The sequence below is a fragment of the Mustela putorius genome, unplaced genomic scaffold, assembly GCF_011764305.1.
Source record: "Mustela putorius furo isolate JIRA1106 unplaced genomic scaffold, ASM1176430v1.1 tig00003913_pilon_pilon_pilon, whole genome shotgun sequence".
Classification (NCBI taxonomy): domain Eukaryota; kingdom Metazoa; phylum Chordata; class Mammalia; order Carnivora; family Mustelidae; genus Mustela; species Mustela putorius.
In genome coordinates this window covers 3,920,204-3,992,292 of record NW_025422060.1, presented here as the reverse complement: position 1 = coordinate 3,992,292, position 72,089 = coordinate 3,920,204, and the positions used below count along the sequence as shown (strand labels likewise).

General features: G+C 41.7%; 1 long non-coding RNA gene across 1 annotated transcript; it reads right to left on the bottom strand.

Annotated features, from left to right (window-relative positions):
* Positions 1–37,424: 37,424 nt before the first annotated feature.
* Positions 37,425–61,991, bottom strand: LOC106003907. Its single transcript, XR_001176655.2, has 4 exons — positions 61,767–61,991; positions 55,941–56,076; positions 50,877–50,971; positions 37,425–38,958 (listed from the first exon to the last, which is right to left on the bottom strand). It is a non-coding gene; the product is annotated as an uncharacterized LOC106003907 (long non-coding RNA).
* Positions 61,992–72,089: the final 10,098 nt, after the last annotated feature.

Below are 72,089 nucleotides of genomic sequence, written 5' to 3'. Positions count from 1 at the left end.
ATTCTTAGGAACTTACAACATACTGAGACAGAATCATGAACAAATAGAAAATTTGAATAGACCAATCATGAGTAAGGAGATTGACTCAATAATCAAAACCTCCTGAAAGAGAAAATCCAACACCAGATGGTTTCACTAGTGAATTTTTACTAGTGAACAATTAAAGAAGAATTAATGCCAAATTTCCCAAACTCCTCCAAAAAATTGTAGATAAAGGAATGCTCCCAAACTCATTGCATGAGACCAGCATTACCCTGATACCAAAGCCAGATTGGGACACCAGAAAAGAGAACAACAGTCCAATATCCTTGATGAGTACAGATACAAAAGTGCTCAACAAAATTCTAAGAAACTGAGTTCAACAGCAGATTGACGGGATCAAACATGATGATCAAGTGGTATTCATCTCTGAGATGTAAGGGCATTTCAAAATAAGCAAATCCATAAATGTGATATCTTACACTAATAGAATGAAGGAATGAATCATATGATCCAATCAATAAATGCAGAAAAAACATTTCACAAAATTCAACACTCTCTTAAGATAATAACTCTCAACAAATTAGATATAGAAGGAACACACATCAACATAATAAAGGCTAAATAGAACAAACTCACAGGTAACCAACATATTCAATGATAAACTGCTGAGCCCTTTTCCTTTCAGATTAAGAACAAGACAATTATGTCTTCCCTCACCACTCCTATTCAACATAGTACTGACAGTCTTAGCCAGTGCAGTTAAGCAAGAAAAAGAAATAAAAGACATCCAAATCAGAGAGGAAGAAGTAAAACTATCTCTGTTTGCAAGTGACATGGCCTTATATACAGAAAACACTAAACTCCCCACCAAAATGCTGTTAGATCTGTCTGTTAAATTAGTATCTAATTCAACAGTACTATGGCAATAATATGGAGGTTCCTCAAAAAATTAGAAGTAGAACTACTATCTGGTCCAGCAATTCCATCTGGGTATGTAGCCAAAGGAACTGTGATCACCTCAAAGAGATATCTACAGTCCCATTTTATTGCAGTATTATTCACAATAACTGAAATATGGAAACAACCTAAGTGTCCATTCACAGATAGACCTTTAAAATGTGGATAAGTGTACACAACAGAATGTTTTCAGCCATGAGAAAGAAAGAAATCCTGCCATTTGTGATGACATGGATGGACCTTGAGAGCTTTATGGGAAGTGAAATAAATCAGCCGGAGAGAGCAAATACTGTATGTTCTCACTTGTATGTGAATCTAAAAAATAAACAAATAAAAGTTAAGTTCATCTAAACATAATAGACTTGCCAGAGGTTGGGTAAATGGGGAGATATTGGTTAAAGAGAATAAATTTCTGGTGTAAGATGCTTAAGTAAAGGGGATCTAATGTTTAGCATGATGACTATAGTTAATAATACTGCATTATACACTTGAACAGATCTTGAGTGTTCTCACCACAAAGAAGAAAATGTAATTATGTGAGGTGGTGTATATGTTAACTAACCTTATTATCGTGATCACTTTATAATATGTACATATATGAAATCATCACATTTACACCTTAAATGTATACAATGTTGTAGTCAATTTTATTTAAAGTAAGCTAGGGAAGGACTAGCAGCAAAAATGAGATGTTTAGCTCCAAGCACAAAATTTATTGATCTCAGTATCTACTAGATTTTACATGTTCAGGTTTCAATAATAACAAACCATTATCAGACTAAGAAAAGGCAAGAAAATACATAGTCTGAAGAGACAAAGCAACCATCACAATCAGACTAAGACATTACACGGAAGTGGAATCTAAAATAACTTATTAATATATTTAACAAAAAGGAGACAGTATGCAAGATCAGATAGGTAATGTCAGGAGAAGAAAACCATGAAAAAGAATTAAATGGAGTTGGAGATACAGACATTCAGTTAGGGTACCAGTAAGTCACGGGGTCATAGGGAATACAGCCAATGGTATTATAATAGCATTCTGTGGTGACAGATAGTAGCTACACTTGAGGTGAGCACAAGATAATATCTACCCTTGTTGACTCACTACATTATACACCTGAAACTAATGTAACATTGCATATTAACTGTACTTCAATAAAAAGAGTAAAATGGAAATGCTGGAAAACAAAACCACGATAACAGAGATGAAGATTGCCTTTCATGAGCTCAGTAGGCTTGATTGAGACGAGGAATGAATCAGTGAACTTGAATATAGGTCAAAAGAAATTTTCCAAATGAAATGCAGAAGAAAAAAGTGGGAGAGGGGTATGGGCCAGAATATACCAGGCAACAGTTTCAGATGATATTAAATGATCTAAAATATGCATGACTAAAATCCCAGAAGAGAATGAGCATGGAGCTGAAGAAATATTTGATGGAATGATAGAGGATTTTCCAAAATGAGTAACAAACACCAAATCACAAATTCAAGAAACTCAGAGAATACCAAATGGGATAAATACAAAAATAAACACACAAAACCATCTAGGCATATCTTCTTCAAACTGCTGAAAAACAACAAAATAAGAAAATCCTGAAGGTAGCTAGAGTTTAACAGAAGAAGAAGAAGAAGAAGATTATGATGAAGAAGAAGACACATTATCTATAGAGGAGCAAGGACAAGAGTTCCAGCATGTTCTCACCAGAGAACATACAGTAAGAAGAAAATAGTGTGGCATGTTTGAAATGCTGAAGGAAACTGTCAACCCAGAATTCTATATCCAGAAAAAATAGCCTTCAGAAACGAACTTGAGACAAAGACTTTCTCAAATAGACCAAAGCTGAAAGAATAAGTGCCTTGGTAGCCGACTTACTCCATAAGAAATGTTAAGGGAGCTTCTTCAGGCAGAAGGGATATGAACATGCTCAGAAACTTGGATCTACACAAAGAAATGAAGAGCACTGGAGAAAGAATAAAAGGAAGTAAAATATAATCTTTTATTGATTTCTCTAAAAGATTACTATTTTAAAAAAGATTTATTTTAAAATAAAAATTTAAAATAAATATTTTTTAATCTTTTAAAATAAAATTTTAAAATAGTTTAAAAAATATTTTAAAATAAAATAAAAGAGAGCAAGCACAAGCAGGGGCAAGGGACAGAGGGAGAGGGAGAAGCAGACTCCCTGCTAAGCAAGGAGCCTGACACCAGGCTGGATCCCAGGACCCTGAGATCATGATCTGGGCCAAAGGCAGATGCTTAACTGACTGAGCCACACAGACACTCCTCTAAAAGACAGCTATTTAAAGCAAAAAGTAATAGCAATGTATTGCATATTTACAGCCTGTGTAAAAGTAAAATTAATGACAATTTGGGAGAGAGTGGGAGGGAGGGATTGGAAATAGACTGTTCTAAAGGTGCTTACCCCACACGTGAAGCAGTAGAATTTATTTGAAGTCAGACACAAATTATTTTAAAAAGTATATTGTAAATCCTAAGACAACCACTAATAATTATTTTAAAGAAGTTAAATAATTCAGTAGAGGAGATGAAATTGAATTATAATTGCTTAATTAAACCTACACACCTTAATTAAACCCACAAAAGGCAGAAAAAGAAAAAAAATCGAGAACAAATACAAATCAAATATCAAGATGTTTGATTCTCACCAAACCATTTCAAAAGCCAGTAAATGTGAAAAGGAGGAGGAACTGGATATTCAGTTCCTGATTCTGGCTTTGGCCCTTCAGGTAAAATATTCTGGAGTTAGCTTTTTTACTCTCAAAATCCTCCTCTCCAGAAAAGCACAGGATCCCTAACCAAAGTTGCTGTCCTAAGCATCATTGCTGAGAGGCATCACACAGGGCAGCAGAAGTTGCCTTTATTTATTTGACAGAGAGAAAGAGAGAGTGATAGAGGGAACACAAGCAGGGGGAGTGGGAGAGGGAGAAGCAGACTTCCCGCTGAGCAGGGAGCCCTATGAGGGCTCAATCCTAGGACCCCAGGATGATGACCTAAGCCCAAGACACTTAACAACTGAGCCATCTAGGCGCCCTGACCTTTGAAATTATTTTAAGTCACCTTCATTCATGGTAGTTTGGGAGGGAGGTAAGGCCTTTGATTTACTCTCATTCTTATCCAATGGTACAGCCTATCCTTTTGTTAAATGTATTTTGCTGATATTTATGGAACAACTTATGCTGTCTAATGAAACAAATTAAAACACTGACTTTTGCTTTCCTCAACTCAGTCAATTTTTAATAATTATGTTGTCATTTTTTTCCCCAAACTTGGCACCAAAACTTTATTCATTCTTCTTAGAAATTCTGTCACCAACCTACTATAAAAACTGTCATTATCTCTCAAAGTCACAGTCCTGACATCTGTTAAGTAAAGGTTTATTTTACACTTCAAAAGTCAATCTGCACAGCTGACTAAACTCCTTCAGAATTTTACAGCTTGCTCTTGTCAAATATTTGGGAAAATAAAATTTGCTTTTAGAAAAATATTTGGTTTTCATAGAAAAGAAAATACTCTTTATTGATTTAAAAAAAAAAACCCTTTGTTTCTTTCCCTGAAAAAGAAAAAAAATTTTTTTTCATACCAATTTTATTTTAGAAAAAAAAATCTAAACATTTTTTATAAGTTGGAAGAATTTCCGTGTGTTTTATCTCCCAGTAACTCACCAATTTCTTTCAGTTCACACCCCTGCAGGTTGAATGGGTCATTTAAGCTCCAGACACATGATTAGAAAGGCAATCTCAGCAATACGATTGGTCTGGAGAATGAGAAAAGAGACTGATGCTGCTTTCTCCCTGTCCCTCTGGGTGCCCTAGCCTCTCTCCATAACCCCTGCGTGACAGATTTGAGTCTGACCGTGGTTCTCTGTGCTAAAGATCTTCTCTGACGCCTAACAATCTGGGAGACTGATCTCCACTTGGTTTCTAATGCCTTTGGAAACAAAGCAAGGAAACAAACATCTCATACTGTATCTGCCCTGTAATGGGTTTTATGCGAAGAACTTCCCATGTGCTACCATGTTCAAGCCTTATGAGAATCCTACGAGGTCAGTATTGTCTCTGGGTCTCAAGTCAAAGCCTGTGTTTTGACTCCCGATCTTTGCTTCTTCTCAGCAGCTACATAATACTGTACTTAATCTTTTTAATGACACACCTTTTTTTTGGTTTTGCATCTTACGATTTCAAGCTTCAAACTTTTCCATAATAAGAATGCTTGTCTCTGCAACTACACACGTTTGTCATCCTGCACATTCCGAACTGCAGCTTTGTGCTTTAGAAGTCTTTCCAGGCAGACTGTGTTCTGGGGAAGCTACCTTCTTCCTTACGTGGATCTACGATCCAATAGGAACAGTGTTGGGTGTGAGTACAGAGTTTACAAGAATGTATGTAGGTGAGTTCACATGTGGAACTGAGACAGTGTGTGCTTCTGCTGACACAGAAGTCATGACACCTGCTCTCACTTCTCGCGTCCCTGGTCTTGTCCCCACTGCAAGAGGAAGCAGAAGGAGTGAGGCACAAGAAACAGGAAGACCTGGTCTTTGCTACTTGTTCTGCCATTAATTAGCTGTTTCACAATGGAAAGAAATCACTTGCACTCTTCCAACTCTGTTCTCTTTTTGTCGAATACAGGGAAGATGATAGTGCCTACCTCTTTGGTTGCTATAAAAACCAAATGAGTCATGTGAAAGTAGTTTGAAAACTATAAAGGACTTCTGGAATGTCCCAATTAAAATTCATTCTTAATACACCTTTGATAGAACCCTTCAACCTCTTTAGCGTCACATACCTTTCGAGAATCTGGGTTACAAACAACTGGAATTAGTTCTGATGAACTCAGAGTTCAGAGTCCAGAAGATGAGAGCAGGCTCACAGACTCTCTGGGTGGCTTAGAAAATAGGAACAGATGGAGCTCTGGAGGCCAGATGGAAGGAACAATCTAGAAGGACAGGGCAGCAGAGAGTGCTACTGCTACCGCTTGATGCCACAGAATGCCACTGCCATGAGTGGATTCTGTACTCTTCCTTTGGCTCTGCATTTCTTGATTCAGTTTCAAAGACTCAGGGTTATCTGAGAAGAGTAACTGGACAAACATCGTTTCCATGATCATGCCTCGAATGCCAGAGGATGGGAAAAGGGGGATCTCCCTCCTTTATTCTTCGTAACAGGTGAGTAGAGCTATGGGTCTCTCAGATGTCACACACAGTGGGAGATGCCCACAAATAGAAAGAAAAGGTGAATGCTAGATGGTAAAACTAAGACAAAAATAATGCAAACCCATACTCAGGACCTCCTGCATGGACCCCACTCATTAGCCTCACCTGGCTCCACCAGCATCCACTCCCACCCCCATACTGTACTCACTTGTGTTATTTCATTTTTTCTTTTGTGCCAAATTCTTTTCCACTTCAAGGCCACCCAACTGCTATACCTGGAGTTCTCCATTTCCTCCCTTCTCCTTTGGCTTACCACCCCCCTCAGCCTCTATGATTTCAGTGTCAATGAAATGTCTACAGGACACAATTTTTTGGCCACCATTTTCTTGGCCAAATCTAGATTAGAAACCCTCCTTCCATGTATACTCCAATATAAACTGTGCTTCTTTTTCATTATGCTTACAATTAAATAATCATTGGCATTATTTTGTAAATGTCTCTCTCACTCACTAGTTCATAAGCTTTGCGAGTATAGGGTCTTTATTTTGTTGACACATGTACACATTCAACGAATAATGAATGAGTCAACAGAAAATCATGTGAGGATGTGGCCAGTAGCAAACTGAGGCCCTCAAGCATTTCCATTTTTCCCTTCATTATTAGCAGGCTCTATCCTCTCCTCCTTGCTACGGTGCTGTGAGAGCTTATCTGTAGACTTTTCATTGACGTCGTTGTAGGAACATTGAATAAATGGGTCAACAGATGGATGGATGTGTGCATGGATGAAGTAGCTGGAGTTGTAGTGACGAAGCTCTTCCTGCCATTCTCCTCTGAGCCCCTCTGCTGTGTCTCAGGCTAAATTTCTTTTGTTACATTAAGCCAGGAGAAAAACGAGAACAAGCATCTGTGTTCATCAACCAATAGATATGGACCGAGTTGTCTATTAGGTGCTATAAAGCTTAAAAGTAATTGAAAAACTTCATTTTCTCCTCTCAAATAACTTACCATATACTTAGGAAGATAGGTCAATAACACATGAGGAATTAAACAATAAAGGTTGAAGACAGTAATACAAGCTGGTAGTAATGAAAATGTTATGTGATGGTGTATCATTAATTGCCAATGGAGTATAGACAAGAAGACTATTCATTCTACAGAGAGTGAGGATTTAGCTTTTAGAGTGGCTCTTCCTTCTACACCTGATACCATTTATATAGATACAAAAATGTTCCACCAAAGGAATTGCACCTTTTAAAAAGCAATTCCCTCTGCCTTCCTTCTTCCATCTCCTCCCTGCCTTTTCCACCTTTCCAAGTGTACTTTGAGCTGTGCATCCTGGAAACAATTACCTGCTGGTGCTCTAGGTTTCAGGTTCTAACTGTGTCTTTCCCAAGAAACTCCCAGTGTGAACCACTGTCCATCCCAAGGTCCCATAGCTGCTGCTCTGTATGAGATCATTATGGAGGCAGGTGTAGACAGAAATAGTGATTGGTTAGGAGTGCCCATTATTTGCTCTGGCTACATAAATAATTCATAACAAATTTTTAGAGGTGGCCATTTTTCATCTGGTTTTGTTAACTAGAAATGGGCCTATCATCAAGAATCTTTGTTCTCTCTTTATACATCATACATTCAGCCTGGAGATACTGGTTAGGAGCTGGGGTCAAGTGCAAAGACAGACTGACCAATCTGAATCCTGGCCGTGCCATTTCCTAGCCATGTGTCTTTAATTTTGCTCTGCTGTAAAATGGACCCTATGAAAGGACTTACTTTACAGGCTTACCGTGATCTTTAAAAAAGAGAATGCATGTGATGGTTTAGCCTAGCACCTGGCACAGAGGTGACCCTCAGTAATTTTAACAGTCAGTATCACCATAGCCCAAACCTCTTTGGCTGCCTTCGTTGTGTTGGTGAGCCTCGTTCTTCCTGTCCCTCTACTCTTTCCTACCACATATTGCAGAAACAAAATTTGTCATTGGGCAGAAGAGCACCTTGAAATTGCCCCTTTGCTTTGAGACTTTCATGGGAACAAAACTAGGTGAGTCCTTCACAGCCAATTGTAGGACAATGCCTGCTGATTTACGTTCAACTTGGTTAGTCCCACCTGCTAGTGGAATGCGTATGCCATGAAGAGTGACCTTGGGGACAGGAGTCAGATCCAGAAGTATAATTCCTGCAGAATGAATGTCCTGCAGCAGAAGGAGGAGACCTTCCAGATCTCTGCTGGGGTAGTAGAACCTTGCAATGGAAAGCAGGCCACGCTTACAGCACCTCACCTCGCTTCCACCCCCAGGGACTCTGGTTAGTGAAGGGGGGCCCTTCTCTTCCCTCAGTGCTGTTGCCAACCCAGGGTCACGGCAATCGTCTAGAATGATTACTCTGTTGTGTCAGTAATCAGCAGCCTGAATGGCACTCATCTCAGTAAGATTAGAAAAAAATTCCCAACTGCACACTGGACATCGGCAAAGCGCTATAATCGGGAAAACAATTTCCACCTGGGCAAAGCGGCCTTTGGGACAACAAATGCTATGCATTTTCGGGCAATTAGAGATGGTTGCTCTCCTTTCTCTGTGCATGTTAAATTGTGTGTGTACAGCACAGGGCAGAAACACTGAGTGCAGAGGACAAAGAGACCCAAGATCCTGCTTTTAATTAGCGTCTCCTCTGACATTGCTTGTGTCTCCCCCGGTCCACCCATCCTAGGTCCTCTAATCATTTCTTACTATGGGCAATGAACATATGTCCCTCTGTTCGGCTAACAGGCACCTGTCTGCACAAGGGGGAAGATCAGCCCCCACCTCCCCCATCCCTGCTCATTCTAGATGTTGAAGCTTCGCATTTCAATTCGGCCCCTGGGTCTGAGGCCCAATTTTGAACAAGTTGGCATGGGGTGGGTTCTGGTGGTGTACTTTTTAATTGCATTATCCTGGGTGATGAAAATCTTTTTATTCTTCATGCATAAAGCACAGGCTGCACGGGGCACACGCTTCCCACCGTGACTTTGAGCCCGGGCCCAGATCCCTCCCAGGGCCACTTTGTCCCTGGCTCTAAGATCTTCTGTCATCTCAGTGCTCTTAATTGCCCTTGAGCAGCACCACGCTTTTTAATTCAGGTTTTTCTAGAACAGCAGGAGGGAAAATGGAATGATTGTAGAAGGGAGTTGATGTTAATTGCTAATGTAGGTACAGGTTTTGTTGTGGTTTAAGATAGGCCTTTCAATCCCGTAATCTGGAAATAAAGTGGTGGAGATTAGAGAAAGAAACACAGTCCCAGGGCCTTCTTGAGCAGCCAGAGGAGGAGGAATAAACGGGCCTTCCTTTGTTCCCTGGCTTTATTGAATCTAATTGTTCCACAATCGAGGTATCCAAAAGATCTCACTCGAATCAGAAATACAAAAGATGTCTGTGAGGGCCACTCTGTGCCTGCCCCGATTTTCAGAGACTCGGGGGGAGAAAGACGTAAAAGTCTATCCCGAGCAAGATTAAAGAAATTTTATAGAAATACCTTAAGAGATTTAAAATACTGTCCATCCATACTGCTGACGGCGCATGAAACAATTATGGAAGAAGAGGGTCTACCATGTGGGGAGTTTGGAATAGAGTCAAAAGATCAGGCTCTTGACAGGGACCTTAAAAGATTCGGGATAGATTTTTTAGCAGCAACAGTAAAGTTAATCAACCATCTTGATACGAAGGGAAGGGGGCTGTTTTCTTTCTCCGACACTAGTCATTTTAACCATTTCCACTGTTAAAATTGTGTTTTAATTATGTCCATAGCTGTATCCTCACAAAAAGAATTTTGTATAAAACATTTATTTCAGGCAATGTTAAAACACACACACACACACCCACATTTGTGTTGTGGTAGAGGAATATTCCTCTTTCCTTAATCAATAGTAATGATAATTTTTTAAAAAAGGCAACCCAAAGGTATGTGTCTTTTTATACTAAACTCCCATTCTAGGCTCTTCCACCCTCAGGTGACCCCCAAATGAGAAAGCAGAAGCCCCTCAACACTCTGTGGCCTGTTGCCATCATTTTGGAGGTCACAGATTGCCTCGGAGACACAACACGGATCTCTGTCCTGAAGCCAAAGCCAGACCTGTGGGAAGTTGGGCCCATCACAGAGACCCAGGAAATGGAAACCTGCTCCCTGTAGTTACACTGTGAAGCCTTCAGAATGATGGCAGGTGACAAAAATGTGTGTGGACCTCAAGTCCACGAGGGCGACCATGTTAGTTGCTCTCCGCCATGAGTGCTCTTGTAGCTAAGCTTCAGGAGGGGAAGGCATAGCAGCCAAGTGGCAGGAACCCCCGAGTGGAAGATGTGAAGTCACACCTACAGACCTGAAGTACAAAGAGCCAAGACCTCACAGAGGACCCGAGGGTGCAAAACTCGAGATCCTCTGAGCAAAGGTCCTTCTGATGCCTGCAAAAGTCCTCCCACACCAATCTCTGTGGCAATTGACATTCCCACTAAGGTCCAATTCTAAGGTCAATGCCTTATCCAAAACACTGCTGTCCCCAAGCCACAGTATCCTCTCCTAATCTCCTTCTCCAATGTGGCTAAAACCCTGCTTATATCACAGTTGGTTAGAATTCCCAAGAAGTGGGCAACCCAAGAAGTCAGTTCTTATTTCCATTTTATGGCATTGCTAAAAACTTTGTCACACATATTGGGCATCTATGTCATGGCAGGAAATATAACTATGTTAATAGAAGGTGTCCCTTAGAACACTGTACCACTCCAAGTTAGAGGACTTTGCATTTTTGTTTTTAGCCCAACATACTGTTGAAGGCCAGTTACTTCTGGTCAGTGTACCCCCTTTCCAAACTAGATGAGAAGGCCTTACACATCACCATATGCCTGGGAACCCTGAGAAGCTTTCTTTCCTGGGAAAGTCAGCCAAGCAGCTGAGGAGAGCAATGAATTCCTGATTTGGCCATTCATGGGGAGCCCTGGTAAGAGCCACCCATAGGTCCCAGCCACAAACACCTGCTCAGGCCGTGTGGTAGGAACTCACTGGGACCTCAGGATCCTGCCTTGAGGACAGCCATGGCTGTGGCTTGGTGGTGAGGACCTGGGCATGGGAGTGAGGTAGATCTTAGTCACTTCCTTACCAATGGCTCTAAGCAAGTGATAGAACCACTCTGTTTCAGTTTCCTCAGCTGTGTAATGGGAAGGAGGACACCTGCATGGTTGGGTTGATTTCAAGATTAAAGTGAGGTCAATGCATGTAGGATTATGTCTAGCACATAATAGGTGCTCAGTAAATGTGGTCCAGGATTGTATTACTGGGCAGTCTGGGTCAGAACATTATAAGGTCTCAGACACAGTGTCCTGTGTAACATCTGAGAGACACTCTGGAGAGCAGGAAGCAGCACTTCTCAGAACCACACAAGGACAAAGACACGGAGGGAACAGTCCCAGACTTAGGTCAGCCTCACTAAAACCATGTCCTCTTCTTTTAGCATGGGTCTTGCCCGGTGCTTTTAGGAGTGTTTTCCTTTTTGAATGAGAGCTACTTTCTGCATGACCTCCCATTCCTGGGCACTGATGGGTCCAATTAAAATCCATGCACTCTCCATTCTTCTCTCAGGGATCCTACCCAAGAAAGCCCAGCTATGCTGGCTAGCTGGTGGACCAGCAGGTTCTGAATGCTACGGTGCCCTGTAGCTAATGCAAAGGGAAAAACCAGTCATAGTGTCTGGCCACTGGCTCCTTTCATCAAGATAAGTCCCCTTCAGTGGGGAATTCTAGCCACCATCGCGCTCCTGGCCACCCCAACACACTGTCTCTTTTCCATCAGCCAGCAGCCGCGGCAGTACTTAAAGCTGCAAGTGACGAAGACACTTCACAGAGGGGATCGATGTTGGGTTAGAGCAGAGCCACTCGAGAGCGGGCAGGAACAAAGATGTTCTGGTGTTCAGAAAATGCTCTGCCCCTCAGGGAAAGGTGAGAGAACATTTTGCTCATAGAAGTTTCCGTACCTGCCCCTCCTGATCCTCACAGGAAAAAAAAAAAAAATCTTCTGTTTGGTTTGGCTTTCATTGTCCCCACTGATAGCTATACTCAGTTTCCTGTTTATTAGGCAAAGAGGGAGAAATCCCTAGAGACTTAGAAAAAATAAATTTAAGCCAAACCATATTATTCAAACTTGAAATTCTTGGATTGGTAGAGAGTTTGTAAAATCTACTGTTCTTGCAGAAAAAGAGCCATCCCTGACTTTTCTGGTTCCACGCCTTGCATTTTCTTCCCTGTCCTCTGTGTTACTTCAACTCGAAAAAGGGAGTTCATAATGCCTGCCTTACCTGCCTCTTGGGATTTTCTGTGCAGATTGATGGCACTAAACTAACATAAATAATCTGTGTTTAGATGACACTTCAGAGTTTATAAAGAAAGCACTTTCACATGATCCTCACAAGGACCCAGTGAGGTGGGTAATCTGAACCACGGAGCGTAAATTTGGGTGGGGAGCACCAAACAGTTTGAGAAGCAAAGCCCTGTGCTCACTGATGGCATAAATGTCAGGAGGGACGATGAGGAGTGTCCCTGTGTCTGGTTCTCTCAGGACTAGTGAAAGCAAGAAGTGGCTAGGATCTCGCCAGTGGTCTGAGTACATCTTCTTGGCCCTAGTGTAATGCATTTCCAACCCCGGCATCCTGGGTGGACCGGGGAACTGTGTTGGGTTCCATTAGAGTGTGTTAGACTCGACTCTGTTCGCTGGCAACCACCATCCTTTCTGAGTGCCCCCCTTGAGAGGCTGGAAATGCATCCAGTAGGATTCCTTCTTCTCCCAAGTGGTTTCCCCACTGCCCACCTGCTGCGCTCACTGTGGTCCACAAGAGAACTCAGTGGTCGGGGGTACCCATGGCCCATGACATGGTGTGAGAAACCCGCTTCCAGTATCAGTCTGGAGAGCCAGCAAAAATGCCATCTCCTCTTCCCGCGAGCCTCAGTCAGCTCAGTGACTCGCACCCAGGAGGTAGGTAAGAGGTGCAACAGCATCTCTTCCGCATCTGAATGATCTCAGAGGTGACACTTCGGAAAGTAACCGGATTTTGCCAACCATCACTTGAGTTTTAGATTCAATTTCCCGTCTGGAATTCTACTCCTTCATTGATGTCACTCCTGCACCCCTGAGTCACTATGCCCTTAGATGTCTGATGTCACTTTTTCCAGGAGTCTTTGTTGTGTCCTCCAAGTATCTCATGGAGCCCCGGGGTCACCCTGCTCATTTTCCCTGTGATCTTCTCCAAGAGACTATGAGCTTCCTGAAGGCAACAACTATGATCTCTTCAACTTTCAATTTCAGACACATAGCACATAGTTAATACATAATTTTAGAATAAGTAAGTTCAATGAATTAATCAAAGCAGCAGAGAGAGGAATGGAAAGAGAACTGAACATATCCCTGGCTTGCACATGACCCCATGAGTCATCCGAATCCATCCAGATTCCTGTATTTGCCAGAACCAGGTGGTTAGAACTCATCCTTCACTCTCCAGGTGATCCCGGCTTCGTACCGTCTTTACATGACAAAACCATCATTTGTCAATGAACCAGCTTGAAAGACTATGTTTAAAGGGGGTTGGGAGGGTACCTGGGACTTTTTCGCGTTTTTTGTTTTGTTTTGTTTTGTTTTGTTGTAAAGAGAGAGCACACACTTGCGTGCACAGGGAGGGCAGAGGGACGAGGAGAAAGAACCCCAAGTGGACTTCATGCCGATTTCAAAGCCCGACAAGAGGATCAGTCTCATCACCCTGAGATCATGACCTGAGTCCAAATCAAGACTCAGACATTTAACTGGGTGGGAGCCACCCAGGCACCCTGGGAGTAATTTTTATAAAGTTCTTATTTAAGGGGAAAAAAATGAAAAAGATCCCAGAAAAATGAGCTAACATTTTCTCATGCTCACTACCCGGATTTCTTTGGGCCAGTGAGCACAGAGTTGTACCCACTGTCTTTGCTAACAGGAACCTGTGGCTCACACTGACAATCCTTGGTCCTCAAGTTGATGGGGCAATTGAAGGGCCTGAGTAGACCCTAGGCTGTTGGGACACAGAGCAGAGGCTCTGTCTACAACCTTCTATCACCCAGTTTTTGTTTTTTTTTTAAGATTATTTATTTATTTATTTATTTGACAGACCGATCACAAGTAGGCAGAGAGGCAGGCAGAGAGAGGGGAGGAAGCAGGCTCCCTGCTCAGCAGAGAGCCCGATGCGGGGCTCGATCCCAGGACCCTGACATCATGACCTGAGCCGAAGGCAGAGGCTTAACCCACTGAGCCACCCAGGCGCCCCTATCACCCAGTATTAATGAGCAATCTCCTGTTTGATAACCACTGTCCATGGCTATGCATTCCTAAATCACATTTCAGTTATTGTAGACAAGCCTCACTTTGCATGATCAATCATTATTTTTACTTCCATGAGGTTTAGGTAGATGGGGAAAAAAGCCACAGCGGGAGAATGGCAGGAAGTTTCTTTGCAAAGAATCATGTATTACCTTTGGGTTTTGGTTTCTTAAAACCCAAATTTCTTAAGTGTTCTGAGGTTAAAAGCTTCCTATTTGCCACAAAGTTGAAGGATCATGATTTAGCTGGTGTTATTTTATAAGCACAATTTTACATTTGGCTGTCTATAGATTAATGAGTCTTTAATTTTCACTGGGGAAGGTCATTATGAGAGAAGTAGATTCTGGATCCTGACAGAACTCATTTGGGAAATGAAACTGAGGATTTGTACTTCAAATGCGCAGCCTACCTCTTCCCCAGAAATGTTCTTGGGTGGGGTCGGGGGAAGGGGGTGGAAGGCAGCAGGCTCAGTCATCCTGGCCTGCGAGTTGTATTAGGCTGCCTCTAGATCGCCTGAGGAAAATGGAGGAAAAAACAATAACCTGTAAACATGTCCCTTTATTTCCTCTACCCTCTCTCCCAATAGATTGAGATAGAAAGGAACTTTGAATTCAGTGAAACTACCCATCATACTGTATTACTTTTATAATTATAGTTACCGCTAACTGAACACCTCTCATGTGTCTGTCACAATAGGAGTAGCACAGAGAACTGAGGACCATTGTCCTCTCTACAGATGAGGAAGCTGCAGCTCAGAGGTGGGATAAGTCACCCACTTAAGGTCACATACTGTGCCACATGGCAGAGCCAGGATGGAAACTGAGGTCCGTCTATCATGGAAGACAAAGCTGTGCACTCTTGGACCACCTTTAGAGGATAAAGGGAACCATGTCCACAGGTGCTAATGGGCTTGATCTCAGTCACACATCATGTCCGTGGAACTGCTGTGATAAAAACACAGGTTCCTGGATCCAAGGCACTGGCTCTACCAGAGCACTGAGCCACCGTCCTCTAACATGGCCACTATACAGAACCTACAGCTTCCCTGTTCAGAAAAGCTTCCAATTCCCTGTGATTTTCACCGTTTTAGTAAACATTATTTTTATTCCATACCTAAATGAGGTGTTTTTACAGATTTCTCTTTGTTCTGTCAATAAACCCATTAACTTAGAAGCCCCCTCCCCCCTTTTCTTAGATCACATGGCTTATTTTCTGGTTGGAAAGTAGGGCCACTCTCCAGAGTTGCCCCACAGGTAAGTTTGGGACAAGAGTGTGAGGGATGACTCAGTGACCTGAAGAGTCATCGGAGCAGGCAGCCCTGAGATGGACGGTAAGGGCCGCTGAGAACTGACTTGCTGTGTTCTATTCCATCCATCCACGGTTCTGCCTGAGAAGTCTGAAATTTCTGGCATTGGTGTCACTTCTTTGGATTGAGGTATCATATACCCAGTGAAGAGAGATACATGCTATCATCTATTAACTGTAAATATTGAACTTTATTGCATTGAACCAGATATCCAGCTGTCTGGGGAAAAGGTTGAAGGAGTGAGGTACAAGGCGGGTAGTTCTCAGTGTAAAAGTGGAATTCAGGAAAGAATCAAGGTAGAGGCACTCAATGCCTGGGACATTGGAGTAGAATAACGCCCAGGGGGCACTTCGAGTGGAGGAGCTTAAATACAGGAGGAACAGAATTTGTAAGGAAAAATGGTGATGATTCTCTTGATCCCTAAGATACATTAGGAAACATTCATGAATAACTCAGGTAGTTGGTGGATGACATTGCACAGAACACTCAAGGAAGAGAAGCTGAGACAGAGAAGAGGAGGCTAAAACAAGCGTGAGCATGGCGGTGGGCCCTGAGCCACTGATCCGCAGAATCTCTATGAAATAATCAATTTCCCATGCCCTAGCTTCTTCTGTCTTCTGCAAAAGAAGGGGTGTCAGCCACGGCATTCTCCAACTCCCTCTCCATGGTTTGTCCTGACATTGCCACACCCTCAGTGTTCACCTCAAAAGGCTGGCAGGTCCATCAGCAGGACACAGGTGATGGAAGGTCACCAAGGCCGCCATGCTTCAAGATCCCCACCCATGGCCACCACATCCATCCTTCAGCTGAGATTTAATCAGCCACACGAAAAATAACCCTGCATTCCAATCAGATCAGTTTTCATTTCTTCTAAGATGTGGAGGAACACAGCTCGAACCAGAAATTAGGCCCCAGGAGTGCCTTGCTGCTAAATTGGTTGGGTAAGTGGCAAGGGCGGCAAATCAGCCCTCAGTGAATTTAGAATTTGAGAATCATGGTGATTATCCCTTGATGGGAGAAGAGGGAGAGCCTGAGACAAGATACCACGTAACCTATCCCCGACCTCCCATTGTTGAGTAATCAAGGCCAATCACAGGCTCTTGGTGTGCAGAAGAAGGCTTTGCTAATCATGGTGTGCAGAAAATTATATTTTGGCTAAGGAGAGCCTCTTTACTATACGCTTTGCCTACGGTGCCGGCACAGGGGGAAATTATGTAATGAGAAGAGGTGTCGCTCGTGGGAAGTAAAGTGGCGACCTCTGTGGTCTCCACCTCAGACTCTAGGAAGCCATTTCTCTTGTCCTAGGTCAACCAGTGCCAGGCAGCAGCACCAACGTCCCCTTCCCTGAGTGCTCCTGGCCAGTGGGGTTTCACGTGGCTGCTCTGGTGGATATTTGCCCCCTTGAGAGACATGTAGGTTTATGCTATCCTAATTGCTCACATTTTACCAGTTAAAAGATTATCCAAGAGCCCTTTCCTGAACCTGAGTTTCACTCTCAAGCCAGAGGCTATTTCTAAGGTCTGAAGGACATGTCCCATCTGAGTGTCAAACAGAGAATTTTGTTGCCTTCTTCAACACCAACCAGCAAAACCCCCAACTCTCTGTAGGAGGGATTACTCCCCAGAGAGGACAGATTCTGGGAAAATTCTTCTTCCACTTTCTGGATTGCTGCTAGTGCTTCTCTGCTGCCCCACTTGCCCGGGCTGGGGACACTCAAAATAAGCTTAATAGTACCTATTTTCAATAAGGATAATTACAAAAGTATCTTTGGAGGCTAAAAAGAACACTAATACAAATTAACAAATATAAAATGGCATTTTGAAGTCAAGCATCTTATGAAAATAATGCTGTACTTTTATTATTATTATTTTTTAAGGCAGTCCCTGCTTTGGAAGCCTGCTTGTTTAGATGATGGAGTTGGGTTGGTTCTCAGGTGTAGCCGCAGAAACACGGAGACCTAGAGAAAGAAAGGACTGCCTAGCTTTCTTTGAGCTTTCTTGCTCCTTTGGGTGGGAGTTTGGATCGAAGTAAGGAGAAAGTATCACTAAGAAAGAAATGAAAGATCTTGGGATCAGCCCTAACAAAACACATGCACTCCCAGTCCATCTGTCCCTGGCATCTCTGCCCACCTTCATGTGAGATAAGTGATGTCCAAGACCTCCGTGGAAAAGCATAGTGCCTGTTCCTGACAATTCCTGCACCTTCCGGAAGGAAGGACTTCATTAGCACCAGACTTCCGGCCTTTCTCTTTGCACCCCTTCACTCATTCTTCCAGAGATGAGCACTGAACTACCAAGAACAAGCCAAACATGTTTGAATCACAGTGTTATTGGTTGCCTGGGGCACAAGGGTAAGAATTCACAACACGCCTCCAAGCTCCCAGAGCTTAATTTTAAAGTTTCTCCATGTCTAGGTTCGCATGGTAGACTTCTTTGTAAGGATCTCCCAGAATTCGTTCTTTCATTTAACAAAGGTACCACTTGGGGAAATGCTGGCTAGCTTCCTTTTTTCCTTTGTGTTTCCATGCATTCCTTCAATGTGAGGCAGCCTGGGCCTGGGGAAGAAGCAGAAGCTTCCTGGTTCGGCAGAGGTGCCCAGGTAGTGCTCTGAGGCCCCCAGCTTCCTACGGAGCTGAGAGCGGGTAGTCGCCCAAGGGGGCTAGAAACCAAGCAGGCTAGGCCAGGGGACATGGAAGATGCGTCAAGTGCTCCCCGTATCTGCAGCACCATCCTCTGTTGAGAAAAGGCCAAACTGCCCAGGTCCTGAGCAAGCCAAGCCAGAACAGGTCACAAGTTCATCAGCACAGTGACCAGGAATGCCACTTGAACTTGGATCTGCACAGGCAGCCGGAACCAGTTCTGGGTTGGGGACTTGCTTATTCTTCCATGGACACAACTCAGGGCAACCCCAGCCCATGCCTGGAATAGCCTCTGAGAGATGAGCTTGGAGACAGGGGAACTGTCTGAAGTACTGTGCACTTCTACCAAGAAGAGACTAAGTTAAACCTCACAAGAGTGTGTCAGTTATTGTTCCCTTCCAAGACTTACACCAAACGATAGCATTTCCTCTCTACCACCTAGCAGATGGGCTGCCAACTCCTAAGAAAGACAAGGTCAGTGTTAGATCCAGTAAAGAGTCGGTACCTTCTTTACACATCCCAATTGTAGTAAGAGTAATTTGGGGATCACATTCTCATTCCCTCACTTATTAAGCACCTTCTACCTGCTAAGAATTGTGCAGGGCATTCAGGGTATGGAGAGAAGTTGTGAGAAGTGACAGATGGTTTGGTCCAGGGCAGCGGTGGCTGTCCAGACCTACCATCATTGTAGAGCAGCCTTCATATAAGATTATACCCTATGCTGGGAAGGGTGAGCTCGGCTTCCAAGGCATGCACCTGGAATAGCCGAATGCTTCTAAAGTATGACCTCCTGGTAAAATCAAGTTTATTCCATTTACAATAACCAGCTTGAGGCTACAGCTCCTAATGACGTTCTCTACTTTTGAAAGGAGAGAGCAAGTCATGGAGTCCAACCAACCATTGGCTTGAATGTTTGTCATGTCCTGTCTTCAAGTCAAAAATATCCATTCCGAACCTTTTCTTAAGGTAATAGAAGAATCAGGTAGATCACGGAGCCCTAATCAGCTGCTCAGGTTTTCAAAACCCCATTATAAAATTGATGGGTCCTGCACATGGGAGAAATTACAAAATATGTCACTTTGATAATTGGTACAAGGGAAAATCCAAATAAACACAGGGAAGTAATTTATATTTCCACCAGTATAACAAAAAGAAAAAACATGCATTAAAGCGAACAGGAAGAACTACTGTCATCTGAATTAGCAAAACAATTGTATCAGAAATTTACTTTAAAATGTTTTATACATTTAACACGCCATTATGTTAGCATTGTAAATTAGTATAACAATTTTTGAGCGAAAGCAGGGCGACAAAGAATAGACGGAGCAACAAAGAGGGTCATAAATTTTGATCTAGTAGTTTCATTCCTAAGACTCTATCCTAAGAAAAGAATTCAGGAGAAGCCAAAGCTGTTTGAGGGTAGAGAATTTTCTATAACATTCTCAACACAAAGGCAAAGAAAAGGACCCAATCTGAACCGTCTAGCATCAGGACAAGGTGGGTACATTGCACAATGAATTCACACGCAGTCACAGAAAGAAATAGCTAAGAAAATAGCAAAAAATGGGATGATGCTATATTAAAAGAAAAAACAGATTTAGAAATAACGCCATGGTTGCCACCGTGTTGAGCATAAACACGTATCAATAAGCAAAAATGGTAGCAATTGCATTGAGATGGCATCATTCTGATATTTGCCAATATTTTTAACTTTGTTGCATCTCACTTTTAATGACAAAACATTCATCTTGCAATCTAAGGTCTCCAACCAATAGAACATGGTCGGGCACAGTCTCCTAAATCTGAAAAATAAGCCATCGCGTGAGTGAGTGATAGCTGCACTTCAGGGGCTGGGAAATGGCTTTTAACCAAGATCTATAATGAGTATGCTGAGTGGTTTGAGGTGTGTCAGAATGGAAACAGCACATCGAGAAAAGTCATTGCTTCTTCCAGGAACCACATTAGTGAGCTCTGTATCACTCAGCACATCGGACACAGCCCCGGGCTTCCCAGAACTCCAGCATTCTGGTGGAAATACTCTATAGAAAGCATGGAAAAGCCAAACCAGGGAAGCCAGACTGAAAGGTTTTTAATTAGATCAAAAGGGTTGAGTGTGGTCTGGGTTTCACATGAAACATATTCTTTTTCATCTATTTCTCCCTCAAATACTATTGTGTTCGCAATCTCTGGGATACGTTCAGCCCCGTTTATTTAATTTAATGTGATTTTGTTACTCTATTTTATGTGTTATGATATGAATGGGACTCTTTATAAGACTTCTAGATTATTTCCTGGGTGTTTGAGAAGGAAGCTGTCAGGGTCCTTTACCTAAGCTCACTCACACACCAAAAAATCCTCAATGTTTTCATTCAAGTAAAGAAACACAAAAGAACCAAAAGGGCCTGGGAAGCTGGTCCACCCTTTTGATCAGCACCTTGGATTATAAGACTTCCTGAGAAGAGAGGGCACAAACTGTCTATGCAATGAAGGCAGAGTGTCGCTGATTTATATCGCTCCTATTTCATCAGGAGGAACCCCTGGTGTGACCACTCTGATTTCCATAGGAGACATTGGGACCCTGATGTCACTGTTTTAATAGATGCTACCAAAGCCCTCGGATTACATGCTATGAAACCTTTCCTCCATGGAAGGAGGACTGTCCCTGGAATACCCCCCCATGCCCACCTGAGCCTTCGGGACCCCAGATGACTTCCGCACCCAGGTGAGTTAGGTGACTGTTGTACAGCTCCCCCTCAGGCAGCTTGCTTCCTCCCCTCAAAGCACCTGTGGGCAGAGAGGAAACAAAGTTGCTTCCTTTGAGGGAAAGCTCATTAGTCAAAAAAAACTAGTTCTCCTTCTAAGAGCTTAACTCTGCTTCTTTGTTACTCAATAATGGGCATAGAATCTAATGAAGTTTTCACATTTGATGTATTAATGAGGACAGTGAAATTAGACTAAAAATTCCTAACCGCTCAACTTACATCATCTTCTATATTTTGCCTTCTGACAATCATGTGAAAGTCCCAAGGATGTCAGATTTTATGCATCTATTATTAGGCCTGGGCATGATTCTTCCTCCGGAATTATACCCCACTTGGAGGAGGGGCACCAGGAATGCAGCGTCAAAGTTGGACCAAAAATCTGTGAAGGGAAAGGCTGTTATCAAACCTGCTACTTGCTGAAAAACCAGGACCACATTGTTCGAGCAAGTACTGCGTCTCTGAAATCTGACTAGACAAAGTTGCTCTCGTGCTAAAAAATCCAAAGCTTGGAAAATCATTGTCCTTTTCAGGCTAATGTCCATTTCTTTAGCTCTGGAGTAGAGAAGATCCCATTATTATATATTTCCACTCTGTTCTATATCAATTACCAACATCTGTTTCTTCAACAATTTTTAAAATGTAAATGACTTTATAGTCATTTAGACTATATAGACTACATTTAGACACATCAGACTACCATAAAATTCCAATTGAATTTACATACACCAGAATAAAAGGATTAGGAGTTTTTCTGGGCTATAATGTAGGCAGGAAGAGGGCAGGTACAATAATGAGGGAAGGAAATTGTGGTATTCTGGCCTTTTTCTATGCAGTATGGCTTAGGTTGGTGTGTAAGAGCGTCTTACAGAGCCCAGGTTACTAAGTAAGCCCTGAAACAGCCATAATCCAGAGCATCTTATGAGACTCCACTCTTTATAAAATATTTCCTTCCCAAACTTCCAGCTTTTTATCCACAGCTATGAATCCTCAGGCACTGGTAAGAACCTTCACCACTTGAGTTATTGGGCATCAAGGCCAAAAAACACGAACAGGTACATGTGTTTTCAACCAGAGTCTTTCCTTCTATGACCCTGTACTTCGTCACCTGTATTCAGAAAGACGTTCCTACACAGCTCAAAATAGGATTCTTGACCTATAAGAGAAATAACAATCATAACCTTTAAAAAGAAAAAAAAAGACTGCTGTCTTATTTGTGTACTGGAATATTAGAATCATAATTGGAGTCTTTCTACTTTCTCCCAACTCGCTGAATGAGAAGTTCAAAAGCAACAGTGCTTGTTGGCAAGAGAGTTTATTGCGTAGGATTTCACCATCCAGTGTGCTCTGATGCATTTACGTTTTTCTCCAGTATGTAACTCTGCAATTTGTTCTCTGCATCTTTTATTGTCTTCTAAGGCATTGATAAGCTTCTCACTTTTTGTTTAGTCTCTAAGGCCTCTTTTCTAGTTACCATATCTCTTTAGATGTTCAACAAAGCAGGATCAACCAAATTCTCCAAGGAAACATGTCAGAGTAGTTGTATGAAAACAGAGGATGATCTTTCTCATAGTGTCGTCTGTTATTATTAGTGCATGCATAAAAATGCTTCATATTGTAACTCAGAGTGAAGCAAGATTTCGAAAAAAGTCTGGTGGGAGGGGAGGGGGGAGGGGAGGAGAGAGAAGCATCACATCAGAACTCACCGAAGACATTATCACTGGAAGCAGGCTTGAAATGGAGAACAGAGGGTAGGCCAATAAGATTACCAGGCCTCCAACTGAAAAAGAAGTCTTCTGCTGCTTTAGGACAAGAAAATTTTATGTGCTGTCCCTCGGGAAAGGTAGAGCCACTATTAAAACCACATTATCATTTCTTTTTTTTTTTTTAAAGGCTGTATCTTGATTAATAGAATCAGGGCCAGATGCTAACTTTCAAAACAGATAAAGAAATCCAGCTCCTCCAACCTCATGTAATTACTCATAAGGGAGGATGGTAATAATTGCACATGCCCAAGATCCTTATGGATATAGTTTGAAATTACCTGCTATAAACCAGAAATTTCTTCATCGTTTCTTGTTTTCACTTTAAAAAGCTCTGTGAATTGTGCATTCTACCTCATAACATACCCATGTCCATTTTAATATAAAAGTAATGTTTCCAACTGCCATTTGTGTATCATTGGCACATTACTGGTATGTAACTGCCTTGATTTAATAAGTACAAAGGGGAGGATATAACTTTGATCTGTAGGAAGCACTTGGAAACCTTATTACAATGCAGGTTTTGGGGCACCTTGGTGGCTCAGTCGATTAAGCATCTACCTTCAGCTCAGGTCATGATCCCAGGGTCCTGGATTGAGTCCCATGTCGGGCTCTTGGCTCAACGGGGAACCTGCTTCTCCTTTTCCTTCTGCCCCCTGCCTCCCCCACCCCTGCTTGTTACTGTATAGCTGGTGCAAAAGCCACACTAGGAGGACTGAAGCTACAGATCGGCAGGTTACACAGGGTGATCTTCGACCAGCAGCATCACCTGGGAACTTGCTAAAAATGGAGACTCAGACCCTCTAGGAGAGGGTCTCAAGAATCTGTCGTTTTTAACAAGCCCTCCAAGAGACTCTGATTTAGGCTAATTAACCACGGTAGTAAGAATTTACTCAACCAAGAGTAGAGATTATAGGTGTTTGGGTCCTTATAAACCTGTAGTACACAGATGGCTTCAAGATCCATGAAGATGACTTACAACCAGGAAAAGAAATTTCCTGGACCCGATTCTAGAGTCAAGGATCAGAGCCGGACTCGCTGGGACCAGGGAGGTCGAAACAAGAATATGCAGCATAGTAAGGAACCAGAGGGATAATCAGGAGATGTATCCACAGAGGAGAGCAGGAGAGGAGAAGGCTCTAAGAGGAGATGAAAATCCACCAGAACAATTTCATCCACATGAGCTTGGACTGCAGGTATCTGAGTTGAGCTTTCAAGCCTGAAGAGTGGAGGTGGTGGGTGGGTTGGGGGGGGGTGGATATTCCTATGGAATTAACATGGCATCAGGTTGTAATGAACCTGACATGCAGAACCTTGATCTCTACACATTTGTGGTCGCTCTTTGGGAAAGCTCTGTTTTATGTACTTTGGGTTCTTCACCAGTTCCTTAAGGAAAATTCCCAACCTTGTCCTTTCTTATCTTCTAGAAAATGTGTATGTACTTTCTCTTTGAGCAGGAAAAGAGATATGTTCAAGCAGGGATATAAACAGCTATGGAGAGAGTCCCCGAGGTCAGGCCTTGGGGAGTGACAGCCCAGTGTGGGTGGCAGGGGCTTCTGGTGGTAGACAATCAGAGAAATCCTAAGCCAGCCTCTGGAGGCAGCTGGGACTGTGGCTCCCCTCTTGCCCAGAGGGGCCTTCACATGGACTCTTTGTTGCGAACGATGAACTGCTTCACTGCAAGAAAAACCTGGAGTTTCCTTCAGCTTGGGTCAGAGTCCAAGCCTGGTGTCCCAAAATGAACTTGGTGTTGGTGTCCATAAATGAGGGGCTGCTTAGGATTTTATCATTTCCCATTCCGGACGGTAAGTGACAGAGTTATTGTCCCAGCAAAGGATTGCTTTTTGTCCTGCTCTTTTGCTCTTTGGGGCAACTTTTAATTCATAAGCAGTCTCTATGTTGCATGAGTTTTGAGGGATATCCTGACTGCCCGGCTTTCCACAACACCCACCCCTGCCATGGCCCACAGCTCCCCCTCTGCTTCTACCCTGCTGCAGATGGTCCCTACTTCTCTTCCAGAGGGTTTCAAAGTCTTAATGAGACATACAGACATACAGACCAGACTCTGTATGGTCAGCCTATACGAGTCTATATGAGCTGCCCTGGCCTTACGAAGGGCCCCTGAAGGAGTGGGACATAGAAAGCACTTCATGGGACTGTCGTGGGCCCCTATGGGGGGTTTTCTTTTTGCCTCCGTCTCATATCTACTCACCATCCTCTCTCAAGAGCCCTTTATCTTCTTCACCATCTTTCCCCCCACCCCCAAATATTTTGGAAAGGTGAAGAAAAGACAATTGCTCTGAGAGAATTTGGGGGGAAATATATAGAAACAGACATATAAATAGGTTGTGTCATTGCCCTGACCCTGAAATGCTCCATTGAAAGTGTATAAAGATTTAAGTCAAAGAGATTAGTCCCTAAGACCCAACAGGCCATCCAGAATGAGAACATTCAATAATTAGACATATACCATCAAATTGTTAACAGGCACTAGATACCGCAATCTTTAAGAAGACCATATAGCACACATGGCACGCAAACGCACGATGTCACTTTCTCAACAGCTGTTTCTAGTTATGCTAAGTTTTTCTACATTCTATACACTTGGTTATGGAGAGAGACAGGGCCATTAGCCGTAATGAAGAACTTGAATTAAAGCATGAATCAGACACCCAAAGGAGCTGACCTGGTTTGCCAAATGCAAATATTAGGAAGATAAAAATTGAACCACACAGTTTGTCTTATTGTTGTACTTTCAAAAGAAAAACTCGTTAACCAGGATATGCATATTCAATGCATAACATTTATTGAGCAATTACTGAGGCAAAGGCACTGAGCTAGTTCTCTGGATACAATTCAATCCTTGCAAAGTACTACAGGCTGGAGGTGGAGAGAGGACAGGAGCTGCTTGACTGTCAGGCCAGTCCACTGGAATGAATGAACTGAAACCAGTTAATTTCCAGTTTTACATAAGGCCCTTGAATCCCCTGCATGAGTTTTATGATAGGTCGAGCCAAAGGTCTGTGCCTGTTCTTTGGCCATGCTGGGCGGGAGGGGTGTCTCCAGGGCCAGGGCTGTCTTCCCAGCAGGAGCACAGTGTTCCTGCTCTATGTCACCAAGGCTGAGCCTGATGGAAAGGAGGTAACTCTCCAGAAAAAATCAGAGCACCATTAAAAAGGCATAATGTTGGGTGCTCAAGAAAGGAAAACTGTCCACTTCTGAAACCCCAAAACACACTCAAAGAGGTGAAATGAGTTATCCAAGTCCACAGAACTACAGAAGATTCACGCTTGGACCAGAAGACAAAATATTCAAAGTCAGGGTGCCTGGGTGACTCAGCTGGTTAGGCGTCTGCCTTCAGCTCAGGTCACGATCCCAGGGTCCTGGGACTGAATCCCTCGTCAGGGGCGGGGGAGCTGCTCAGCAGGGAGCCTGCTTTTCCCCTGCTTGTGTGCGCTTCTCTCTCTCTCTCTCTCTCTGTGTGTGTGTCAAATAAATAAATAAAATATTAAAAAACAAACAAAAAAACCTGAAGCCCAGTGCAGGTTCTAAATGCAACTCTGAAACGACTTTGAAATCACCATAAAGAAACTGAAAGAAAAAAGGAACATCAATGTGTTTTCGGAGACAAACTGATTAATTTCGAACGCAGTGGGCCCTCTTTCCCTTGCCTCATTAAGACAAAAAATACTGTAGACCAGCCAGAATCCCAAAACGATAAGCTTGTGTCATGAAAGTAATAAGTAAATAATAGTAAACGGTGAAGATTTTGAGAGGCTCATATAGATCTGGTTTTAAATCCCCCCTCTGCTACGCAGTACCTTGTGAGTTTGAATTATGTATTAAAGCAGCTAGCATGGTGCTTTCCCCTTAGTCAATAAATGTTATCATTTGAAAACATATTCTATTCAGATGAATGCGTACTTCTTTTGAAAAGGCAGCAATTAAAGATGATACTCATGACTTTTGGGTAAGTAAAAATGAATTGAAATTTCTTAAGTTGAACATATCAGCCCTCATCATAAAATAAAATTACAGTAAATTGAAATACATGAAAAATTAAGAACCTATGCTTATCAAAAGAATCAATAATGAGAAGGCTTGCCAAGAGTGGGAGAAGATTTGGCAAAGGCTAGACTATTCTAGACTCAAATCTAGAACCTGTAAAGAACTTTTTATATTATTTATCTAATGCTGAGCTTTCGCCAAAACTAGTGGCCAAAACAACAAACATTCACTGTTTCACAGTTTCTATGGGTCAGGAATCCACACGTGGTTTAGCTGGGATCCCCTGACACAGGATCACTCATGAGACCACAGTGGAGCTGTCTGCGGGGGCCGTTATCCTCTCAAAGTATGACTCGGGGACAATGTTTCCCAACTCACTCATGTGGCAATTGCAGGCACTGAGTACTTTCAGGCTGCCGCCTGTGTGACAGCCACATCAGTGTGGTTTTCAGTAACTTACAACATGGCAGCTGGCTTCCCCTAAACAGCGCTCTCAGACAGAGAGAGACACAGACAAAGAGAGTGAGAGAGATCCAACAAGACAGAAGTCACCATCTTCGGAGTGACATCTCATAACTTTTCCGTATTCTATTCATTAGAAGTGAGCCACTAGGTTCAGTCCACACTCAAGGGAGAGGCATACGAGGGCATGAATACAGAGGTGAGGCTCTTTGGAGGTTATTCTAAAGGCTGTCTACCAGAATCCCACAAATCAATAAGAAAAAGGACATGGACATAGAATTGAACATTTTACACTCTAAAATATCGGAATTGTCAGTAAACATAGGAAAATGTGCTCATCAGTCACAAGGGAAATAAAAATTAAAACCAAGATGGAATATTTCCATTCAACCAACAGAATAATCAGTGATAAAAAGACAGAATATACCAAGCTTTGGCAGGCATGTGAAACAATTGGAATTCTCTTATACTTCTGGTGGGAATGTACATTTCTACTACTACCTTACAAAACTGTTTGGCAGTATTTACTAAAACTGAACTATAGAGGCACCTGGGTGGCTCAGTTATCTAGGTGTCTGCTTTTGGTTCAGGTCATGATCCCAGGGTCCTGGGATCGAGTCCCTCATCTGGCTCCGCACTCGATGGGGAGTCTGCTTCTCCCTCTCCCTCTGCCCCTCCCCCTGCTCGTGATCTCTCTTTTCTCTCTCTGTCAAATAAATAAATAAAATATTTTTAAAACCTGGGGCGCCTGGGTTGCTCAGTGGATTAAGCCGCTGCCTTCGGCTCAGGTCATGATCTCAGGGTCCTGGGATCGAGTCCTGCATCGGGCTCTCTGCTCAGCGGGGAGCCTGCTTCCCTCTCTCTCTCTGCCTGCCTCTCTGTCTACTTGTGATCTCTCTCTGTCAAATAAATAAATAAAATCTTTAAAAAATATATTTTTAAAACCTAAACTACACATATTCTATGATCCAGCATCTCCATTCCTAGTTAAATGCCAAAGAAAACTATATATGTGTGTATATAAGAACATTGATAGCAGCTTTATTTATAATAATCAAGAAACTGGAAACCACCTAAATACCCATTAATAGAATGGATACTATAAGTTGTGATATAATCATATAATTGAACATGATGAAGTAATGAGATGGGGATAAGCTACCACTATGCCTTAAAAATACAAACAAACCTCATGAAATAATTTTAGGCAAAAAGAAACAATAAGGAAAATATATATATTGTGCAATTTTATTTATATAAAACTGAGAACCTGCCAAACTAATCCATGCTGAGGAAATTTTAGAGAACATTCATTTTTGGTAGGACTTAACTGTGAAAAGGCAAGTTTGGGGAGTCTAGGAGCCTGGTAATGTCTTATTTTCTTGCCCTGGTGATAAAGATCACTAGCTCTGAGAATTTAATATACCATGCATTTATGGTTCATGCACTCTTCTGTATGAATGTATAAAATTTTTACTTAAAAATAATAAGCTTTCTTCCTGCTATGCAATGCAGAATGGTGAGTATGAGTGAAATTTACTAATAAATAAATTTACTGAAGTTTATTGAAAATAGAAAGTCTATGTCCACTGGAGCTATGTCCTGAGTCCTAGTTCCTAAGGTCTTAAATACCAAGAATTAGCTTTTAATTTAATTCCTGGAAACTAAAAAATTACTAATATTGTTGAATTTTCCATTTCCTGTCTCTCCCAAGGGGAATATTAGAAATGTTCTCCAGTTTGGAGGATCAAAAGCTGATCTTCTTCCCATCCGTAATGAGTCCACAAAGTCCTGCTCCAATACCTCAGTCTTAAAATGAAGAACAGAAGAAGAAATGGAAGAAGGGTAGAGAGATAAGGAAAATGCAAAAGAAAAAAAAAAACATGATGAAAATGTGTGTGTGTGCATGTGCGCGCGCGCATGTGTGTGTGTGTGTGTGTCTGTGTGTTTCTCTGTGTGTCTGTGATAGTGGGATCGAAGAAATTCGGAAAGAGTGTCAAAATAGGAATAGATGAAGGTGGTGACAAGAGCAGCCAGAAAAGGAAAGATTTAGGAAAAAGGGAGAGTGTTGAGAGATTTATTAGCCATATATCAAAATTCCAAATATACTATCCTTTTGACACTGCTATTCAGAACACATAGCTTGGTTCTTTAGATTTGGAAAATAAAGTCCAGCCTGAGGAGGCCCCAACTCTTCCATGTTAAGTAATTTGCATGTAATAAGTGATAATGGAGAAAATAAAACCATGTAAGTTTGATGAAACTGTGTTTTTTCTATGAAAATGTGAGGGTGGCATAAAGGGACATGGTGGCATAAAGGGACATGGTAGAGTATAACAAAAATCTGGCCACATGCCACTTTTTAACGCCTTCATAGAACTTAAGACTTGGAATTGACCTTAAAACTCATATAGCCTTACCCCAAAGTTGAATTTCATAACTGCCAGATGGAAGAATCATGGGGGGAGGGGAACTTCACATCCAAACTGGATAAATTCATGCATCCATGACAAGACACTTGATTCTTGGAGAGTCTATAATTTGCTCATTTTTCCATCAACTGCCAACTTTCCCTATCCCAATCTGAGACTGATTTTTCCATGAGAGTTGAGGGCCCATGTCAACACCACAGAGCCGTAATCAAGTGTGCCTGCCCGGTGAATCAGCTATATTCAGTACATCCAGGGGCTGTACATATCTTTGTTTTTAAGCAACTTTAACTTATAGTTATTGACAAGTATATGTCCCATTGGCCAAGCCCTGGAGGCTAGCGCTATTTTAGACAGCAAACTCTAAAAAAGACCTTCCACCACCGCCATCACCCTTCTTTCTCTTACCCCCGCCCTCCCTTTCCATCATAAATGTTTATCTCTGGCTTCCAAGCCATGGTAACACACAAACGATGAAGAAGAAGCTAAGTTGTTATCTTTCCTTTGTTTCCCTTTTATCAACTTGGAAGAAAACTGTCTCAGAATCGAAGATATGCATTTGATGTAAGAAATCATTTATAAAAATCTACGTATAACTGACTCTCGGTGAGAAGTATTCGCTTTTGTCTAAGATTTGCAATCACTGCTTTTAAATTAGAATCAATGTTTTACATTGAGACTTAGGCATTCATGGCAGAAAATTAATCTGTCTGGGAAGATACTAAATAGTGAAATAAATCCATATGTGCTGTGTGGTAGGCGCTGTGTGCTCCAAAGAATATCTTATGCATGTGTCTTAGGAATTACACAGAGATGGTTAAAAGCGATGTTTTGTTTTGTTGTTTTTTCCCCCCCACAAACTATCTGTGGCCAAGGCTTACTTTCTACAGATTTGAAGGGTGTACATGCATGAATGCCGTATTTGAATATGAACCTCATAGAGCAGTCTGCTGGATTCTCAGTGGTGTATCCAGGAAATATTCAGTTGGTTGGGCCTTTTCTAATACTTTCCATTTCTATCAAAAGCAAAATCAAAGCTATTTCCAGTGCAAAACCAAACTCTAAACAACACCCACTAGAATTAGCAAAGCAACATTTCATCAGAAAATCACCTGCAGAATTTAGAATGCAATTTAGAATGACTAATTGGTGTGTTAAATGGATATATTCAGAAAGTGGTGAGGAGATGAGTCAACACTTCTGAAAGAACCATAATTTCAGGATTTCCTGCGTGAGGGCTCCAAATTATAAGCCTACCTACACATTAGTGCACGGGTTAGAGAAGTCAGTTCACCCAGACATTTGTTGTGTGCATAATTTTAAAAAGAATAAATACTACTTTGGAAATTGCTCTGGTTCCTTTTGCCAAAAGTAACACCCTTTCTGGGCACATAGCCACTAGATATTTGCCCTGCTTTCTTTGTGACTATGGAACCCTGAAACATTATTTGCAATTTTATCAAAGGATTCATTGAGTCAGAGGATAATCAGGGAGAACATATTGGCTATTAAAACCGGCAAGGTGAGCCCGAGATTCCTCAGAAGGAAGTTAGCTTTTATCTTAAAACAGTCTATCTTTTTGTTATTTGAACTGGAATCCTATCATCTCACTAGCTCTACTAACCACACCGCTGTCTCTTCTTATCACCTCTTATCCGCCCTACTGAAACAGCCCCCACAGTGGTCTCCTCACCTCAGCCTTGCTGAGTACAGGCAGTCTTCCGCACAGTGGCCAGCGTGAGCCTTCAAGAGTTGCTGAAACAGTAGAGGCTCCAAGGGAAGGAGAGACAAATCCATATCAAGAACAAGTATCCATGTCCATGAGGACGAACTCTGCCAGGCCCAGATGGCAAGGGCCTCATCCAGTCAAGTTGCCTCTACAGGAGCTGTCAGTCCCTCTGTACCATGCCAGGAGCTCAGTGTTGGGGTCTGTTGCTGACAAGCTGGACACTCAGAGCCAGTAGGAGTGAAGCAGGCCTGGGCAAGTGGGAGTTCATGCTACTAGACCCATCTGTAGTCTGTCTGTGTCACCGCGGCCAGTCTTTATGGGCCTATCGTGTAAGCTTTGGTAACAAAGCTGGCCAACTGATCAAGGCACTTTTGTCTACTTAGTTATTTGGTGCCTTTTCTGGGGTGGTCAGGTGCTTTCTGGTGGGCATGAATGTGTGATAGAAGCATCTTCACACTCTGTGCCTACTCTGATTGGTTCAGCTACATGCCCTTCCTCCAGAATGACTTGATCCAACCTCCCAGTCCTTTTCCTTGTAGGCAACTGCCCAGTAACTTGTGTGTATTCTCATCTCAGGCAATGTCAGGTTCACCACTCAGTGGAAAATTGTTCTCTTTCTACTGCTTTTAGTCACCCGGGAATGTGCTGCAGTGTGGCCCTTATTCATTTCTGGCTTGTACCCACATGCTGAGCAACCACCTGCAAACCTACCTTGAACTTTCTCTGCCTCCTTGAGGTGGTCCTATGTAGTAGGTATACTGGTGTAGCCACAGTGGGTGACAGGTGGGTTAACTTAGCCCTGAATGAAAACTGTAAGTGGATATTGCCCTTCTCACATGAACATAACATGTTTGCAATTTTTTTTCCTAATCAGAATGGAAAGGATACATCTTCCAAACCCATGGCTATATCCCATGGGTCTGAGGCTTTAGTAGTCTGCCTTCTTAGTAATACCATAATTGGCACAGTAACTTCAATGGGGCTGCAATTGATTAATCGGTGTATGGTCAACTGAATTAATGGTTGTAGGTATTTTTGGGGAAGAACTAGGGTACAGTTACAGAATAGACTAGTCATGACATTATAGGATCCTAGAGGACCTGGCTACCTCTTATGTCAAAGGGCTCCAGATTGGGGATTGAGCACTGAATGGTGAATTTTATTGGGGTAACTGCCCTCAGACTTCTACTCCTTCATTCTTACTTTTTTCTTTTTTTGAAATTATAGATATCGAACAATGCTTTGGCTGACTGCTGTCTAAGGCAATGTTAGGAAAACTATAGCCAAGTCTCCTTCTGGCCTAACACCTGTTTTTGTAAATAAAGTTTTATTGGAACATAGTCATGCTTAGGCTTTTTATTTTTCCCCTACCGTCTTTCAGGGAAGCTCAGACATTTCTGCTTTGCTAAGCACTGGCCACCATTTTTTGTAGGCTTTTAAAATCCACCCCAGTAAAAAGTTTGTTCTATCCCCTGAGTCTTTACTAGGGTGATAAATCCCATATCCTGAGAAAATGTCCCTGAATCAATAAATAGTTGCTTATCCAGCTTTATGTTCTATCCTCCTCAATCAAATATCCTCAAAACCTAATCCCAGGAGCATTTTCTTTGTTCTTGACAGTACATGCAGGTGGGTAGTTGACTTAATTCTTTAGGTATATAGTCTCTATCTTACATTATCAAGCCCTACACTGACTACAGCTGGACTAGCCTGGCATTTAACCCTAATTATCTTTCTGGCAGCAGGAGGGAAGATGGGGACAGGTCCTAAGCGGGAAGGGGAGCACTTGTGCCTTATGGGGAGAAGGATCCTGTAGTCTTTGAGCCTGGCTTAAGTGTTAGCCCTTACCAGGGGGAAATGTAAGGCCCCTGTGCATGCCCAGAGGGCAGGAGTGGGGGTGTTGCTGAGTCAACATCATCAAGGGCATCCATCCAGGCATCTTGGCTTTTAAAGTGTATTTGGATATCTTTGGAGCTCTGCCATTCTCAAAATTAAGTCTTAACCTTGTCTTTTGATAATGCCTGCCTTCCACCTATAGGTGATGAGGACCTCCTTATAAGCTACCACCATTACCACTGGAGGCTTTAGGGCTCTCATGCTTGGCTATTAAGTAGTGCATGTAAACAGCTCTCAGGCTCCTTTGCAGGGAGTCGATTACACCTAGTGTATCAGCCCAGCTGAACCAGCTATCTTTTGTAGGCACTGTTTTCCTGTATCATTATACTTAACATGGTATTTGCCTCCATAGGGATGTTTTCAAGGGTCACCATCAGTGAAATATTTAGAAACTGAGCTGCATCTTATGCCAGGGAGCAGACATGGGCCCTCTTCCTGCCAATGGGTAGCTGAGCTCATTCTCTGCCTTCATCCTGCTGTCTGCTTTCTTGGACCACTCTTGGTATGAGTTGTGTTAATCTAGACCCCCTGAGAAACAGACATAAAAACAGGGTTAAAAATGCAACCATTTTATTAAGGAAGAAGCCTGTGAGAAAAGGATTAAGGAGACAGCCAGAAAAGTCTAGGAGAGATGTCAGACTCCAAGGCAAGTGTGACCCTAAGTGAAGGAGAGAGGAAAGGTTGGGTGGACCACTCTCGGGGGCTGTGCAGTCTATGGGAGCTCAACACAGATGACAAGGATTCCTTGACTCTATCGTGGCCAGAAGAGGAGTTCCCTGTCTCCAAAAATGAGTCTCTTTCAGTATTTCTACCACTTTCATTCCTTGACTGGGGAGCTGACCCTGGGAGGCATCATCTGACCCAAATGAAAAAATGGATTCCAAAGGATAGCCGCTGGGGCCCTGGGTCATTTCTTCCCCTGGTAGCAGGAGGTCTGTCCATAAGGTGCATTTTCCTGTTTGACATACAGATTTAGTATAATTTCAATTAAAATCTTACGAGGAATTTTTTTGTGTGCAAATTAATGAGCTGATTCTAAAATGCACATAAAACTGTAAAGGGCTTAGAATACTTAAAAAAATTTGGGGAGGGAGGAACAAAGTTAGAGGATACACAACCTAATTTCAAGACTTACTATAAAGCTACAACAGCCACATATACTTGTGAAAGAGTGTTTAGTCCAGAAATAAATGCATGGTCTAATTTTTTTTGAAGGTGCAAAGATAAAGTGGAAAGGGTGTTCCTTTTAATAAGTGATGCTGGAACAATTGGATATTGATATACAAAGAATAAACTTGGACTCTTGCCTCAAACCATAGACCAAAATTAACTTAAAATGTATCATGGATCAAATGTAAGACCAAAAAATATAAAATTTCTAGAAGAGAATGTGAGACCATCTTTATAACCTTGGGTTAGGTAAAGATTTCTGAGGATATAAAAATCATAAAGTATAGGGGCACCTGAGTGGCTCAATGGGTTAAAGCCTTTGCCTTCAGCTTGGGTCACAATCCCAGAGTCCAGGATCAAGCCCCTCACTTGGGCGGGGGTGGGTCTCTGCTCAGCGGGAAGCCTGCTTCCTCCTCTATCTCTCTGCCTGCCTCTCTGTCTACTTGTAATCTCTGTCTATCAAATAAATAAATAAAATCTTTTTTAAAAAATCATGTGAAAATAAAAATTGAATAGGTTAGACTTCATCAAAACTAACAACTTTTACATTTGAAAATACATTGTTAAGAAAATGGTAAGAAACTGACTGGGAAAAAATATTTGCAAAATATATATCTGGAATACATGCAGGACATATATAAAGAGCTCTTACAACTCAATAATAAGAAGGTAAAATTTCGACTTTAGAAGGCGGAGAGGGTGCAAAAGATTTGACCAGACACTTCACTGAAAAAGGCATATAGATGACAAATAGCATGAAAATATGCTTAATATCAAAAAAAGCATTGAAAAATACAAATTAAAACTACAATAATATATTGGTACATCGAATACCTAAAATGAAAAAGACCGAATATCTAGGATGAAAAAGACTGATGATACCGCAGGTTGCCAAGGATGCCAAACCACTGGAATGCTCATATATTGCTGGCAAAATGCAAAAGGGTGCAACCATATGGGAAAACAACTTGGCCATTTTTATAAAGTTAAACAGGCACTTAACATATGATTCAATAATCCCACCCTTATGTATTTGATAAGATGATGGAAAATATATGTTCACACAAAGATGTAAATTAAGGTGTATAACAGCTTTATTTAGAATGGCCTCAAACTGGAATCAATTTCTATTTTTGCTTATCTATATCTTCACACAATGGAAATAGTACTTAGCAATAGAAATGAATGAACTGCTGATACACTCAACAACATACATTAAATCTCAAAAAGATTATGCTAAGTGAAAGGGACCAAATACAAAAGACTGTATGATTTTATTTATAGACAATTCTAGAAAAGGAAAAACTACAGTAGCTGACTAGTGGTTCCTTTTTTTTTTTTTTAAGATCTTATTTATTTATTTGACAGAGAGATCAGAAGTAGGCAGAGAGGCAGGCAGAGAGAGAGAGAAGCAGGCTCCCCGCTGAGCAGAGAGCCTGATGTGGGGCTCGATCCCAAGACCCTGAGACCCTGACCCGAGCCAAAGGCAGAGGCTTTAACCCACTGAGCCACCCAGGTGCTCCTGACTAGTGGTTTCTAAGGCGCAGGAAAGGGAGATGGTGGGAAATGAGAAGCAGGGAGTTTTTAATATTCTTTTGTTTTGTTTTATTTAGTTTTTTAGTGTTATCTTAGTTACCATACAGTGCATCATTAGTTTTTGATGTAGCATTCAATGATTCATTATTTGAGTATAATGTTCTATATGTCATCATGGTGGTATTTACTAAGCTCCACATATTTGTCAAAACTCATTGAATTTTGCACTTAAAATTGGCCAGTTTTGTTGTATATAAATAATGCCTCAATAAGGCTATTTTTAAAAAGAAAAAGAAAAATTAAGTGATAGTAGGGCTGAAAAATGGACCCTAGAATAAGAATAAGAAAAACTTACTTATTTAATGAAGCATAAATTTGGTTCTAAGCTTTTTAACTGCTGTCTTGAAAATGGAAATTCAGTCAATTTACAAAATTTACTGCTCTTGGTTCCAAGACCAAACAGGAATTTTCCTCGATGCATAAAATGGACACCACTTGGAATCAAAACAATATTATTGTAGTAGAATCAACAAAGATTCTGAACTGAACTATCTCTCATACTGGCCCATTATATAGGCTATCTAGGAAAGCTATCTGTGGCAACAGTCATTAAAATGTCATGTAAATATATAGTTCCTTACTTAGTTGTCTTAATTCATGGTAAGATATTAGAACATCTAAATTTATGGAATACGGTGGGAACTCTGATTCTTTTTTCCTAAATATCTTTTTCAATAGGACATTTTTGAAACACTGGCAAAGAGCTTAAGTTTGCATCTCTTGTCCTTGGGCAGTGAGACAAGCTACTCAATGGAGCCAGTGACCACAGTCCCCTGACCAGCACTTGAACATGGCATTGAGCTAGAAGTAGAGGTAATCTCTTTGTGGAACCCAAAGGCTCTAGAAGAGAGGCATTTTTTATACCTTAAGCAGTATTCTTCTTATGTATTTCACGTAAGAAATATGTAGGACTTAGTGGCTTTAGCTGTTACCTTTTCTGCCAAAACTGAAAAGATTGAGTCAATTGTATATCTTTTTTAAAAATTTTTTATTTTTTTAAATTTCTTTTCAATGTTCCAGAATTCATTGTTTATGTACCACACCCAGTGTTCCATGCAATCCGTGTCCTCCATAATACCCACCACCAGGCTCACCCAACTTCCCACCTCCCGCCCCTCCAAAACCCTCAGCTTGTTTCTCAGAGTCCACAGTCTTTCATGGTTCGTCTCCCCCTCCAATTTCCCCCAACTCCCTTCTCCTCTCCATCTCCTCATGTCCTCTGTTTTATTTCTTATATCTTGATGAGGCTCAAATATATTGAAAAATGAAGACAGGACAAAGCAAGTCTCTAAATATTGTGATAAATTTAAGTGTTAATAATTAATACCTTATTACCAATTATAGTAGTTTGTAAATCTTGTCTGTGTCCCTGTGACTGTATGTTTACCTTCATTTGGAGATAACATCAGAAATTTACAATGAAGCCCTTTTTGTACAGGAAGTCCTAGACAAATGTCCCTCTTGCAGCTATCCACCCCACCCCACATAGCTTCTGTCCTTCTAGAACAAGATATTTAATTACAGCCAGGAAATCCTATGAAAACGGAATCAATAATTTTCTCTAAATGCTAAGAACTCTTCTAGATGCCTTACATATATTAGCCCATTCTTTTTTTTCCCCATAAATGTTGTGAAAATGATATTATAATTATGAAATAAATATTACCGAGATGAGGAAATTAAGGTACAGAGTCGTTAGTAACTTGCCCAAGATCACAGCTACCAAGTGGGAGAAGGAGCTCCAAAATCCACATTCTTAACCATTATAGTACAGGTTGAATCCTGTCACGTGGCCAGTTGTCAATCAATGGTGGTCTACAAAATGAGCAGTTTCATATGTGTCAGCTCATAATGCCGAAATGGACTCAAGCCACGTTCACGTGAGCCTGCATAGATGGGACACATTCTCTTGATTGCCACTCAAGAGTACACATCGACTTTTTATCTGAATTTGGCAAATACAGTATTTATAACGGAGTGCTTTTGGCTCCAGGGCAAAGACATTTTAAAATTCATGTCTCCTTTGTGAAGAGGTGGGAGGCATAATAAAGCTGATGAGGGCTTAACAAAAAGAAAAACTTTCTAATGACTAATGCTGTCAAAGACGGCTTGACGGCCACTGTAGGCGGTGGTTGGGAACTTCTTGCCTGAGAGGCACCCTTGGAGGTGGCGCTATTGTCAACACTGTTTAGGAAAGTTTGCTTTCTTGCTGCAGCTCAGCCAGCCAGGAGTAGAGCACCAGCAAGCTTACTCCAGTGAGGCAAGCTTATTGGGCTGGCCATGGTCTACAGATGCCCTCATTTTGATCCCAGATGTCAACCTCTAGAAATCAAAGGCAAGGGGATTCTGTTGGACAACAGGCAGGTTCCTTGCACTCCAGTTGAAAATTTTTGTAATTTATAAAAGATTTAGGGAGAAACCACCTCTGATTTCTTTCTTCTGGACAAAGCCCAAGGAGGTCTGTAGATGCACACCGTTGGGATTGCTGGGATTTTTATAAATTGACATGGGCAGGTAATCTGATCATGACCACTCCCTTCATCTGCATTTTATTCATTGACAGCTCTTAACCTGTTTTTACCTTCAAAGAAGGGACAATCCCAGACCTGCTCTCGGGGGCTGGAGGAAGCTGCACGGCCCTGACGTCAGTGGGAAGCCCCAGGGACAGCCCAGATTCCGAAAACAGGCTCGATTGGCTCCTCCCGACTAATGGGATCGGTGGTATGAACACAGCTGAAAAAAAAAAAAAAACAAAATCAAAGTGACCTCAAGACTGCACAAGACAAACACAGAACACTTCTGCAGGGTAGAATTTTTTTTCTTCCTTCCACACCACGCCACGGCCAGTTCCCCCTGAGCCAGGTGAAGACACCAAGTGTCCCATTGGCTGTGAAATTTGGTTCTACTGATGACAGCTTGTAACGATCATTTGGCTCAGTGGATCAGATCTTACTTTTCCGAAAGCCATTTTATATGGGCATTAATGTGTTTGTCCCTTGCTTATCCTGATCAGTGGGGCATTCAATTATAAGAATCAAATTGAAAATAAGGTCTTTGATTTTTTCCTTTGATGTTCCAAAGGGAAGAGAGATTGTCTACATCCCTCTGAGTGCTCCTGGATGGCATGGGAAGCTTTGGAGCAGCTGGGGTGGCGGTGTCTTCTTTTTGACCACTGATTCCTTGATTGATCAGCCAAGATGCTCCGCATGCTCCGGCCTTTTAAAAAATGTGTCTCAGCCACGAGTTATGTGACTTACCCCTCCAGAAATTCAGCCTGTTTTTCAGGCCGGTCTCGGATCTCTGGAACTAGGATAAGAGTTACATGCCCATCACGGCCTGCTAGTTCGCTCCTATCAGAGGCTGATAGACCCATCACTTTCTGCCCATTTCCTTTTCTTGGTGCTTATGGATCCCGAACAGAAGCAGCACCCAAGAGACCCCCCACCCAGCAAAGTGACTGAGAGCAGGACGGCAGGGCCCACCTACTTTACTCTCTTCCCTGAGCTGTTCTGCATGACTCTGTGCTGACCATGTTCTCACTTCCACGGCTAGAGAAGGCCTGCTCTTCTTGCCTGCTGAGCCAGTCCCCTGGGCCCACGCAAGGTTTCCCCATTCCCTTTGTGCCACCCTACTCCTCCACCCCCAGGGTTTGGAATAATAATAATTTCCAGTTCCCTGGATTGGTTCTACTTTGCGATATATTATTCACTCTCTCCTCCTTCAAGTTTTCCTTTAACATAGTCCATGCTCAAGGCTGCTGTCAAGTCTTTATCACAGGAGAATTTTCAGGTGTTAAGAGAAAAAAAAGACTCATGGAAAATTCCTTTCGCTGCTCCCAGTCAGGCCAAACAGAGTTCCTGATAGGAAAAAACAGGAAATATTAACATGATGTCTGCCATCATCTTAAAGGCCAAGAAGCAGCCATTTCTTTGTGTTGGTGCCTGTATATATTTTAGTCAACAAAAGAAACTTCCATGCCCCAAACACCCTGCCTTTGTGTGTATACAACTGGCCCGGTCTAGAGGCAGGATCTGAGATTACATTCCAAGAGATTGCACCAATACCTTCAATAACCACATCTTTTCACATCCAGATCACATCAGAAATCCGTTTGCTTTATTCAAAAGAAGTGTGAGATATTCCGTCTTGAGTCTCCGGTTATTACTGGCATTTGTACATGACTGAGCATAGGAACTTAAGCCTCTGCTCTTGTCATCACGCATTCATGCACATTTAGAACTGTGATTTTTACTTTCTAACCTGGGGCTCTTCAACTTTCCTAAAGGGAGGAATCCAGATGATAACACCAGACCTTATGCTATCATATTAGCTATAGAAAGGAAACAATGGGGAGCGGGAATAAATGCAATAACCAAAGCCAGGTGAGATAATTAAAACCATCTTAATCCTTTCACACTGAGAGAGGGATGTCAGCCCATTTCTTTTCTTTTCTTTTTTCTTTTTTCTTTTTTTTTTTAAACTTTGTAAGCTTCAGCTCTTATTTCATTTCAAACAGCTCTCCCCATCAGTGCTTGTTTTACAGATGTGGATCCGTGGAATGAATTAAATTTTGCTCAAGGCCTTTAGTATAGTGATAATGTGCTTTTCAGAGGAAGGAAAATAAAGGGGAAAAAAATTAGCAAGGAGCATCCACCCTACAATGCCAGGTCTGTAATGAAATCTATAGACGCTGAGAGAGAAGCACCCCCTCCCCAAAGCAGGTCTATTATAATTGCCACGTTTCCACGTGATCCCTGAGCCCTACTGGAAAGGAGAGGGAGCATCACTGTCAGAAATCACTTGAAGGGGCACCTGGGTGGCTCAGTGGGTTAAAGTCTCTGCCTTCAGCTCAGGTCATGATCCCAGGGTCCTGGGATCGAGCCCCACATCGGGCTCTCTGCTCAACGGGGAGCCGGCTTCTCCCCTCCCCTCTCCCTGTCTCTCTGCCTACTTGTGATCTCTGTCTGTCAAATAAATAAATAAATGAAATCTTTAAAAAAAATTCATTTGAAGTATGAAAGTGAAACGAAAGTCATCTTTTAATGGTTGTTGTTAAATATGGAAGAGGAGGAGTAGAAGGGTGAAGGGCAGTCACGAAGGGACGCCATAGAGAAGTCTTCAAGAAGGTGTGACACTGTGGAAGACCTACCAAAAGGTAAGGCACGTGGCTCAGAGTCCCAGGTGCATGAGAGTGCGTTTATCTTTAAAGGCCCCGAGGCTAGCAGATGAGCAACCCACCTCAGAATGTTTCGGTCAAGCCAAGCTCCGCCACCTCATTTGGAGAAGAAGAGTTAGCCCTGCTCCAGCGGTCACAGAGGATTATGCCAACCAGCCAATGACACGGAGAATCTGAGTCGGCTTTGCCAAGGGTGAAGAGGAAGCCCACGGAGGTAGCCTGAAGTTCCGCACCAGCAACTATGATTTCACATTAAGTCTGGACAAGCTTTCTTGGCACATTCCAAGCGCGGAAAGTAGAAGATAGAAAATCGTGCTTCATTGAAGAGCGACAGAAGGATGGCAAGAAGGGTTTTTGTTTTTTTTTTTTTTTACTCTCACAAATTTTAGAATACTTCCATAGATTTTTTTTTTAAGATTTTATTTATTCATTTGACAGAGAGAGACATAGCAAGAGAGGGAACACAAGCAGGGGGAGTGGGAGAGGGAGAAGCAGGCTTCCCGCTGAGCAGGAAGCCCGATGTGGGGCTCCATCTCAGGACCCTGGGATCATGACCTGAGCTGAAGGCAGATGCTTAACAACTGAGCCAGCCAGGCGCCCCTCATTTTTTGTTTGTTTGCTTTTTGTTTTTTTAAATGAAAAGTTCAAAGAGAAGCAGCCAGAGTCATTTTTCAAGAGGACATCTGGTCATATTATTCCTCTGTGTAAAATCCCACAGTGGTTTCCCCAATATCTTCAGGAAAAAAAATGGAAATTTGCTGGAATGGCATAGAAGGCACACAGTAGATATCCTCCTGTGTTGAAATGAGTAAGTGAAAAACTGGTCCCAGTGGCCACCAATTTGTGGTTAACAACAATTATTAACATGATAAATGAAAGAATATTGATAATATTATAGTCCACCCTGAGCATAAGACGGCCTTCTTTGTTTAAATGAGAAATTAATATGGGTTACAGATGTGGTAAGGCTGCTCCAGAACACAAGTGAGAATTTCTCTTTGATTTATCAACAGAATTGAAAGAGAATTTTTAAATCTCTTTAAGATTTAATTTTTTAAGACCAGCCTCCACACTCAGGCCTCCATCTTATTTTATACATAATCCCTCAAAAGTCACCAGAAATCATCTGTGATCTCCCAGATGAAGCCAGTTTTCCTAATTACAGAGTTATATGTATATATTATATAACATACATATTATTTATATATATAAATCTATTTAATTATATACTCTCATACAACTGTGTACACTTTGTAGCTCTTACCTCACCTTCAATCTTATGTCCTCTTCGGTTATATTTGTTTCTTTTTTTAAAAGATTTTATTTATTTTTTTGATATATATAGAGAGAGAGATCACAAGCAGACATAGAGGCAGGTAGAGAGGGGGAAGCAGGCTCCCTGCTGAGCAGAGAGCCCAATATGGAGCTTGATCCCAGGACCCTGAGATCATGACCTGAGCCAAAGGCAGAGGCTTAACCCACTGAGCCATCCAGGTGCCCCTCTTGAGTTATGATTGATTAGAATGCAAGTTTCATGAAGGTACAGAATGTGATGGTCACTTGTTACATTCCCAGCACTAAGCACCATACTTTGTATAGGGTACATACATGTTTGATACATAATGATTGAATGGGTAAATGAATAGTAATTACAATCTTGTGTAATCAGCTGTATAATGTCTACCTTCTCTTCAAAGGACAAGAAACACCAGGTTTTCACCAATGCATCCTCAGGACAAAGTCCTAATTAAATAGTCCTCAATTACCTGTGCTCAATGAATGAATAAATGTAAATGATGAGTGTCTGGAAATTGTGGTTAGGTTGAGATGTGGCTCTGGCAGGAACTGACTTGCACTTTAATGGGATATTTAGTACTTCAGTCCCAAGTTGAGTACGTTCATCCTTTAGGCCCCGTGGCGAAGTCAAGAGAAGATACATCTGGGAAAGGCAGAGATCTCTTCATTCTGGCTTCCAGTTACACAACTTTTAGGCAGCTGCTTTTCCCATGCGGCAATGTCAGTCCAGATGGGAAGAGGGCAGGTGCAGATTGCACTGTGGCCCCGCTCTACACATTGGGAACCTATTCAGTTGATCATAGAAACTAAATTGGAAGGGAAAAATAAAGGGGAATGAATAGAGAAAGGTTTGAAGCAGACGTTGATTAAAGAGGGAGCCCCAGCTGCCATGTCTGCTAAATGTTGGAGACAGGCTTTAAGATCTAATTGCATAGGGATCTTTGTGTTTTTTTTTTTTTTTAATATATTCGCTTTGTCATTATTGTTTTTTGTTTTATTAGCAGATCACAGAAAGGGAAGCGACTGGGCTGAGAATCTGAGAGAGTCGTGTCTAAGTGGGAAGGTCATTCCAGTTAGAAGAGATTGCTTGAGCAGAACACCATGAGGAAGGAACGTGATAGTCGGGGATGGAAGCAAAGAGAATTGGATGCCTACAAGAGATGTTTAAGAGGTAAAATTCCAAAGAACTTGGTGGTTTGCGTTGGATACACAGACGAAGAGGATGACTCAGGTTCCTCACTGTCACAACTGGTAGAGTGCTGTTGCCATTCACACAGATAACAAACACTGGAAGAAGAGTGGGTTGAATGGAGATGTAGGTGTTAAGATACATACCTCACATTCTGGGTTTGGCAGATGAGGTGGTGAATACTGAGGAGGTTTGGCTTTAGAATGTTGGAGATCAACACAGTTCTGAAAACATTGAATTTGAGGGGCCTACAGGGTTCACCTATACCTCTAAGATATTTCAGGTAAAAACTCAAGACACAGATCTGAAACCTGAAGGGGAATGGCTTCTCCATGGCACCTTGGTGACCTCGCACATATCTGTAGAGGCCACAGAGGCAAAGACACACAGGCAAAGCCAGAGCTAATCTGAATCTTGGCAGGAAGTCTTATAATCCTCTGAGAACAAGAGAGGGTGGGGGGTTGCTCTGAGTCCATCTCCCGTTCCCATCCCCCACTCACCTCCCTCTCTTCTGGAGACTGTCATGAGACAGTTTCCCATTACTTCCAAAGTTCTGTTGAGGTAGAAGCCTTTCTGTCCTGCGCCCCTCAGAACAGAGTTCCAGAATACAAACCTACTTAGCTGGAGTCTGGAGTTGGCTCCTCAGCAACGGAGTAGCCCATGACTCATGGTGTTGGCATCAGCCCCTTTTGTTTCAGTGTTGGACTGTTTGGTGTGTTGGACAAGGACTACAGGAAGCTAGCACCTTTGGCTGCTCTTTCTTTTTCCATAATAAACTGTCTCCCTCTAAAAGTAGCTCATTGTATCTCCACTGGTTCAATGAGGGCTTGGCTTTCCCATTGTCTTTTGAGAAAACCAAGAAGACATAAGGGTGAATAGATTTGGAAGACATCAGTCTGTTGTTGGGATTTTTGTTTCTGATGTATAACTCAAATATGATAAAATCCACAAATCTTGGAACTCTAAGGTGGTGATTTTTTCCATATGTGTGCTCCTGCCCCCACTCTGCAGGTCACGACATGGGAGACTTCCGGCACCTGGCTGATACTCCATATCCAGCAGTAACTGCTATTCTTAGCTCTGTCACCACAGATTAACTGTGCTTGGTTTTGGAACTTTATACAAATGGAAGCCTACAGTGTCTAATCTTTTGTGTCTATATTATTTCAGTCTACTTTATATCAGTGAGGTTTATCCATCTTGTTCCTTGGAGAAGTAAGTTGTTCTTTCTCATCTTTCATTGTATTCCACTGTATCTAATATATCACAATATTTTTTCCATTCAGATGTGAGGGATGCTTTGCTTCCAGTTTTTAGCCATTAAAAACGTCACTGTTATAAAGATTCTAGTTCGTGTATTTGGTGGGCACAAGCATGTATTTCTGTTGGATATTTGTCCAGGAGTGTAATTGGGTAACTAGATTACTAGGTAAAAGGATAGATAAAAGATAGTAGGTATATAGGTAGGTAGATAGATAGATATCCTTACTAGGAGCTGTCAGATACTTTCTCCAAACTAATTGCATTAATTTACACTTTTATCAGCTAAATGTATGAGAGCAACAGTTATCCCACATTCTTTTCAACACTTGGGATTGTCAGTCTTTTAATTTAAGCCACTCTGACATGAACATCATATTTTATTGTGGTTTTAATTTGTATTTTTCTGAGGAATAAACACCTTTTCATATTTTTTTTTTAATTTGGGTATTCTCTTAGGAAGTGCATGTGTTCAAAGTATTTTGCTCATTTTTCAATTTAGTTGCCAATCTTTATCTTATTAATTAGTGGAAGTTATATACATATGATAGGCACATGTCTTTTGTTGGATAGCCTCGTCTAATCAGTGGCTTGCTTCTTTGCTCCGTAATGGCATCATTTATCTGAATAGAGGCTTTTATTTTTAATGATGTACAACTCACCAATTTCTACTTATCAAATTGTTGTCTAGTTAAGATTTTTCCTACTTGAAAGTGAAGATATTAACCTATGTTTCCTTCCAGAAGATTCATGATTTAATCTTTTGTGTAATAAGTCTATAATCTACTTCTAAGCTGTTTATGTATGTGGTATGAGAATGGGATCAAAGTTCATTTTTCCTCCTGCATGGATAGCCAACGGATCTTCCTATTTAAAACAATGATTCTTTTTTTTATTTTTTAAAGAGCTGTTTCTTCTTCATTATTTAGAAATATTTATCAGTAAAACAATTGGGGCCTGGAGTTTTCTTTGTATGAAGGTTTTAGTTACAGATCTGCTAGATACAGAACTATTTAGTTTTTAAATTTTCTTCTTATGTCACTTTTGATAAGTTGTGTTTTTGTAGGCATTTGTGTATTTTATCTAATTTTAAAATTTAAAAATTGTTTATCATAGCCACATACTACTTTTTTAACATCTATAGAACCTATTATTTTTGTCCCTCTTCTGAGTCTTCATATTATTAAGTTCTGTTTTTTGTCTGTGATTTTTGAATCAATCTTCCTAGGGATTTGTCTGTTTTATTAAACTTTATAAAAAAAAACCATTAAAAAAAAACCTGCTGTCATTTGGGGGTTTTTTGGGGAGAGGGATATAATATACTCCTACTTTTCCTAGTTGGTACAGGAACTTGGGTTTCCAGCTTTATTTCTAAAATGTGAATTGAGGGCACCTGGGTGGCTCAGTCAGTTAAGCATCTGCCTTCATCTCAGGTCATGATCTTAGAGTCCTAGGATCAAATCTTTGCATAGAGCGACTTCCTCTCCCTCTTCAGCCCTCCTTGTGCTCTCTCTCTCTCATATAAATAATAAAAACTTTAAAAAATTAAATGTGAATTTAGAGCTGGAAAACTTCTTCAGAGTACTGCTTTAACTGCACCCACAAATTCTCATAGTTTTACTATCATTCAACTGAAACGTTATCATTTCCACTGTGTTTTTCATTGTCCATGAGTTTTTTTAGAAATGTGTTACTTAATTTTCAAACTTTTGATGATTTTCTAAATATCTTTTTGTTATTTGTATTTAAATCACCATTATGTAGTCCAAGACTACTCTATATGATTTATGTGTTTTATGTTCTTTTGTGTTTTTAAGAATGTTCTTTGTGGCCAAGCACATGTCCATTGTGGTCAGTATTTCATGCATAATAGAAAAGAATGATTTTGCCATTGTTATGTGTAATCTTTATCTTTTTTCTGTCTTAAGTAATCATGTTGTTCAGATCCTTCTATACCATTACGATATTTTTGTCTACTGGATTCTACCAGTTATAGAGAGAACATTAAAATATTCAACTATGATTGAGAATATGTCCACTACTTTTTAAAAATTCTGTTGAAGGTGTCTGGGTGGCTCAGTGGGTTAAAGCCTCTGCCTTCAGCTCAGTTCATGATCCTAGGGTCCTGGGATTGAGCCCTGCATCAGGCTCTCTGCTCAGCAGGGAGCCTGCTTCCCTTCCCCCCTCTCTCTCTGCCTGCCTCTCTGCCTACTTATGATCTCTGTCTGTCAAATAAATAAGTAAAATCCTTTAAAAATTTTTAAAAAATGAAAAATAAAAAATAAATAAAAATTCTGTTGATATTTGTATTATATGCTTTGAAATTTGTTACTGGGGAAACAAAGTAGAATTGTAATATTTCACTCTTGAACTGAGTTTTTAACATCACCTCTAGTAAAATGTCTTATGCCTTCTTCACATATCAATGTAGGTACATTAATTTTCTTTTGGTTGGTGACTGTATCAATATAATTTTTTTCAACCTTTCTCTGCCCTTATATTTAAAGTGTTGTATTGTGAAGAGTTTATAGTTGCTTTTCTTATCCTGTCTGATAATCTTTATTTCAATGTAATTACTGACATAATTGGATTTAAGTTTACCATCTGGTTTATTTTGTTTGTTTGTATTATCATGCCACTCTTGACTGACGCCAGGCATTCTGTTTCTTCCCCTTTTCTAAGGTGTTGAATATCAATACTTACTATCGACATGACAGCAGTCAAAATAATTTAAATGTCTATGACTCAGTCAAGTATATATAAAGCAAGGGGAATCCTTAGGTAAGGAACAAGCACATAGCAAAAGTGATTTTTGTAGACTGCCTGAGGAGGAGAGAGAGAGCACACAGTCTAGGTCAAGAGCCCAAAAAAGGGATTTTTGAATGACACTAGGGGAGGTTTTATTTTCAGATAGCCTCTTCCAGTCTGGGGAGATTTATACGGGCCTGCCTAGGTGCTGTGCTTGCATCTTATGAAAAACAGCAGAAGTGAATGCAAGTTGCATTTATAGGTCCCCACCAGGGGAATTCAGGTGACCATATAACAGTTTTCACATTCACTCTGACAGCCGTTCAATGGTTTAATTGAGTGATTTGATTTAATGGTCTACGTGTGATTTTTCTGGAGGTGACTCAATTCTATTTCTTTATAATTGGGATCTTCTGTTTTTTTCTACTGCTTTATCACCCCTTTTCTTTTTTCTTCTAGGTTAATTGTATTTTAATGTTTTTTCCTTTATTAATTGTTCAGTTTTACATCATTGTAACCTTACATATGTAACCTTACTTTATTATAGTTCACCTTAAGTAAGCATCCTTACTACTTCCCCAAAATTCAAGAACTTTACAACCATGTATCTCCATTTACCTCCAATCATTTATGTAGTATAATTTACTTCATTAACCCACAGATATTATTTTTAATTTTGCTATAAATCATTGATACTCTACATGTACCCCTATATTCACATTTTTAGTGTTCTTAATCTTCTTCCATTTCTGAGCTTCCATCTGGAATCATTTTTCTTTGACAAGAACAACTTTCTTTAACATTTTGTATAGTTCCAGTTGTCTGGAAAAAAAATTTCTCATCTTTTTCTTGTTTGAAAATGCCTTTGTTTTTGTCTTCAATTTTGATATTAATTTCCCTACCATTTTCCCATTGAATTTTTATTTGTTTATGTATTTATTTATGTATTTATTTTACTTTAGCACTTTAAAGCTGTCATTCCATTGTCTTCTGGGTTCCATGATTTCCATCAGAATGTCAGCCATAAATTTCATTGTCTCTCATTTGAATGCAATATCTTTTCTTCTCAAGCTACTCTAAAGATTTTTTCTTTGTTTTTGGTTTTTAGAAGTTCAACCACAATGTGCCTATGGGTGGCTTCTTTATATATACTTAAGACTCACTAAGTTTTTAGAATCTATTAATTTGTGCCTTCAATCATTTTGAAAATCAGCAATTATCACATCAAATATTTTTTTGAAACTGTTCATTCTCTTTCTCCTCCTGGAATTCTACTCACACATATTCTAGACCTTGGACTAATCCCTACATTTCTCCTGTGCTTTATCTTTTTTCTCCATCCCCCCTTCCCTACTCTGCTGACTTTGTGTTTCACTTTTCTTTAAATTGATTCATCTTTGAGTTCTTAATCTTGTATTTTACTGTCTCTGCTCTTAATTTCAAACCATCCAAGAAGATCATAAATTTGAATAATGCATTTTACATTTCTAAGTCATCCATTTGATCTTTTTTATGAATTATAATCTTCTGTTAAAATTATTTATTTTCATCCATTTTTGTACATCTGTTTCTATATTTTCTTTTAACACATTAATCATAATGATTTTAAAGCCTTTGTATTTAATGTCCATTTTTGGTTTTCTATGGGTCTCCTATTGTCTTTTATTCTATACTGAGTATGGGTTATATATTCTTGTAACTTCAGTAGTCTAGTCAGTTTTGGTAATATGCTGGACAATATCTATTTAAAAAGTCACAAAATCTCCAGATGTCATCTTTAACCAGGAAGTATATCCTCTTGCTTTCCTACTAGGTAGATAAGGTAATGGGATAATCACCTTGATACAGTCATAGACTAAGCTTACACAGGGCTGCTTAGTAGTCTTAGCATGACTAACTTCATCTTTTATCTAACCATTTTTTAGGCTGGGAGAGGTGAATGGCCCTTCTGAGGTTTTTATTAAAAGCCTGACAGATTTCTGCCTCCTTGGCCCTGGAATATTGACAGGAATTCAGTTCCTCACTTCAAGTTGTGGATTTAGCTCTTTTGTATCTTGCTTCCCTCTTCAATACCCTAATTTGCCTCCAACTCTCCCTAATAGCTCTAAAATCAAAGGCATCAAATCAAATCAAATATCTTGAGGCAGAGATAACCCATTTACCCCTAGCAAAACTTTTTCTCTTAAACCTCCTAAGACTATGGAAGATTTTACTGAGTTTTTGAGAAGAATTTGACATTCTTTTCAAGTCTTTTACATGCTATTGCGGTTGTCTGTTGCCTCTTAACAACCAGCCCCCAAAATTAGCTGCTTAAAACAGCAACAATCATTATTTTGATCATGAATCTACAGTCTGGGCAGAGCTTGAAGAAATTGCCTCTTCTCTGTCCCATGAAGCATCAAGTGAGGGTGACCCAACCAAGTTTGGAAGGACCTAGTTCAATGATGGTATACTCACATGTCTGACAAGTTTTTGCTATCTGTTGGCTGGGAGTTTAGCAGGGGCTATTGACAGATTCCTCTCTACATAAGTTTTACCGTGGATCTGTTTGGATAGTCTCACAGCATGGAGTCTGGGTTCTAAGAGGCAGGAAATGGAGCTTCAGATTTCTTAAAGTCTAGGTTGGAATTTGTTATAACATCACTTCCATACAGTTTTATTTGTCAAAGCAGACACATAGCTTGCCCAGACTCAAGAGTGCGCGCACAGATCCCGACTCTCAATATCTGAGAAATTGTGACCATCTTTAGTTCATCATGCTCATGCCATCCCATAATTTAATAAATATCTTGTAAGGAGAAAAAGCCACACTTTTGGGTGTCTTAAATTTCTAATATGGTATTTCAAATGTCAGAAGACTTAGTAGTTTCTCTTTCCCTTAGGACTGTGCCTCTGAGTAAGTCACTTCAAGTGTAACCCTTGGTCTTGGCCCCAAGACTGAAAATGTTCCCAGAGATGACATTACTAGGGATCATCACTCACCTCTGAATGGCATCCTGTTGGCTGGAAATTCAAGTCCATCTTTGCTCCATCCATAGTTCTTCAACAACTTGAAACCATGCAATTACTGATACTGCCTAGTGAAAACATACAGAGTAAGTAGAGAAGAAGGTCTAAGAGAGAATTCCAAGAACTTCCAAAATTAAGGGAACAGAGATAAAAATAAGAGAAACAACAGCCAGAAAGATGGGAAGAAGACCATTAGGAGTGCAGCGCCACAGGAGCTGAGGTTGAGTGTTGGAATGGTGAGAGTGGTCTACAGTGCCACAGAGAGGACGGCGAGATAAGGAATGAAATCCTGCATTGGATTTAGGGACAGGAAGACAAGCTGGAGGAGGGGTTTTGGTGCAAGGATGGGTATAGCAGCCTGAAGGCCATGGATAAGGAGTGAATAGGAGGTGATTGATTAAGTGAAAACAGTGTGAGTGAACAACTCTTTCGATGGATCTTGTTGTGAAGATAAGGAGACAGGGTGATAGGAAGAAACAGATGAGATTAAGTGGGAGTTGAATTTTTATTTAAATGTAGGTTAAACTTGAGTGTGTTCAGATACTGGTGGAAAGATGCCAATAGAAAGTGGCTGAAGTATAGGAGACAGAAGGGATAATTGATGAATAACAAAGCCTCTTGAGAGGCAGGGAGAGATCCAATCCAGAGCAGAGGTGGAGAAATTAGTCCCAGGCTAGGACTGGCATGATGGGAGCTGATGAGGAAGTAGGTAAATTCTCCTCTTCTATTCAATCAAGAAGCAACAAGAATAGATTCCTATGCTGAGTTTTAGGCAGGGTAGCAGAAAATGGAGGGAATTTCTTTAAAATGGACTCTATTTTCTTAGTGAAATAAGAGCTTAGTTCCTTGCAAAAAAGTATACGAAGTTATGCCAGGGTAGACTATTTGAAGGTAGAGGAGGTTTGAAATAACCACTGTGGGGAATGAGAGAGAGAGAGAGAAAGATTGCTGGGCAGCTTTAAGTCTAATTGAGGTTATAAATCAGCATTAGCGGTCTGAGAGGTTTGTAATATAAGAAAACATAGAAGTCAAACAGTTAAGTTGATTTGGAGTTGGAATTTTATGGGGCAGGTGTAACAGAAGAACAATAGATCAAAGGAACCAAGAATGTTGGCAAGTGAGTCATGGAAACAATAGTCCAAGAAGTCTAGGCCAGAAGGATGTACCATTGAGATTAAGTGGTTATATGGAATAAATTAGAGCAATCGCAGATGCTTGGGTGAGGGCAAAGATCTGAGGTACTGTGAGCAGAGGTTTATGACCAGAGAGTAAGATGTGGGAAGGGGCGCCTGGGTTGCTCAGTGGGTTAAGCCTCTGCCTTCAGCTCAGGTCATGATCTCAGGGTCCTGGGATCGAGTCCCGCATCAGGCTGTCTGCTTATCGGGGAGCCTGCTTCCTCTTCTCTCTCTTCCTGCCTCTCTGCCTACTTGTGATCTCTCGCTCTCTCTGTCAAATAAATAAATAAAATCTTAAAAAAAAAAAAAAAAGATGTGGGAAGTTAAGCTTCCACAGTTGGAAGAGCTCCTCGTGATGGCTGGATGGCAGCTATCACCTGAGTGGAGGGCTGAAGTGAAGGGTTGGGGAAAATCCCTGGATGCTAATAGGCTCAGAACTTGAAGGTTTGGTTGCTAAATTAGCTGTAAGAGTGAAATCATACAAAATGCTGATAGGATTAGAGAGTTGATAAAGACCTGAGACCGGATTCCCAAATACAGCATTGGGACCCTGCCCAGGGCATGGATAAATTCAGCAGCAGAAAGAGTAGATGAATACTGGCATAGGTGAGGTATGTGCTTTCTCTGAGCAGGAGAGAGAACCCGAGTGGTGTCGGACAAGGCATTGGGCCTCTAGATGGAAGGAGGACTCCATCTTCTGAGGCTGTGACCCATGGAGTGAAGGCCAATGAGCAATGTCTTTTTACAGGGGCCACAGGCAATAGAGATTTTCACAGATAAACCAGGTATATTTGCCACAAAGTGAAGTTCTCCCTGATACCATTGTCTGCTGTCTGCTGTCTGCTGTCACAGGGTATAGATGGGACTTTGCTGAGACAACCGGCTGTTTACAGACGCGTGCTTGGGACAGCTCACCTGACCAAGAGGAGGCATGACTGGCATCAATCCCTCTCCAAATCCCTCATCCCATCTGAAGATTGCAAGGAGCCCCCAGATCTTGGAGCCTGGAGTTTGTTCTTTGAGATGGGGCTGCTTTCAGGGGAGTGGTCTGGTTCCCTGGTCTGGACAATTAACATTTTCTCCCACCTGCTGTTCTCATTCACTGCTAAAGCATCATGACATTATTCGTCACGGGCTGGTGCAGAAAAACAGGCACACACTTCATACATAGATGGAATATTCACATCATGGAAGACCAATGACTCACTGGCATGATCAGTGTCAAAAATTCATTTTGGTCCTGACACAGAAGAATGAGACAAAGACTGATTCATCCATTTCTCCCCCGATAACTTCAATGGGGCAAACTGTCCTTGGTAGCAGCGGTCTTGACGAATTCATTCATAGGTGATGTGGTTTCTTCAAAGCCCCAGCAGGACATCTCTTTAAATTAATGATGTTCGGGGTACCTGGGTGGCTCAGTGGGTTAAGCCTCTGCCTTCAGCTCAGGTCATGTTCTCAGGGTCCCAAGATCGAGCCCCATGTGGGGCTCCCTGCTCAGGTGGGAGCCTACTTTTCTCTCTCCTCCCCGTTCCTGCTCTCTCTCTATCACACTATCTCTGTCAAATAAATAAAATCTTTAAAATTAATTATTAATTAATGATGTTCATTTATATGTCATTGGTTTTATAGGTTTGTTTCTATTTTATTTGCTGATTTTTTCTTTTTCTATTTTTTTTTTTTTTAAGCCGTATGTAAGCTACATACGTTTGGACATATTTAAGTAGCACTATAATTCAACCCTGGAATGTGGATTTTTTTTAATTTTTTTTATTTTTTTAAGGAAAGAGAATCTATCTATATATTATTCTAGTTTGAAAAATGGTAGTCTAAAGCAAACCCAACTGCAGAGAAGTCTCAGCTGAAGCTCAATGATAGCGATCCTCCCCAGCCAAGCCTTGCAGTTGCTCTACATCCGCCTGTGAGGCTTAAAGATGAGATCATAAGTCTTTATAATCTTTGCTCCAAATGCCTGGGAAAGAAGAGCTCAGCTTTGCAAACATTGTCTTGCTCAGGCACTGCTTTAGCTTACTAAGGAAAGGGGTGGGGGAGGGAGGGAAGAGATACTTTCATCTACGTCTGGGGGTACCCTAGGGAACTTGCGTATGAAATTACACTGTCTTTTACAAGCACTTTTAGTTTGCTATGCCTGCAATTCAAGGATGGCAGAATGCAAGATACCCTATACTATCAAGATGGCCTCAACTCAAAGTGCCTGGAAATGCCACTTGTAATCTTAAAACAAAACCCACCTTCCCCCTTCAAGAACAGTCAGCAGTTTAATTATGCTAAGTACTTTTCACCCCAGGAGGCTAAAGGTTGCTGTATTAAGCAACAGAACAGCATTCTTTCCAGGCTTAAGGCTATACATCTAGAAAACTGATAAGTGTCTCAGATCAGAATGCCTAAAGTCTTTTAGGTAATTTCCAAGGACTGCATTTTATAAATCCACCTTCCAGTTCAAGTGAAGTGATGCTGAGAACACCCTAGCTCTTCACTAGTGATCCCTGGCCTTGCTAAGTTTTCCTAGATAACTATGGATGGAGACTTTCAGAACCAACAAAGACAAACATTTGGTTGAACATGTAAATGCAATTATTCAAGCTGTAAATTAAATTCAATTACGTACAGAGAGTAGTATCTTAAGCCTCATGCTAATTATACTGGTGAGTTTCAACTCATTAAACTTGGATAATGTTCAGAAAGAAGGAATCTGGCAGCAGCAAGCCATGCATCCCATAGGCCGACCTCTCTGTGGCTTTCATCACTGTGGTTCGGCATGTTGGCAAAACCAGTTCACATCCAAGGAGTCCAAGAAAAAGTAGAGAGACATCCAGGATTTGACAGTGGAAAGTGGAGCCAAGAATAGAGGAATAATGTGCACCCTACAAAAGTATTGAAAGCATGTTGCTTTGGGGGTACAAAGAAGCAGATGAGGACTTCCAAGGGAAATGCTGGTCCTGAGAGGTGATGAATCTTTCCCCATGTCTAACCATCCCCGCCCCCAGGGCAAGAGTCCAGAGCCAGGCAGATTCCATTCCTCCTCTCCTTGGAGGGGGCAGCACAGCTCGTGGCTGGGGCTCTCCTCAGGAATCAGAGCTGACTCAGCCACAGTGGGAAGTGTGTTTAGCCCCCTGTTTGGCAACTGGGACCTTGTCACCCCGCAGCATTTCTCCTCATTTTTGCTGTTTGCCCTCACCCCAACTTTGACCCTTCGGTGACCGAGATCTCTGATAAGTGCGTTCACAGGAAGAGGATGACAGTATGCTAACCCAGCCAGGAATGTTTGCATTTTTTAGAAGCCTCATGGGGAGCACAACTTCAGCACAGAGAATAAATTGCTGATGTTGAAATTTCAACTATTAATCAAGGAGATGTGTGGAGAGAGGAAGCCTTTCCTACAACCTTCAGATCACATTCGGTGGGTCACTCCCGATACCAGGCCAGCGCCAATCACAAACATTAGATTTGTGCAAAAGACGTTGGTCAAGCGGCTCCTAGGTTCCTGCCCTGGAGAAGATCTTATAAGAGAAAGTCAGGACTGTAAGTCTCGAAGAGAAGACAGGCCTGAGAGTCCAAATACACTTAGCCAATGGATGTCGTGCCATCCTTACAAGTCTGAGATCTCAGAGATTCTTCAGTGTTTTGAAGACTGGTGCCATGTCTCTGTATCACTTATCTATTGCCACAGAGCAAGCCACATCAAAACATAGGACCTTAAAGCAACAGCCACTTAGTGGGCTCGTTATGCTGCTGAGGATCTCTTATATGGGCCTCAGTGGTCTCTGCTGTGTTTGCTCATGTGCCTGCCCTCACTTGGTTAGCTGGCAGGAAGCTGGCTAGGACCAATGGTCTTACTCACATGGTTGGCAGTTGGTGGGATGTTGACGAGGGCAACGGGGGTAAATGGTCCACGTGCCTCTCACCATCGGTCAGGCTAGCTTGGGCTCTTTAAGCGTGGCAGAGGCAGGGTTCCAAGAATAGCTAGAGGGCAAGCCCTGTGTGGAAAAAAAACACCGAACTCTTTTCAAATGTCTGCTTATGTCAGATTTGTTGCCAACCCATTGGCTCAAGCAAATCACACAGCCCACTAACTCATGATTAGAGGCGTCTGCCCAAAGATGGAGTAGTTACTAGTGCATTTCTACTTATTCAACTGACATAATGCTCCCAAGGGAGGAATCTGGCAGCATCAGTAGGGACCATTACATTGTTTTAAACAAAAAACAAAACAACAACAAAAAACCCCACAAAAATTAAAAGTTCTGTTTTCTAAAGCAGGGTTTTCCAGACTTTTCAATTTTGTGGACTAACAATATTTAATAAGAAATAGGAAGTGAAGGGCGCCTGGGTGGCTCAGTGGGTTAAAGACTCTGCCTTCAGCTCAGGTCATGATCCCAGGGTCCTGGGATTGAGTCCTGCATCGGGCTCTCTGCTCAGCGAGGAACCTGCTTCCTCCTCTCTCTCTGCCTGCCTCTCTGCCTACTTGTGATCTGTCTCTGTCAAATAAATAAATAAAATCTTTTTTTTAAAGCTTTCTTTCTTTCTTTCCTTTTTTTTAAAGATTTTATTTATTTATTTGACAGAGAGAAAGAGAGAGATCACAAGTAGGCAGAGAGAAAAGAGGAAGCAGGCTCCCCACTGAGCAGAGAGCCCGATGGAGGGCTTGATCCCAGGACCCTGATATCATGACCCGAGCCGAAGGCAGAGGCTTTAACCCACTGAGCCACCCAGGCGCCCCTAAATAAATAACATCTTAAAAGAAAAAAGAAATAGGAAGTGAAAATGTATGTTTTACTCATGAGATTTTTATTTTGTTGACTATGACTATTAAATAACGAACAGGTAATTGCCATCTACTCTCACCATTATTTTGATAAAAGAGAGGACATTTCAATATCAAAGTAGGAGCAAGACATAATTTTAGAATACTCTAGTTCTCTAAATAGAATAAATTAGGTTTTATGAAAAGCTGTCTACATTGCCTTCATTTTTCTCATTTCACTGAAGATCAGTGGAAACCTCATTTAGAATGGCCCTAGTCAGGTGACTGACATCTCTGAGCCACTGGGCTAGAGAAAGATAATAGGATAAGGCCAGGTTTGCTGATGAGTAGTCATTAAGAGTGTACTGAGTGTGCGTGCTAGCTCTGCCTCACGTGCCTTCAGGACCCGGACATGGGTAAGACAGCAATTTTCCTCCAGACACTATAGTCCAGCCTGGAAGTGAAGACTGGGCATTAACATAAATGGTCAAAAATTGGAAAGCAGAAATTCCAAGTGCAGAAAAGAAATGCAAAAATAATAAAGATGAGCCTGGAATATGAGTGTGGTACCCACCAGCCAAGAGAAGGCGAGAGAAAAGAATCATCTTGCTAATTCACCTGATGCTTAATTCATTAATCGCAGTTTAAATGAAGGCTTCCTCCAATCACCTCAAAGATCATTTTCTTACATATCTTCAGTATTCTAGCTTGTCAGTTTAGATCACAGTTCTCCAGGGCAGAGGCATGTCTGCTTCTGAGCTGGGGACAACAGTGGCCTGGACTGCCCCCCCCCCCAGTTGCATTAGCACTACTGTCCTCCAAACAAGCATCATTTTTACATATGTGCATTTGCTGATCACACTGAAAGGAAGAATGAGGAAATGGAGTTTCCAAGTCCATGCTCTTTCAGATTCTTAGAATCTTTCTGCAGAAGTGATGCCAGTCGAGAGGGCACAACTTTGCAAGAAAGTTTCCATTCTTCTTCTTTTTAAGACCCTCTAGTTCTTCTTTCTAGTGATAGAAAGAGTATGTGAGCCCAGAGGAGTTTTGCCCAAGTTGAGGAAGTTTTTCCTCATCTCTTGCCAGTGTTTCTGCTCCTCAGCATAGCAGGTTGGCAGGGGCGGGGGGGAGGGCACTTCCTTGAACATGAGCCCATCAGAAGCTGAAGGACAACCACTGCTAAATTTTGACCACATCCTACATTCAACTAAGATGCCTTCTCTCACCTTTTGGGAGAAATCTAGTTTTAGAATGACTATAATACAAAAATATTCTGTGCAGAAATAGAACGTCAGATGCCGTTATTTTGTTCTTTGCATAAATAACATTCTTTTTCAACCTTTGTCTGTTAATCAAAACAACAGCCCAGCAGCTAAACTCCTTCACAATTCCAAACCAATGGGTCTTTGCTACTCAGAATGCTTTTGATTGTAGCATCATGGATTTGAGAATCTGGAAAGATCTAGCAAGTTCCAAACCATGCCTCCTGAATTCTCATCACTGATAGGAAAAAATATATATCTATTTGAACCGTGATGATCTAGTCCAAGTTTGCCACTTCTCAGACTAGGAAACTCAGGTTCTAATATGAGAATTAGAATCCAGGTCCTGCAGAACGTCAGTGCGTTATTCTTTGAAATCTCCTTTCTGTACTAGGCTCCACCTGAGGAGAAAGCTGTGGCAGAAATCACATGATGTGTTTCCACTTATCCTGAAAGCCTCAGAAAACACTCTCAGAATCAGAGCCAACCACCTCCATAAAGTATGAATCTTGTTCACCTCTCCTAGTCCTTTCACCCAGAAGCAGCTTGTCCCCACAATCATAGATGAACAAAACCTGGCTTCTGGAAACGCTATTTCACTTCATAAACTTGGGATTCTATTAGGAAGAGTCAGGAATTTCACCCACACATTACCTCAGTAATTTAAAAATCTAATCAAAGGGATTTCCCTTTCAAAGTACTCTCCTCTGAGATGCTTTCCTCTAGCCTGGTGTGTCTGTCACTCCTGTGAATGAAGTCGCCCACCTGTCTAGCTCTTTTAAACCACTACCAAACACCATTTTCAGATAAGCAGAGAATACTCACTGCCAGAGGCTTGCATTAAACATCAAAAGATCATTTAGTCCCTGTCAGCCTTTAGCAGGAATACTGTAGACACGAACAGATGGCCTTTGTTACTCTTCAGAATGACTAACTTTCTATAGAGGTCTTCATGATCAGAAGGTATAAAAACAGTCTCTTCTCACATGATTACTGACCTTCTTCTTCCACTGGGCTTCAATAGTACTCAAATCACACTTCAGTTTTAACACTTAGAAAACTTGGCACGAACACACTTTTTTTTTTTTGTAATGAGGATGTTGGATCAGGATCCAAATTTCTTGTTACGTATAATTTTCATGATGGTGATCAAGTAAAGCTGTTTCTTTCAATTCTGGAATGAGTGTCCAGTTTTCCCACATTTGTCTATAATTAGTACCTCAAAACTTGAATCTGTGGAAGTTGTGCATGGATCAGTGGGGCCCAAGGGCTTCATAAGGACACAGTGGTGCCCTGAAAGAGAGTGATTCTGTGAGTTGCTTCTTAACACTTGTAAGAAACATTAGCCATGGCTTCCATTACCACTTCCATTACCACTCTCAGTTTTGTGTGAGATCTGGCCATGGTTCAAGGGAAATTCAGGTTTCCACTTATGGGGATTTGTCTACCAGTTTAAAACCCAGAATAATCTAGACTCTCCTTTAACAACAAATCCAAGTTCACTGCATTCTGAAATAGAGTCACTTTTGCTACACGACTGCATTTAAAAACAAAATTGCTGGTATCTCCTTCACATGGCTCATCTACAACGGCTTTTGTGGGTCTTCCATATAATTGGGCAAGATCAAGGCAAGAGAAGAGTTTCTCTACCATTATTAGGTGCCTGCCATTTTAACAGCTGTTTCATTTTTCCTTTGGCCACTCTTGCTCCCAGGATTACGTGTGGCAGATAGTAAACATAGGGGACACACGCATTTCACCTCTTAGTTGAACGCCTTGACCAAGTCTAGTCCAGAGATGATTTCTTAGCATTTTAGGAGACCAGCTAAAGAGGCAAGGTAAGTCACAGCTAGTACTATGCTGGGTCAGAATGTGAGTTAAACATATGTGATGGGGCAAGGGAAGCATGGAAGTGAGCTTTTTTGGTGAGGAGATACAGAATGTGTTAAGGTGTGTGCAGCATGGCAAAGGGAGCTGGGATGAATGGGATGGATGGGAGGAGAAATTTTCCAAGGGAGGAAAATACCATTAGGTTAAGAAAACTGGGCTTGGAAAAGGTTCTGTGTATGATCCTCTGTTTCTTAAGCTTTGTTAGTAGGAAAAGAATTTATTGAATAAGTAAAATTAGGCAAACACATTTTTGTCAGCAAAAAAATACATGCCTCAGTCAGCAAGACACTTGGAGTCTCTGGAATAGTAAAGAGGAAGGAACCATAGAGTTTTGACATCTTTGCAAAGAGGAACTGGAGGGGGCTTTGGTAGGAAATTTGTATAATGGGCATGAAATGAAATTACTGGAGGAGAATGTGAACAGTGGACCGGGGACATACTCAGTCTTCAGTCACAAAGGATTGTGACCTGTTACCTTGCTAGTGGTCTTTGAGGGCGTGTTTACCACCACCATAAATAAACCAAGTCTTTGCAGACTCTCATGGGCTCAACTATTGGCCTGACAGGTCCTTCGATTAATGGACAGCAAAGCTCTTATCCAGGAAGCTTCAAGAGTTGGCCTGAGTTGCTGAAGAGCCAGAGGAGGCAGCCAGCTCCCTGGCTACTGTTTCTCATCCCTCTTCCCTCATACAGAGGCTTGGATTTTCTTACACGAGAGAGCATCAGCGATGGCGCTCATTCTTTGTTTGTTTTAACTAAAGTACAGTTGACATACAATATTATATTAGTTTCAGTTGCATCATACAGTGATTCAACAATTTTATACATTATGAACTCTGACTACGTTAAATGTAGTTATCATCTGTAGAAACTGCAAGTATTGGTGGGGATGAGGAGGACAGGGAATTCTGATCTTGGTGCAGCCACTATGGAAAAGACTGTGGAGTTTCCTCAAAAAATTAAAAATAGAAATACCATATAATCCATTAATTCCACTTCTTGGTACTTACCCAAATAAAATGAAAACACTAATTCAAAAAGTTATATGCACCTCTATGTTCATTGCAGCATTACTTACAATAGCCAAGATATGGGAGCAATGTAAATGTCCAGCAACAGATGAATGGACAAAGAAGATGTGGTAGATACATACAATGGGATATTACTCAACCGGAAGAGAGAATGAAATCCTGCCAGTCATAACAACATGGATGGCCTACAGGGTATTACACTCAGTGAAATAAGTCAGACAGGAAAAAAATAAAATAATAAGCTTTCTTCCTGCTATGCTATGCAAAATGGTGAGTATGAGTGAAATTAACTAATAAATAAATTTACTGAAGTTTATTGAAAATAGAAAGTCTATGTTCACTGGAGCTATGTCCTGAGTCCTAATCCCTAGGTCTTAAATACCAAGAATTAGCTTTTAATTTAATTCCTGGAAACTAAAAAATTACTAATATTGTTGACTTTTCACATGGTCGAAAATACCATATGATTCACTAACGTGTGCAATCTAAAAAACAAGACAAATGAGCAAACAAACCAGAAAACAGAAGCAGACACATAAAGAGATAGAACAAGTGGATGGCTGCCAGAGGGGAGAAGAGCAGGGGATGGTGATGGGAGAAAAAGGTGATGGGGATTAAGCGGTACAAACTTTCATTCTTGCTTTTTGAACCAAAGACCCACCTTTCTCCCAACCCATCTCTCATAGCAAACCGAGTAAAGTAATGAAACAACAAACCAAGCCACAACACAGAATACATACCTTAAAGTGATATCATTCTTAGATGTGTTTCTGACATCATAAGGATCTCCTCATTCATGGCTAGTGTGGGATTTGTGTATGAGGCAACAGACCAGTTGAACAATTGTATTTTCAGTTACCTGCAATTGCCAAGCCCGGAAATGAAGAAGGTACCTAGTCCCAGACCTGCTGGGTCATATAACTGATGAAACCCTGCCTTGGGACTTTACAATGGCCACGCTTTCACTTTAAGAATGCCTTCCCCTTTTCTGGGATGTGCATCTTCAGGCTAATGTCTTTCTGTGCCACCCCCGCCTTTTTTTCTTGTGAAACAAGTGCCTGCCTTAAACATGGTGGAGAAAGAGGGTTCTAAAGCTTAGAATTGTTGCATGCAAAATAATCTCCTCCAAGTCCTGCATTGGTGCCCACCACACTCCCATTAGAGTACCCACTAGGCAGTTACTTTGCCCTCAGAAGACACTACTGGGGCAAATATGTCACTCAGGAGGCATAAATACAATCCACTTACAACCACCATCTATCCATGCTCACCTTAGGTTCTCACATTAGCTGGCAAGGCCAAGGAGAGAATAGTCATAAGAATTTCTTTCTTTCGGGGGTATTTCTTAGTTTACATCCATTTTCTTAGACATTATTTTAGCTGATCTTCACAACAACCCGAGAGATAAACAAATACAACTTCTCCTTGCTGATGAGAAACAGAATATATAAAAAAGTAATAAAGCAAGTACGTGGCATCCAGATTTGGCTAGACCCCGTTCTCCTGACTCCAGATGCCCTTTCCATATATGTCACACGCAGCTAAGTGTATGAATGTGGAAGGACACAAAAAGGAGCAAGGGGGTCTGTGAGGGAGAGAGACCAGATGAGACATTGAGGAAGTGGTGGGGGTAGGAAGAAGAATTCTGGGTTTTGAATCTGCAGGAGGTGAGAGGGCAGAGGGGGAAAGGGAAGCTCACCAGACATGAGGGAAGGAGTTGTGGCCAATGTTAGGAGGCACTGTCACCGAGAAAATTTGCATATTTGGGCTTGAAGGAATGTGGTACTGGACAGAAGATAGGGGACTAAGGATAAGAGAGCTTGCGTTGGCCTGGCTCTGCCACAGACAAGCCTGGGCATGGGACTAACCACCCTGGCCTTGATGTCTTCAGGTATAAAACAAAAAACTGAAGTTTTTTGGATCACATCTAAAGTCCCAGGAGGTCACAACAGTTGTGACCTTGGTGCATGCACATATATGATGGGAGCATGAGGGAGGTGGGTGCTGAGAGTGGTACAGAGTTAACATGGGCCCCAAATAGATCTTCCCTGTTATTCATTTCATGTTTGTTTCCAGCCAGTCTGGGTGGGCCTAGCCTCCGATATGTGGGATCTAGGGAAGAAATCCCAATGACACTGTGATAGGAAGTAACACTTTCACTAAATGGGGACTAAACTTAAACCATTTTCTCTAAGTAAAGGGCCTTTATTCGCCTCTTCCAGATACTTCAAGGAGCAGGACAAGGATAAAGGGAATTCTGAGAACGTGAGTTAGCAGCATCCTTGAAGCCCTGGGGACTTTGTCCGTCTGGGCCGTGTTGTGGGGTGGAGACATTTCAGCATTCATCTAGCCTTCCATCAGCCACCTTTGACCAACACTAAAAGCCCGTTACCAAGAAGGGAGTGAGAATAATTTCTCTCCTCTTAGTCCTTTCTCCTTCCCAAATGTGGTGCTAGCCACTGGGAGTTGTAATTGCAGACATCACCAAGGACTATGGATATAAATTTCACAAAGGGCAAGACCTTCCATTATGAGTGGGAAGATGGCTTTAATTAAAAAAAAAAATCAATATATTGTTTCCAATCATTAGAATCCCATGTCAGTGGCAAAAATCAATCCTTTTCATATTAAAATGCTTACATTCACACTCAGATGTTATATTACACATGAGTCATTGGGGGACGTTTGTGGGGGGAGCCATCTTCAGCCATCTTCAGGCTGAAGTCATGGGCAGTTGGTGAGATTTCCTCAGGAAATCTGCAAACTGGGAAATTCTACACAATACCACAGAGATCTGAAATTCTGTGCGGTGGAAAGCGTGTCTCATCTTAACAGATTCTCTCCTCGTGCTCCCAGATCCTCAAATAAACAAAGAAAGAAAAAGAAAAGCTGGAATGGCATCTTCAAGAGCGGGCATGTTTTCATTCCGAAGGGATTTCCCCCTCACTCTGCCACGTTGGCAGATTTTTACCACAGGGTTCAACCAACAGGCACCAGCCGATTCTAACGTTAATGAAGGGCTCCATTTTTAAAAGATTATTTATCTATTCATCCGAGAAAATGCCTTTGATTTTAATCAGCGGCACAGGGTCGGTTCTCTCCTCTCCTTTTCTGGGAAGTAGGACCACATGGAGACAGGGCGGATCTCCTGGAGAACGTCACGTATTACTGAAATAGACTCTTGACAGCCTTAAATTCCCAGAGGCACTATTCCATTTCCCACACAACATAATAGTAATGATCTTATGGAGAAATTTTGCCTTTATGGAAACTGTTTATTTCGAAGAACATTCTAATGTCAGGCTAAGTGTGAAGCTTTCCTAATAAGGAAGTAAAGGAAAACAAGGGTCCTAATTAAAAACATTGTTTAAGGAGACACTTGTGAGATAAAAGAAAATCACACTTTACATGGAAAGCTTAATCATGTATATTGCTAGAACGCACTGCCGCGTAGTCAAGCCAATTTCCCAGACTCTGTTCCTTGTCACTATTGATACTCTTCAAGCCCAATTCTTCTGGGTCCAGTTTCTCTCCTCTCCAGTTCAACAGTTCCTCCCTTTGAAGTCAGCATGAACCTGATGCCCAAAGGGGAGCTATATGCTCTGGGAGTATCTAACCTACTGGATTCTTTTTCTCATTTCACTGGGTTTGGAGAATGATAGAACAGTCTTGCTGTCAATCAAGCCCTGCCCAGGTTGACTTCCTGTCTGTGGAAACAGAGCAGATATGTCTGTGTGCTACCTAGGCACTCATCAGTCAGGGGAACAAAATGTTTTTATTAACACTCTAGAAAATTATGGGGCTGGTTCAAAAGCTCATCTATTTGCCACTTCGTGATTTATTTCCTGCCTCAGGGAACTGGAGTGCACCCATTGTTCCTTGCTGCCAACAGGATCCTGGACTCAGACTGGTTGGATTCATATAAGAGCATTGAGCCATTCCTCCACTCTGGAAGTGATTTTACCTCCCTCTGCCTCATTGCTTCTTCTATATACCTTGGGGATAATCCTGCGACCTGTCTAATAAAGGCCTTTTCAGTAGTAAGTCAGCAGATTCATCCAAAAAGCCTTTATCAGATAGGTATTAATATTATCCCCATGTCACAGAGGAGGAAACTGAAACTCAGAGAGGTTGCCCAGCACACAGGATTTTGTATGAGTTTGGTGACACACAGTACAGTGCCACCTACGTAGGAAGAGTGTGATACATGTTAGTGGTTATCGTAATTGTCTTAGATCATCCCAGGGATATTTTAAAATAGTGACCAGAAAGGTGGCTACAGAAATACTGCTGGGAAACACCAACCATTAAAAGGCAGGTGGAAGAACACTGAAAAAAGCAATCAGTAATACGGACACAACAACCAGCATCTATGGTTTGTTCACTGTGCGCCACACACGATTCCAAGCGCTTCGTGTGTTTTAAGCCATTTCATCTCTGTAACACTTTGGGGGAGGGAGGCATCATATCCACCCTTTAGAGATGAGAAGACAGAGACAGAGAGGTATGGAGGTTACACTGCTGCTCGGTGGCCCAGTCATATGGGCAATCTAGCTCTGGAGCCCATCTCCTTCATCATGCCACTCAGCCGCTGTCTAAAGGAAACAGCGAGGCAGAGCTGAAGGGTTAGCCGAAGAGCAAGCGACACCAACACCATTCAGGAGGGACTGAATGCTTGGTAATGTTACACTACCTGATACAGGTCTTGGTCCTGGTAGGAAAGAAAGGATACCCCTGAAATTACCCTTCCTTCCCCTCCTGTTGTCTGCTGGGGATTCCCATAGGCCTAACCTAGCTGGCAGCCACCAGACAAGGAAGTCCATGGAAGCCACTGGTACCATTCAGCTTCTCCGCATGCAGAGCAGGGTGAGAAGCAGGAGAAGAGATTTAAAAGAGCTCAGGAATGACATCCAGCAGTGACCCAGAGGAGTTCAGCAAAACAGGAGTCAAAAGTGGTCTGCTGGGTTTAGCAACTCAAACGATACTTGTAACTTTGGTGAGAACATTTTTCAGTGGAGACAACAGGTGTTGGCAAAGCCTCTGAGCTGAACAGTCCATGGTAAGTGACACGATACAGGCAGAAAACAGAGACTGTTCTCAAGACCCAGTGGCTGTTCGGGGAAAGAGAGAGAAACTGGGGATAAATGGTAATAGAGGCAAAGAAGAGAGAAGTGACGGTTGGAATACAGTTGATGGGCAAGGTCCTTGGGAAGCTGAAGTTGCTGTGATCAGGACACCTGTTCTCATGAAGTAGAAGGATGAAGGGAAAGAGATAAGGCTTTAAATGGAGACACATAGATGTGTTCTCCTAAGGCACAGGAGATAGATACAGTTGACATTAATTATTTTCCTATATGAGACTGGAAATCCAGTCTTCCCCTGGGATTGATGGCATTATGGAAGGTCTATGAGTGGAGGGTAGTGCTTGAAGGAACCTTACCAGAAACAAGGGAAGGAATTAGCCACAATCAAACAGAAGGAATAACCTGGCTCAGGTAGGAGCAGAGAGAATTAAAGAAACATGGATTTACTGCTGTGTTTTTCCTCCAAGGACTCTCATGGGCCTGGATATAGGAGAGGGAAAGGCTGTTGGTTTGGCATTTTCTCAGTCTTGGACAGCAGAATGAGGGAAAAAGAATTGAGGGCATTGGTGAGAAATAGCAGAAAGGATAGATTCTGGATTCTAGCCTGAAGGGGGAAAGAAACAACCAGAGGCTGGTTAGAGAAAACAGCCAAGGTGACCTGGTAAGCTTGAGGGGATGCAAGTGTGCATTTGACCAGACTATGGCTGAGAGGGAGAGGGGGCAGGACGGAAGGCCCTGATTCGAAAGCGAGATGCTAGAATTTGCGATCTGAAGTGATGATAACTTCTTAGGTGTGGCTGTGAGTGAATCGTCACGTTTATTTTAGTCTAGTTTCCACAGCTTATCAGTGCTGTAGATGAAACATGAGAGAAGAATGCCAGCCAACTCCAGAGTGAGGAGGGGAAGAGGAGGAAGGCCCACATGATCTTCTCCCAGCAGTAGGATCTGGAGACGGCACTGGGCGCGCTGTGCTTAGCAGGGCCCCCACTGGGGGCGTGGGGAGTCGCACACTGGCTGGCAGCCGGGGTCCCAGCTGGTGGTGGAGGCAGCCGGACAAGGGCCTACCAGACAGCGGGGGACGCAGGCACATGGCGCATGGCGAGTGTCTGGAAGACACTAGATCAGCTGAAAGACCTTTTACGGACGATGGGATTGCGGCTAGATGTTGTGCACGGGAAGTGTGCCCACAGAGAAGCAACACGGCCCCACTTGTGAGCTCCAGAAATGGAGGTGCTGCAGGGGGTCAGGCAAGGCAAGGGCCAGGCCTGGCGCAGGGCCCGCACTTCTGCGCGTGGGGGGGTGCTGGGTGTGAGCGGGAGGATTGCACTTGGAAGCTGGGCCCGAGTGCTACCAGAAGCTGCTTAACAGCTCCAATCTGGATTTTCGTTCGGGGGGCGGGGAGAATAGACTTCTTTATGACACATAGGATAGAATTGGACCACGTCTCAACTCCAAACTTGCAAAGAAGAATTTATCCCAGAGTATTTGGGATGTCACCACTTATTTTAAAGTTTCTCTTTGGTTTGAGGGTTAGTGGGGGAAGTAATCAAAACATTTCTTTAATTAGAAGAACCCTAAAATAAAGAAGGGGGATCAAGACTTAATTGCTACACACACACACAGAGACACACACACACACGTATATATACAAATTTTTTATATATACACATTTTTATATATACAAATTTTGCTAAACTATAGTTTAGCAGTGCTATAGTTTAGCAAAATTTGTATCCAGTTAAATGTAGTTGGGCAGTTCTGGGAAGAAATTAGTAAACAGGGGCGGGGGAGATGGGGAGGATGCAGACGGCAGAGACTGTTCCCAAGCTGAGATCTTGTTTGCCAAGTTTCAACAAAGAGCAAAGCTTCGCTCCGAAGGAGAAGCCCTTGAGAGACAGGGTTTAGAATAGTAATGCAAAGAGAAACCCCAAATGAGGCGAGATGAGGAGACATTTCTCAAATGCAGTTCACTCTCAACAGGTGCTGGCAACATCTGTAACGAGACTATCCATGATAAAAAGCTTCTCGTACCTTAATCCCCGCTATATTACATTCACAAACACATCGCCGTCCTCTTCTATCCTCCTCCCCCTGAGATGCAGGAATAAATAATGTACTATTAAACTCACATCTCTGCTTTCCGCCCAAGAACATTAAAAGTAAAAAGGAAAAAAAAATAGATTCCACCATCCCATTATTCCCAGGGGAATGCAAGTGGCAAACATGAAGGTGTATTCACGGTGGTCCAACAGAAGAAGCCCTCATATAAGCGGCCTCACCGGCCGATGAAAAAACCTGAAGATTCTATATTGAGCAGGATCCTATGAAAGATATAAATAAATGAGAACTCTTAAAGTTTTTTTTTTAAGGTTTTATTTATTTATTAGAGAGAGATCACAAGTAGGCAGAAAGAGAGAGAGAGAGAGAGAAGCAGGCTTCCTGCTGAGCAGAGAGCCCGATGCAGGACTCGATCCCAGGACCCTGATATCATGACCTGAGCTGAAGGCAGCGGCTTAATCCACTGAACCACCCAGGTGCCCCGATAAGTGAGGACTCTTAATTTAGTTCAAACGTTATCGCTATAATACAAATGCCCATGTTTGGAAAATGGGATGCATTTCTTCCTAAGAGATGCATAACAACATCAGAGCCTGCCTGTCTCCTCCCCTTCCCTCCTTTCTTCATCCTAAAACAAATATGTACTAACCACTTACTACGTGGTATACATGAAAGTATAAGAATTCAAAAATTAGAAAAACTCAAGGAAGCCCTGTGTGTCACGTTTTAGGGTCTATGGAAAAAAAGGTGGCTAGTAATTAGAGATTCTCCTACCTTCCCACCTTAACTTACCCTACCTGTACTATGGGTTTATTGTGAAGTTCAGTTAACCAGTTTAGCGTGTGTCTGAAGTAGAACTTTACAGCTTGGCACATAGGTGCTCTTCATAAAAATAGCAAGAGATGATTCAGTTTCATGGTGCTGCTCCTCTCGGTCTGAAGAAGATATGCATGAATTGGCTTCCTTATACTTTGCCTTTGATTCATTCATTCATGCATTCATCAAATATATAGTCCTCACCTACAGAGCAGCAGAAAAGTCTTGGTGCTGGCAATGCAAGCACTAATAAGACAGAGTCTCCCCTTCAAAGAAGCTGATCATAAGCAGAATGCGAGATGATGGACATGTTCTGCACAAATTCTTACAGGAGCTGAGAGAGCAGTGGGACGCAAGAGACAAGAGACCATGGGAAGATCTGAAAAATTTCAGAAAATACTTTAAGTTCATGGCTTATGCACTGAATGTCAATGACAAGTAGACATGGGGGATGAGGAAAGAGAAAGACATTTTAGGTGAAGTGGATTGTGAGAACCATGGCATAGATGTGTGGAGAACCAGCCTGATGTTCCTGCAGAAAAGCCAAAGAGATGGGTCCAGAGTGGGTGGAAGAGGACTGGAGACGTGGGAGACAGGAGGATCCTCTGGGTGATGATCTTCCTCTGGGTGATGATTTTGAGTGGTGGGTACAGGTGGAAAGAGGTAACCCTTGTTCAGTGATAGTTCCTTTCTGCTACAGGATGCCTTTACTCATGACATACAAAATTCAAGCCTACCTTCTTAAAGCTTTTGTAAAAACTAATACAGATTTATAAAGAAATATGGAGGATCTGAAAAGATGATTCTGAGATTATTATTTGAAGTGATTCTACAGTTTAATGACTGGAACATTTTGAGAAACTGCTGAAATAAAAAGCTTATAGTTTCAAAACAACCGGCCTAACAACTTCATTTGGCAAAATAGAGTCTATTTACCAAAGCAACACAAAGTTTTTTTTAAAAAACTAGAGGTTGATTGCTCTGTAAGAAGTAATATAGAAAATATTTTTCGAATATTCAAATAAAGGGTATCAATAAGGGGTACCTGGCTAGTTCAGTGGATTAAGCATCTGACTTCAGCTCAGGTGATCATCTCAGGGTCCTGGGATGGAGCCTGGCATCAGGCTCTCTACTCAGCGGGGAGCCTACTTCCCCCTCTCTCTACCTGCTGCTTTGCCTACTTGTGATCTCTCTCTCCCTGTCAAATAGATAAATGAAATCTTAAAAAAAAAAAAGGATATCAGTAAATATACACAGAAGAATAAACAAAACTGTCTAAATTTCATAGATCTCTGTGAGAGAGGATGTACATACTATGTATATATACATATATATGTATACACACACACATATTCATTAATCTATTTTTATACTCACTGGTCTCCTTTTAAGACCAACAATGCTACCTGAACTGACAAAACATTCCATTCCAATTCACAGAAAAAAAACAGCAACAGCAAACTTGGATTAGCAAACCTGAGTCAAGCAAAGCTCTATTTACGTATCATGCACAGAAAGAGCACTGGAAGTTCCTATTCCCAGTACATATACACCCAAGTTCAGTGACACAACTACATTTTAGCCCTGCTCTGGGTGTTTTCATATCCAAACGCACTTGAAACATTGATCTGAGTCTATTCCACAGTCAAACATTTCATAGGAGAGCCATGGACGACAACTCAGATTTGAGCTGCCATTTTGTTTCACTATGGCTTCCTACGTGAGTCTGCTAAGGAAGAGTCAAAAAATACTTCAGACCAGTATCTCCAGATTTCATGAGCTAAGAACTTTTTTGGATTGACATGTTTTAAATGTCCCTTTGGTTGTTTTCAAATATGCATCATCTGTGTGTCACCAGCTATACTCTGAGCTCTGAGCATGGTTTCTGGATCGGGTCTTGGAAAGTTCCAAGCCTATGACAGTCACCAAGTGACCAGCTGACTTTCAATGAGGTCTGAAGCCTGAAACTTTATGCATGGTGAATTGAAGACAAAGGATAACCTGTTATTATTTCATTGTTGTTTATAGCAGACTTCCCAAAGAACTAAACAACTTCATCTAGCAGATCAGTTTGCCGAGGTGACCAGAGAGAACATTTTGTAGTTAATTCAGTTGAGCGGGCCTACTGGTGGGCAGTGCTGATCAAAAGCAGGTACTCCACAGGGTGATGCTATTTATCCGAAAGATGGAAAGCTAGAGATACCTGTCTCAAACCTTCTCAAGCTGAGATTGTGTTTGTTTAGTTTTGGCAACATCTCTGGGGTCATTTGTATTAGATTCATGTGTATGTTGATTGAAAAAAAAAAAAAAAGGTATAATTCTAAAGTCAAACTTAGACTGCCCCACATAGACTCTGGGGTGGGGCCCCAGAATCTGGACTTATGGGAAATTTTCCAGGAGGCTTGTTTGTTTGCTACAGTTTGAGGATGTCTACTTCATGGCATCCAAAGAATGTTATTTTAGACTTAAGAACAGAACCACTCTCTACAGAAAATGGCGTCCCTGTTCACAGAAACCTCTGTAGTCCACCTCACTGGAAACGTGGGTGCCCTTCCCACAACACAGCACACACAAACCTGTCAACCATGCTGCTTTGTCAGGTGTCTTCCGCCACATCAGCTGTGGTCCTCAGAGATGCTCTCAGTTCTCTCAGGAAGTCACCGTCCAGTCTCTTACATCACAAAGCTGAACGTTTTTATTCCTCTCACCGTTTTGAAAATATACCACGTTGTTAATCTCTTTCCATCCAAATGATCTTTCCTCAACTTCTCAGTAATTACCAGTTACCAGGCTTGACATTCTAAAATACGGTGATGCATTTACCAAGGTGACAGGGTGTTTGGGAGGTTTAATTAATTAAGGCTCACAGAGTGCCTGGAGAAGGCTCTTGTATCAGCATTCAATATTATTATTTATTTGCAATACAATTTAGAACTTTCTCCGTAATGGGGAAAAATTACAAACATCCATTTAATTCCTCAGGGTACTTGAGAGTAAAAAGCTGGCTATAGGAAAGCCGGGAATTACTGTAGTCTCTACTATAATAACCACCAGCATGGAAATGAAATAAGAATATATTACTCCAGGTGGAAGGTTATCTGAAGC